The 72,089-nt window shown below is 35.2% G+C and overlaps 2 protein-coding genes across 3 annotated transcripts in view; one reads left to right on the top strand and one right to left on the bottom strand.

The window, feature by feature from the left end:
- The window catches only part of LOC128987079 (uncharacterized protein K02A2.6-like), a 3,969-nt gene extending 2,518 nt beyond the window's left edge, over nucleotides 1-1,451 (bottom strand). The window contains exons 1-3 of the mRNA XM_054407771.1: nucleotides 1,430-1,451; nucleotides 385-661; nucleotides 1-303 (exon numbers count right to left, since the gene is read on the bottom strand). The exon at nucleotides 1-303 is cut by the window's left edge and continues 881 nt beyond it. Of these exons, the coding sequence (XP_054263746.1) occupies nucleotides 1-303; nucleotides 385-661; nucleotides 1,430-1,451 (602 nt within the window). The remainder of the gene's footprint in view (nucleotides 304-384; nucleotides 662-1,429) is intronic.
- Nucleotides 1,452-18,365: 16,914 nt separating this feature from the next.
- On the top strand, nucleotides 18,366-57,080 carry LOC128986503 (scoloptoxin SSD14-like). 2 transcript variants are annotated; one of them, XM_054406906.1, is made up of 11 exons: nucleotides 18,366-18,406; nucleotides 21,289-21,519; nucleotides 22,477-22,600; nucleotides 25,027-25,123; nucleotides 28,508-28,700; nucleotides 30,083-30,286; nucleotides 36,662-36,893; nucleotides 45,575-45,765; nucleotides 46,955-47,195; nucleotides 50,204-50,317; nucleotides 55,598-57,080. In XM_054406906.1, the coding sequence occupies exons 1-11, from the start codon at nucleotides 18,393-18,395 to the stop codon at nucleotides 55,742-55,744; spliced, it is 1,788 nt and encodes a 595-aa protein (XP_054262881.1). In that variant the 5' UTR covers nucleotides 18,366-18,392; the 3' UTR covers nucleotides 55,745-57,080. The 2 variants fall into 2 exon arrangements, with proteins under 2 accessions (XP_054262881.1, XP_054262880.1); XM_054406905.1 differs by lacking the exon at nucleotides 18,366-18,406 and adding an exon at nucleotides 19,055-19,354.
- The last annotated feature ends 15,009 nt before the right edge of the window (nucleotides 57,081-72,089 follow it).

The following is a 72,089-nucleotide window of genomic DNA, read 5'->3' as shown; positions in this document are numbered from 1 at the left end:
TTCTGCTTGAACTTTTCTGGGATAATTGCTCTAACCCCCCACATTAGGCAGCCCTCATGTATGGATATCTCGTTCTTCCTTGACTCATAGGGTTTTAACTCCATATTGTCTGTCTTGTTTGGCCACCCACTTAATACAAACTCTTTGACCCGATTAAGAGTGACATCATTCGACGTTTCTTCACTGATTTCTCTAGCCGTGACTGGTAGACAATCTATGTTACCTGAGAATATTAATCCAACTACGGTGCTATAACTCTCATCGGCTTGGTCAAACTCGACATCTTCCTCGAAAGGCAAACGACTTAAACAGTCAACTTTCCCAAATAGTTTAGTAGAAACGTATTCTATGTCAAAACGAAAATTTGTTAAAAACAAAGCCCACCTTTGTATTCTGCAAGACGTGGTTACTGGCACTCCTTTGCTGGATCCGAATATAGATAATAGAGGTCTGTGGTCTGTTTGGATCAGAAAATGTGTGCCCCAAAGGTAGATGCGGAACTTTTTAATAGCATAAATCAAAGCTAAAGCTTCTCGTTCAATTTGCGAATAATTTTGCTCTGCCTTGTTCAGTGTTTTAGGAGCATACGCGATCGGCTTCTCTTCTCCGTTAGGATATCGATGAAAAATTGCGCAACCAATCCCCACTGATGAAGCATCGGCTGCAACCACTATAGGTAATTCACTATTAAATGGCACTAGAATAGGAGTGGAAACTAAAGCATCTTTAATACGGTTAATTGACTGAGAGCATTGTTCTGTCCATGTCCATTGAACATTTTTCTGCCTTAGTTTGTTTAATGGTGCACAGATCTCAGAAAAGTTTGGGATGAACTTTGAGTAAAAGTTTGCCATTCCTATAAATGATTCCAACTGTTTAATGTTTTGGGGTTCAGGCATATCTACTATGGGCTTTATCTTGTCTTGATTCGTCGAAATTCCATCTTTGGAAATACATAGACCCAAATAGTTGACTTTTCCTTCATGAAGTGACACTTAGCTCTGTTTAAACAAAAACCATTGTCCTCAATGAGTTTCAGAACCTCTTTTAACGTGTTTAGATGTTCAGTGTCATTTCTTCCTGTTATAATGACATCATCCAGTAGGAAAGCGACTCCATCTAATCCAGAAAGCATAGAATGCATCTTTTTTTGAAAAATTGCCGCAGCAGGAGCTACGCCAAAACACAGTCGATTGTATCGCATAAGACCAAAAATAGTGTTAATGACAAGGAGTTTTTTAGATTCTGTGTCCATGGGAATAGAAAGGTAAGCATCAGAGAGGTCAAGGGTAGTAAATTTCTGTCCAAAACCTATCTTGGTCAATAAATCGTCTTGAGTTGGTAATGGAAACTGCTGCACCTTTAATGCTTGGTTGAGTCCCGTTGAAAAATCTGCGCATATTCTAATAGCTCCATTCGGTTTTCTTACAATCACGCATGGCGCAGCCCATTCTGAATGGTCTATTTCTTCAAGGATACCATTTCTTTTTAACCGGTCAAGTTCTTCTTTAACCTTGTCCCTTAAAGCTAAAGGAACAGGCCTTGCCTTTTTAAACACTGGTGTAGCACCCTCTTTTAGGTACAAATGAGCAGTTGTCTTTGAACATTTATTTTCATTGGGTTGAAAAATGTCAGAAAACTCATCCACAAGTTTGGCAAGTTGTTGATCCGTATTTTCTATTTGTAAGGTTTGTTTATACGGTTCTGAACATATCCTTTGCAAATCGGAAAGTGATATTTTGTGGAGAAATAAAGGTAAAATCCAATCTCTTCCCAAAATATTTTGTTTGACACCGGAAGCGACAAAAGCTCTGAGTTTGGATTTAACGTTTGCAAAAACAACTTCTACATCCATCTCACCAAGAAGTTTAACACAATGACCTGTAAATGAAGTAAAATTCTGTTTACTTAACAAAAGGTCGGGTTTTCCTATCTGTTTCCAAGTATGATCTGAGATAATTGAAGCGCAGCTACCTGTATCAAACTGCATCCTTACGATCTGGTTATTGAGTAAGATATTAAGAATAAGTATCGGGTAAAAAGTTGCCTGCTTTCCGATTGAAAGAACGTCCTGTATTCCTCCCAAAGAGTTCGTATCATTATAGCTAGTTACATCATTATCAACAACGTTACTACCGGATTCCTTTGACTTTGGACCATTCTAAACAATGTTGCTTTTAAGGTGTCGTTTCTCCACCTGTCCCGTTTTACATATTCTAGTTATGTGATTCCTACTCCCGCATTTGTAACATATTGGATTTTTAATGTTACAATTCCTTTTCAGATGTTTACCACCACATATAAAGCATGGTCCTAGAGATAAAACATTACAATCTTCCCTCTGAGAAAAACTATTTAATGAAGCATCTTTTACTGAGAAAAGAGAATTAGCTACGTTAATGACTTCTGAGAACGTTTCATAATCCTTCTCCATGAGTTTGGATCTTATATTGTTATCACATATCCCCATTACAAAAGCGGTAACAAGTGCTTGTTGGAAAAATTGAATGGGAAATTGACAATCATTTACTTTATTCCTCAGAACATTGGCAAACTCCGTCAGACTCTCGCAGCCCTGACGCAGTGAAAAAAACTTGACTCTTTCTGCAATAGCGATTTTTTTAGTTTTAAAATTGTCCAACAATAGTTTAAAAAGTTCTTCATACTTAAAGTCATTTAAATCATTAGGTCTACAAAGGTTAACCAGTGTGCTTAACACATTTGTACCCAAAGCGTTTATGAATAGCAAGCGTTTGGTTTCATCATCATTAATTCCATTGAGTTTAAGACCTGTAGTAAACTTAATGTGCCACACATCAATCTCTACTGTGTCCGGGTCGAACAAGTCACATTTAAAATTACAAATACTTTTTTCATTACGAACTTGATCGGTACCTGGATCGTCTTGATGTCGTCTATGTCTACCTGATGTCGGCATTGTGTGAGTTTTAATTCCTCGTCGCCAATGACGTGTATTCACTTATACAATTAAAAGTACAACTTAGTAAAACGAAACTTGACTTTAATCATGTAAAAACTAACTGACAACAAAAAGTAAACAATCTTGTTATTTGTATGTAACATATGGTAATAAATAATGTGAACTCTATACAGACCAAAAGCACGAACACTTCAGGTACAACGTTACTGGGCATCAAAATCATTTTAACCCATTTAGTACAGGTAAAATGATACTAAAAAACCATTAGAAAACATAAAAATTAGTCCATTCAAGAAACTTTCAGGAAACGTAGTAATTACCATTAGGTATTGGAATCTGAAGAGTCCCTAGTGATTGTGGGGGTGGAAGTAGCATTTTATGGGGTTTTAAGTTTATGGGGGTAGTGATTTTGGGAAAATTTTTATTTATGGGATCCAAGCAAGTGGGGTGTCGTTTTCTATGTTTCTTAGGATGCAGAATCGAAAAAGAACATAATAAAATCAATAAAACCGACAGTTTATCAGAAAAAGACTAATTTATTAATGAAAAACGAAATATGACAAATTAATTAAGGTAAAATAATCCAGTTAATTAATATCACTCTCCTATTACAAAATTGATGATGAGTCTGTGTCACATGTTAAAGTTGTGAGGGAAATTAACCAAGAAACTGGTAGTTACGACTCTTTAACCACCACGTGTCCTATTCTTCATCAGCTACTGATGCATCATCACCTTCCATGGAATCGTCAGGGTCTCTAACTCGTTCTTCTCCATCATCGTTTTGACTTAACACTGACAGCTTAGTAGTGGGGATGGGTAGCAGAAACATATGTCAGTTCTGGCGATGATCCTGCAACTCAGGGTGAAGATAATATATAAGACCGAGTATGTAAAACCGCCCAGACCCGAATTTTTAAGGACTTTGGTCGCCCGTAATGACGTCATCAATATGGCGCTCGTAAGAGGATGCTGGGTCGCTATGAATTGGTTAATATACCAAAATGCCTGAACCGATTTTAATTAAATTTGGCATACAAGTGCTTGAATACTATATCTAATCCCAGTTTGTCAATGGTCGAGTTTGGTGATGTCATTTCAAAATGGCGGCCGTTAATAATTAAAATATTTAAAAATTGTTTAATGTTTTGTTTTTTCAACTCCCTCCAGAAATCTGCAGCGATCTTTCATTTTCCTTGCAATCACAGGTTGTGATGCCATCTCTGCATTTCATGGAATAGGCAAAATACCCCCACCGCAGCAAACCTGCAGATTAAGTGAGTTTCTATTTGCCTGATTTGATTTTCAATTAAATCTATTTCAATAACATTAAGTTTAATTAGTACATAGGTTTGCTGCTACGGAGAGGATAATAAAGTGTGTTTTTTTTTTAAACATTATAGCTTAGGTCAAAATAAATAAATTTGCCAAGTTTTATCAAAATATATCCATAAACGAGTAAACTACAACAGTTTACTTATTCTCCATAAGAATAAAATGTGAATGATAAATTTACAATTTTTGAATTTTCTCGGTAGGTAACCAATATCCGTACAAAAACACTTCAATAAACAAAATTATTTGGTTTTTAAGGTATTCAAATTCATCATGGTATCCAAAATGGTTTAGAGAGAAATTGGAAAATGTTATAGAGGGTTAAACATGACAAAACCCAATTTTGACCCCATAAATCCCCCCAAAAACCCCGTTCCCATGGTCTGATCATGCTGGATTGCGAACTCGTTAGAATCAATCCAAAGATTTGTTGTACTTTTCTATATGATATAACATCAAACTTTAACAGTGTTAATGACTGTAGACGTGTACTTTTTAAAGAACGTTAGCACAACTCAAGTAATAACTCAAGCAAAAATTACCCAATGTTGACGAAATTTTGTAAAAACGTGCAAATTTACGTTTACTCGAACGAGTTCGCGAACCATCATTATCGGACCATGAGAACGGGGTGTTCTGGGGGATTTATGGGGTAATAATTGGGTTTTCTCATGTTTGCCCCTGAAAAAGGAAAATTTTCGAATTTCTCTCAAAACTATTTTGAATACCCTGATTAGTAATTTTGCTAGTTTATGGTTATATTTTGATAAAACTTGGCGAATTTATTTAACATATTCATATTTTAATAAAAAAACACACTTTATTACCCTCCCCGTAGCAGCAAACCTAGTTAACACTAAACTTAATGTTATTGAAATGGATTTAATTGAAAATCAAATCAGGCAAACGGAAACTCACTTAATCTGCAGGTTTGCTGCGGTGGGGGTATTTTGCCTATTCCATGAAATGCAGAGATGGCATCACAGCCTGTGATTGCAAGGAAAATGAAAGATCGCTGCAGATTTCTGGAGGGAGTTGAAAAAACAAAACATTAAACAAATTTTAATTATTTTAATTATTAACGGCCGCCATTTTGAAATGACCTAACCAAACTCGACCATTGACAAACTGGGATTAGATATAGTATTCAAGCACTTGTATGCCAAATTTCATTAAAATCAATTCAGGCATTTTGGTATAGTAACCAATTCATAGCGACCCAGCATCCTCTTACGAGCGCCATATTGATGACGTCATTACGGGCGACCAAGGTCCTTAAAAATTCGGGTCTGGGCGGTTTTACATACTTGATCTTATATTATTATCACCCTAAGTTGCAGGATCATCGCCAGAACTGGAATATGTTTCTGCTACCCATCCCCACTACTAAGCTGTCAGTGTTAAGTCAAAACGATGATGGAGAAGAACGAGTTAGAGACCCTGACGATTCCATGGAAGGTGATGATGCATCAGTAGCTGATGAACAATATGACACGTGGTGGTTAAAGAGTCGTAACTACCAGTTTCTTGGTTAATTTTCCTCACAACTTTAACATGTGACACAGACACAAGATCAATTTTGTAATAGGTGATTGATATTAATTAACTGGATTATTTTACCTTAATTAATTTGTCATATTTAGTTTTTCATTAATAAATTAGTCTTTTTCTGATAAACTGTCGGTTTTATTGCTTTTATTATGTTCTTTTTCGATTCTGCATCCTAAGAAACATAGAAAACGACACCCCACTTGCTTGGATCCCATAAATAAAAATTTTCTCAAAATCACTACCCCCATAAACTTAAAACCCCATAAAATGGTACTTCCACCCCGACAATCACTAGGGACTCTTTAGATACCAATACCTAATGGTAGTTACTACGTTTCCTGCAAGTTTCATGAATGGACTAATTTTTATGTTTTCTTAGGTGAGTTTACCTGTACTAATTACTCAGTGATATGCTACCTCCTCAGGGGACGGCCCGCCAGTCATCCGTAGGCCTATATACGTTATTAAAAAAGTATGAAATCAAAATACAATACACACCAGAAAAAATATAAGATTAGGACGAGAGTTCGCCCCGTGGTCAAAAACTTGACCAAAAGTATGTATTGTGCAAACTTCTCTATTTTAACCCCACGCTGTAAATAAAACATGCGATTGGAATTTCTTCCATGACCTTCTTTTAGGCTACTGGAATTTTTTCCAGTAATATGGTCAGGCTAATTGTCATACGTTTTCCAAAAGCTTTTTAATATATAAGATTCACTAAAGGAATAGTAAACTTTTCAGGCACATGGGAAACATTTAATTTAACACAACCTGCATGTAAATCTGTTCAATAGATCTCCATATCTCACTCTTGTTAGACTTAAAATTTTACCCCAAGTTAAATTGTAAATGGATTTGTTTAATTTCTGTTTTTATAACACTTAGTCAAGTAATATCTGAAATCGAAGCAAAATGGACAAATATAGAGACAATTGCATTTGTTGCCAACCGCGTGTAATTCGGTCCAGTAGTATGGTCAGGAGAGCTGTTGTAAGCTTTAAAATTTTGTCCCATGTTAAATCTCCATAAGATAAGTCTCCATAAGTATTTTTATATAATATGTTCCTAGAGGTCGCCCCTTGGTTGAAAACCCAACCAAAAATAATGTACAGACTTCTCTATTTTCCCCACTCACTGTAAATAAAACATGTGATTTGAATGTCTTCCATTTGTTTTGATTTTCTGTTTATATTTTGTTGTTATTTCGTCATCACTATGGCAACCCATAAGACCCATAGTATTTTTTTCAAAATTTCAAATTCATTTTTCGTGCTTATTTGTGAGCCTATTTTAATTTGTAAAGGGACTCTGCACATCTACAGGTAAATATCTTTCATTTGGTACCAACCGTGTGTAATTCGGTCCAGTAGTAAGGTCAGGCTAGCTGTTGTAAGTTTTGCAAACGTTTTTTAGTATATAAGATTAGCAGATTGAAATGAAGTCTAGTACTTCCATACACCGTTTACTGTATTGTCCTATACTGTAACAATTTACTAAATTATGTTAGAACATTGTTAGTATATATTCAAACATAAAAAGAGGATTTTGTACGTGCAAAATAAAATTATTTCTTTGAGACTCTTCATAAAATAATGCTTATACAATGTTTTCAGTGTTTCCAACAACAGTAGTAGGAAGTTCGTGTTTTACTGCTACCTCTAAACTGTAGGTCGATTGTTGAAGCGAAGACAACAATGTCCTTCACAGGCTACTAAACGCGACTCCTTCAACTCTCTAAAGGTCTTTGGCACAACCGTTGAATGCAGATGAACATAGAAGGAAACGCACAGAATCTACAACCATTTGGTTGTAGATAAACTTAAATTACTTAGCTCATCATTTTTACAGATATTCTTGGATGATCAATAAGTATAATTGCAAGCAAGGATAAATTACAGGAAGCAATCAAACAACAAGGTTAGACATTTTTTATGTATGTAATAAAACTAATAACAACGGGAACATTTAAAATTTACCTATATAGTAAATACACGGTATCGACAATATAACAAGTATTTTTCCGGTTAGCTTGTCAACAACACTTAACATGATTGGGAGTAACGATGATTATCATCGTTGACATTTTAACATCGTTGGGAGTAACGATGCAATTTTATGAGGAAAATCACAAAAATTGCAATACGTTTTTAATCTTAATTTTTACAGAAATTATGGGGTTTAGTGTAAAAAAGAGCATAACATACTAAATTTAAATTGTGAAAATCCCATTTTCCATTAATTTTAAAATTTCAACAAATAAAAAAATGCCTGGAGATACTATATACACTAGACTACACATAGACCCACATACAAAAAAATCAAATGATGTCTAACAAAACTTATGCAATAAAACTAAACTCAAGCTACTATAGCATGCTTGAGTTTCTCAGATGATGTACATCCTTGGTTTGTCACTCTTTGACACATTGCCACTGGCAAAAACCCCCATCCTTCCACAAGAACATAACAACATACTTGTAGCTTTTGGCTACATTAAATAGCTCTAAAATTATTTTGTAAAATTCCGACAGACAAATTGTCGTTTAGAATTCAAGGCGTTTAGTATTTTATGTAGCCTACATTAAACTGCTTTATTGTTATCACTATTAGAATACCACAATCACAATCGATTTATATCCATCAAAAATTTAATTGGAAAGTATATTTTACACAAATTTTAAATTCCAATGTTGACTAGAGTTTTGGTTAAGAAATGAAAGTTGGAAAGTATTGGAACAAACGGCATTTTAATCGTCTGCCCTGCCAATTATAACTAATATAGATTCGCGTTGGCGCTACTGGGATTATTTGTTGTGTGCGAGTGCCAGATATTATTAAATTAGTAGGCCTAGTTTTAGTTTCATTAGGAATTCACTACCTGTAATAATTTTATAATCTTGACACCTTAGCCAATTAATTATGCATATCGATATCTTAAGTTATATTCTACATACTATAATACTGTAATTGTAGTATGCTTTTAAGATAGCTGCAACCATTGACTATATATATCATAGGTATATATAGTCAATGCTGCAACGCACCCGTATCTTATGTAAATGAGTATTATTTCATGTCTCATCCATTAGGATTCGACATTCTACTTTGACCGTTGCTATGGCTCACAACAAGTAATTCCATCTGTTTGACTTGGTAAATAAGTTTGTTTATTCGACAGAAGTCAGTAATTTACATCAGCACAATCTGTCGGTGGCTCACATCAACTAAGACGATTTTGATAAAAAAACTAACGACAATTTTAACATGCGATAGAATGTCTAGTTTTATCATTTAATAGTCAAAGATATATTTCAGTTCAATTTAGTAACGTTTGTAGTTTTGGTTGGTTTAGGGAACTTAACACTGATTACAATTTTACCTAGAGGTTTAATATTAAACTGAAGCATTAACTTATAATAGCTATTTTATCTGTTACATAATGGAAGTGGTGCAAAATTATGACGCTTAAAATAGGGATTTTTTCATATAGATTACTGTGCAGAGAAATTTTGTGAATAAAATTTATTTTGTGTGTGACTTTGTGATGTAACATTCACGCTTCCGATTCTTTCAGTATATATAGCCTAAATTACAACATGCACAATCTCTAGTTGACCGCAATGAATAAAGCCTGGATATAGAACAAGTTATATACATTTTATATTTAAACCAAGACTAGGATTTATAGAAAATCATGGAATGCATTATTTCAGAATATACAGGTAGACGAGATTACAGAAGCAATATAAGGAATAAATATAAAAAAGGACAATTCACGTATCCTTTCTTGAACGGCTACAAGTAATATATAATTAAAAAAGGTAAACAATTATATAACAAATCTTATAACAATCAGAAACATAAAGACTTATGTCCATAAAATAAATCCAAACTGTGGTCAACTTACAATTACTCGGTTATTTATTTTAATCTTAGATTTGGTCTGCAGTATTAGTTTTACTGTGCTTGGCAGTTTGAAATATCACTGATCTCCAATAATATAAAAAGAGTGTAAGTAAACGTGCTATAGGAGTAAAGGTTCATCCCTGCTTGCATTTAAGTGTTAAGTATGATTGTATTTACATAAATGACCCCAAGTAGAAATAACCTCAAGAATTAATTGTGAAATCACCTGACTTCTTGTCTCAACCACATTTTCCTCTTATGTTTGATCAAACAATTAACCTTTCTTAACTGATGTAATTGTGTGTCATGTCCTATCAAACTACACGTAAAATTACACGCCACGTGTTGAATAATAATTGCCATTGTGAAATTAACGTTAGTCAAGGAAAAGTCGATTTTGTTAAGCGACTGTTAAATTCTATTATGTCACACAGTGATTAACTACAATCGAAAAGGAGCGTTTTGCTTTTGAGGAGTAGGCCTACCGGCCTACCACTATACCGGAAACAGCGTTGATGTGTGGACACATTGCCTCTACTCTACTATTTCACTTGTTTCCCACCACACTATGCATGTAACAATAGATTACATAAGCACAGTGAGGATCTTTACAGTGGAAGATAACAACTTTAGATCCCCGTTTTACCGTTGTTATCATGTGTAAACTCAAAATTAGTGTAATTTCTGCTTTTACTGTATTAGCTTGTTCAGTAAGTATGTACTTGTGTACTTGCCTAAAGTATTGTAAATAGTGTACATAGTTGAGCGGAGTGGAATTGAGAAATGTTATGTTCTAGTTTAAATATTCTGAACTAAATAGTTTTATGTTAAACTATGACAACACTAAACTATGAGGTGGGGGGATGCCTTGAACGGTCGAGCTTTTCTATGATCTACAATCATATTTTTTTATGTATCATGCTGCTCATAGAACTAAAATATTAAATATTATGGTTGAATAATATGATAATTTATTGACGAAATAAAAGAATATTGGCATGGTTTAACTTTAAAAAACGCACACAGTAAGAAAACAAGTTAAATTATATTCATTATTATTTTAAATTACCATAATATAAATTTTGATTATCACATCTGCATTTAGGCTGTAAAATAAAGCAATTTATTGAACAAATTATAGTAAAAATGCTATTTTAAGGTTGCTACTTGCTAATATAAACCGTCTGCACAAAGAGGTAGATCTACAGTAGTGATATTTTAACTATGGTTATAGCCCACTTGAGTAAAAACATCAAAGAAAGAATATATTATAAAAACTTGAAAATTACATTAGATGTTTGGAAAGCGTTGTTATAATTTAAAAGAATAAAAAATACTACATCATCACTAAATATACAGGCGTTGGGGTGGGAGATGTGGAACCTGTTGTAGTGTACACGTCACTACACGGTGAAGCGTGGCCGTGCAGCGCTAGTTCGCGTCAGAAAATATACCTGCACCAACAATAATTCTACACAATTAAATAAATTATTTAATGGAAATTATTAAAATAATTTTTTAGTCTTCAATAAGCTTTACAATTTAGTATAAACGCTTCTTTCTCAGCTTACTAAAGACCTAAGCACTAGTTACAAACACCAACATTTGTATACACGACAAATAAACACCTTATTTAACAGAAGTACAGCGAGTGGTTTAGGCGAGGCACCAGTTTTTAGCATCAGAACAGTGGAAGACGCAAAGCGGAGGTCAAGGTTGCTAAAATTACTGGCGTATGTTGATAAAGTTTTTCATCGTCTCATTCAAACTGTGATATAATCGTTAGCGATTTGTTTTTCTAAACAAGTTTTTATTGTTTGAAAATAATTTTGCAATGATCTTACCGTAATAATAGATGTTATTGAACCAGTTCATATGCATTAGGTTGTAGTCATAGAAGCTGTCATACACAACATAGAGATACAAGTTGGATGAGTTTTTTTTTTATCGTTGTAACATAATATTTATCTAAGCATTCAGATAAAAATCAATACATGTTGCGTGAAGTTATATTTAAATTTGACGTCTACGGTTATTAACGCAATTGTATTATATATGTGGCATTAGAACGATTTTTCTGAAAGTGCTGAGCTGATTCGGCAACTCCGATCCCTATTAGCGAATTTCCCTATAGGGAAGTAGCTATTACCGTAGGTGGCACGGTAAGACCTAGACCCGGGACCGATTTACTTTTTCATTTTGATGTCCCCAAAGGCCAAAAACACCATTCGTTCAAATTTTTATATATGTATATATATATAGACTTATATATATATATATACTAGCTGACCCGGCGAACTTCGTATCGCCTAAGTTATAGGTTTCCCCTAAGACAGACCGATGGAAAGAAAGTACCGTTACGTTTAATTTTCAAGATGACCTCGTTCGCATCGCTCAATCACGTCCTGGTTGAAGTTCGTTCGCTACGCTCACTCACCTTTGGGTTGGAGCTCGTTCGCTACGCTCACTCACCTTTAGGTTGGAGCTCGTTCGCTGCGCTCACTTGCCTTCAGGTTAGCTCGTTCGCTACGCTAACTCACCTCCAGGTTGAAGTTCGTTCGCTACGCTCACTCACCTTTGGGTTGGAGCTCGTTCGCTACGCTCACTCACCTTTAGGTTGGAGCTCGTTCGCTACGCTCACTTGCCTTCAGGTTAGCTCGTTCGCTACGCTAACTCGCCTCCAGGTTGAAGTTCGTTCGCTACGCTCACTCACCTTTTGGTTGCAAATTAGCTGTTGTCATAAATGTAAAAGAAATAATAGTGCTGCACCCTGTTGGTAATCCTTGTAACTTTAATGCTATTGAACATCATAGAACAGAACCAACTTGTTTAATTGAAACAGCTGTTAAGATTCATTAATTCCATTTCTCATAAGGTTAACATGGGAAACTCCAGAGCCACTGGGGCGGAGCCCTTTTAAGAATTTCGAAACGGGAAATAGTTTACGTCCGATTCGCATACCTACAGAATTTACACACCAAATTTCATAACGATCGGTGAAGTCGTTCCGGAGGAGTTTGCAGACAAACACTGTGACACGAGAATTTTATATATTAGATATATATACGTCCGTGAACGCGATAACTTGAGTAATTTTTGTCCGATTTTGATGAAATTTGGTTTAAAGGTGTAAAGCGGGATAAACTTGAATGAGTTCGCGAACCAGCACGATCGGACCATGGGAACGGGGCTTTACGGGGGGTTTTATGGGGTAAAAATTGGTTTTTCTTACTTTTGACCCTCAAAACACAAAATTTCCCGATTTCTCTTTAGACCTTTTTAAAGAGCTTAAAAAAACAAATAATTTAGTATATAAAAGTATTTTTGTTCGATTATTAGTAACGGAGAAAATTAAACAAATTGTAAATTTAAAATTCCCATGTTATTCTTATGGAGAATATTGTCAAATGTTGTAGTTTGCTTGTTTATGGATATATTTTGATTAAACTTGGCAAATTTATTTATTTTGTACTAAGCTATCAATATTTTACTCAAAAACACACTTTATTAGTTTCCTTGTAGCAGCAAACCTAGGTACTCGTTAAACCTAATGTTATTAAAATATATGTAACTGAAAATCAATTCAGACAAATGGAAATTCGCTTAGTCGGCAGGTTTGCTGCGGCGGGGGTATTTTAGATATAAATATTCTTTACCTACGGCCGTTATTTAAAGTAGCCGTTTCAGTTCAGTTCTTAGAATTGAAAAGTTCCGCATAACAGCATTGTTTACTTTAATAACATCATAGGTTTATTCATAAAAACACGGGTAACGGATCCGTCAAGGATTAAGAGAAAAGAAGTAAAATTGTAACTATTCGAAATTCAACTAATCAGCTTTTCAGACCAATTTAATTGTCGAGTAGTGCAATTAGTGTGCGGTGGGGCACACGGAAGATTTCTAAGGTGCCGTTTGACGTCACTAACTGCTGACGTCACTAACTGCTGCGTCTGAAGAAACAGACAATTTTATAATTTTCTATTATTAAATTAAACTGTCATAACCTAACCAAACTAACCAAACGTGCTGATAATGGAAAAATCGAATAAAGGTTTACTAATCTAAAAAATAGTTTTGTTCATAAAATAAAATTATAATTGTCTAAAATTCAATTTTATAATATTTTAATTATAAAATTAAACTGTCATAACCTAACCAAACCAACCAAACTTGCTGATATGAAAAAATTGTTGATAAAAAGTTAGTGCCGCCAGCGGGATTCGAACCCGGATCATTCGCATTATCAGTCCGCAACGCTATCCACTACACCACCGAGGGCCGATGGCTGATACCGTATCGTTGCGGTATTGGTGTTCCCTCAAAGTGACGTCAGCAGTTAGTGACGTCAAACGGCACCTGAGAAATCTTCCGTGTGCCGTTTCGAATTAGTGTGTGGTAGAATGTTTCGTTGCATCACTGTCAGTGGCAATGAGAGGTTATAAACGAAAAAATAACCTCTTTTAAAAGATATGAGTAGTGATTTTTAGTAATTAAAACACTGTCGTAGGTAAAGTGGTATACGCAACTCACATAAATAGTGTTAACGACACTCGTAGAAGTTTTTACTCATGTCAGTGAATCGTTGCGTAAACTACTATAATGAACGATTTTCAGCTTTTAATCACAAACCCGGAATAACGTGGATCCATTTTGCAGTTTGTCTGCAAACAAAAACATCAACAATCGTAGAACCATCATACACTACCAAAATAGTTGACGAAAACTTAAAACATGTATTTAAACCTAAAAGGTTTAATATCAATAATTTAATTTTGGAGTAAAAAATATAGAAAAAAGTAGATTTATAAAAAATCGCGTTGTGGCAAAAAATACACACAAAGTCGTGTAGGTAGATTTTTGTCCACCTGGAGAAACACGTCTGCACGAGATTTGAACTTTGTGGGAGTGATTAAAATTTGAGTAAAAATTTGTTTAGTTTTATGGTTTAAAAAGATAATATCATAACATGGTTTGGTCCAGACTACATCTAGAAGTCGCACAATTTGTATACCTCAGTGATAAATGAAATTGCCGATCATGCTTCAGCAACAGTCACAGCTAGTATCGAGCGTGAGATGTAAACACGATAGGTTTACTTTATATTATTACGACGTTGACGGAACAAACAACCATCATTGCAGTCGTGGTTTGGTAAGCTGCAATTCTCTTTAATGAGACATTTTGTGACAACATCTCTTAAGCTTGCTAATACTGTAATAATTTTTAGATGTCTAACTAATATAGCTGGGAGAAATCATGACACCTTCTCTTTGGCCGCATGGTTACTGTTAAGTCCCGTCGTTATATACACATTTGGGTACGTTTGAAAGTTTCACAATGTTACGTCATTTTTCAGTCCATCTCCAACTGGTTTTTACTGGTAATAGGCGCTATAGATTCGTTTCATCACACGAAAATAATTTGCTTATCGGTCATTTTCTGAATGTTGGAATTTTCTGCTACGAATAAAACTGTTTGGTCGTTACAAGTGAAATGTTATTGTATTACGAGTCGCCTTGTTTCTGTTAGGAGCACCAAAGAAATATTAGACAGGTACACATGAGAAATTAAACTATAGAAACTGTTTGTAACAAATCATGGGACAAAACGGAGAAATCAGCATGATTTACTCACTTGTAGTACAGTACAGAGAGAGTCTGCAAATGTGATCACAATTTTTGGTTTTTAGTGTTTATGTTGACACGCAACAACAGGTTCAAACGGAATGGCAAATAAACACTGCATCAGCTGACCAATTTAGCAGTGTTGCAAACATGTTTTAAAGCATCATATTACGTGCCTAATACAAGCACACTATTTTGTGTTGTTTGGTTGAAATACTGGAGTGCGGGAAAGTAAAATGAGTGCAACAAAGTAATTAAATGCGTGAATCAGCTACTTTGCGTGCTATAATCAGTGCAAGAAAGCTCGTTTGTCAGGTAACTGTAGGAAAAATACATTGTCATTAACTGTTTAGTCTCTTGTTGAAAATCTGACTGTGGTTTCAACTGAAGGAACAGCCGTTAAATTACAATTCACATTTAAACTGTTATAAAGAAAATTGGTTAGCATAACTGGATCTTTGAAAATGGAAAAAATAAAATAAAAGGACCCTAAAGGAAATACAATTTTTATTTTCCATTCGCAGGTGCGCTAGATCACAAGTTTTAAAAGGACACCTCAGTCGTAAACATTGTTTAAGTAGGGAAAAGGGGTGTTACCACAGATCCAAGGTTGAGCTTAACAGGGAAAATCCTTATTATATTGAAATAATAATAATAAATAATGAAGTATAGGCCTATAGATAGATGGATGCATAGATATACGTAGATAGTAGAATATCACTGATTTATACAATAGCCTAATTTATAGGGTGGTTTACACTTACTATTTTCATGGGTACTGTACGATTTTATTTTTACATGTATAAAAAGTGATCATTACTTTGACTTCATCATAGTATTTCCAGCGAGCTCACTGTCAGCAACACACGCTCAACAAAGCAAACGGTAACCTGTAAATTGTGATTAGCAACCCAATACACACGTTGTGAAAAGGGGATGGTTTACAATCGAAATGGTAATTGACATTTCATTATACTCATTGCAGTAATCAGTCCAAAATCCACCAGTGTTTCACAAGCGTTTAACGATGTCCCCATTATGAACAGTTTCCATTGTGATTATTAACAATATCAACTCATGTCGCAACCGCAACAGACGCCGCGTGGCGAAGTTTGATCATTTGATCTCAGCAAGGGTCACCGTGGCTTTGATCGTTTGATCACTGCGCAACATCAACGTCCTTGTGTAGATAGACAATCTGATCATAACGAAATTACTACGTATCTGGTTACAGAGCGTGTGGCCAATCGTGAACCCTCGCCTCATTTAATTCCCTTCATAACAAAGAAAACAATAGCGCAAATACCAAAATGTTAACTGGATTCAATAATTGACATATGGATACTATTCAATAATGATTATACATAACATGCACAAACCATCACAATTTCAATACTCATTTTAAAAGTATTATAATCAGTGGCGTTGCTTGGTTAAATTCCAGGGGGGGGGGAGAAGCCTCAAATTTCCCAACTGCTTAACATAGATTTCCCAACTATTTTTTTTTTATAAATCAATTTCTGTACTATTTTTAAAAATCTACAAATTATTATACTACACTGCAGTCACACTCAATTCAGTATTTATAAACTTCCATTAACAAAACATAGCTAGTTTTACATATATACAAAATTACTCAATTTCTAAAACTTCTACCAATTCATAATGAAATTTTATTACTTCAAAAAACTTGAACAAGTATAATGTTTCAAATCCAAAAAACTTTACAAACCATTGTGGTAGCAGACGTAGCAGTGTAAAATTTTAGGGATATAAAATAAGCCTAGTACAAATTAGTATTGAAAAAATATTTTATTACAAAATAATGAAATTAAAATACTTTTAGAAGTTAAGATCAACATTTTAACTTTCGTAAAACTTACAACTAGGGTACCTAGGCCTAAACAAGTTTGTAATGTGAAATATTAATATCAGTGTTGTGAATAATATTATTCTAGTCTAGAAAAGAATAAACCTAAAATAAGACTTGTATAAAATAAAAACGTCCTACTTGGTTGATAATAAACTTATACATACAATAAAAATGTTAACCTTCATCTTCATCAAACTAGAATTTAGACAAAAATCAAACTTAGAGTGAAAGTCAAACATCAAATTTTAGGTTATGTTTTGTCCACGTAGATCTGTTTCAGAGTGATTAGTTGATTCATTTGTGTAAATCCTTAATTAGGAATGATAAATAACTTGTGTAGATTTTTTAAAATATATTCAGAGAATAAATATTTCATTTAGGCTATTAAAAAATAAGAGTTTTAAAGGTAGGCCTAATCGATACACAAAACCTATCTTTAATGTTATTTTAATCTGCTTATTAGCAAGTACTCCGGTCAGTTAGCCTGCTCCAAATACCACAAAAAAGGTATAAAATATATTTCATGTGACTGACGTGAAAAATATTTTTGAATTTCTTGTTAACATTAACAAACAACATAATTGAACTGAAGAGCTACAATCGCTTGCAATTTCAAAATTCAAACTCGCAGCCTCGCAGACGAATCATTCAGAATCATCAACACAGAACAGGATCAAGGTAGCCAACATACGTCCAATAAGGAATAAAATTTCTCGTAAACGAAATTCCAACAAGCTATACCACTAATTGATTATTGATTTCTTAAAATAAGGCGTGTTTAGCCATGGTTTACCCTTGTTTAATCAAAGTTAAATGAAATCAAAGAAGCGTCAAGTTTATTTGTCCAAATCAAAGACATTTTTATCTTTGATGGATTTCCTTTCGCAAATATTTAAATTTTGTTTAGTTTAAAAATATATTTTTCTTGTATCTGACTTCCCAACTGTCCCAACTCGTGGCAAGGAAATTCCCAACTTTTCTCTTTCCCAGATTCTAGGGGGGGAGGCTCCCCCCCCTACCCCCCCCCAAGGCGACGCCCCTGATTATAATGAAAGAAGTGGCGAATTATATAAGCTGCTAGTAGCCTACATTGTTAATGTCACAAATCTAATTAAGATGGTTTTATTTTCAGAATCACCCGACCAACAGCACACTGAAAATGATTTTCAACAGGTAAGAACATATAAAGAAATAAAATGTATATTTAGCATTTATCTTCAGTTGTAGCACAATCGGCATAACGGCAAAACCCCTCTAATAGAAAGGTTATTGCTCTGGCTGCAACTTTCATCCCTCCAATTTGATTAGTTTCAACCTCGCTCGTCTTGTTTACACACACACATCGTCTTGTTGTGTCACACGTTTCATTTCAGTGACATAAAAAAATAGACCACTTCTTAGTGCTGTTAAATTTAAATGCATAACAACCTTTGCTTAATTAAAAAAGACAAAGTATTTGACCTAAAATTGAATTGATTACGATAGTTTCAAAATTTTACACAGTCTGTTTATAGAAAAGTAAGATGATATTTTACTATCAACTTTAATAACAACAACATAAGTCACAAACCAATATACACAGTTATATGGACGTCTTACGTTAATGAGCTAATCTGGCAGAATTAAAAATAGTTGTAATCAGATTATCATTACTTTCCAATAAGTAATCAAAGACAATTTGTAGCTAGTCATTGTGTACATAACAATTAACTAAGTGTGTAACATTATGTCGTGGCACACGAGAGACTATTGATAAGAGAGGTCAATACGATCACTGATAAGAGGAACGACATAAGCCGGCGGTCAGTGCTGTGTGGATCAGTGACTCAAGGTGGTCGGGGTCGGTCCTGTGACTCTGGTGGCATCGTCCGGTAGTTATAGCTATGATAGTAGAGTTGTAAATGTAGGCTAAAGTTAGGTAATTGTACGTCATCGAAGAAAATATATTTATGTTCATATACTGAAGAGAATAGTAGTCTTGAGGTAAAGAGTAACAATGGATAAAAAATCAATAAATAAAGAACTTTTTGAAGAGGCCAGAAGAGGTAAACAAAGCCATGGGAAAGCTAGGTTACCAGATTCATCAACAGTGTTGTTGGACGAATTTGGTTTAAAAACCAGGTAATTTTAGTTAATTTCTCAAAAACTAACTACAGTAATAGTTTTTTTCCTAACCATAATTTTTTTCTGTTTATTTATATGCACTGTGGTTTAGGACACACTGTAAACATTTACACTGTACATAAAAATATGTAGGATCGGAAGATGTACCTACAGTATTTTATTTGTTATATTCCATTATATTATCAATTACTCTATAGTTACATAGATAGAAATACAATAACCTTTTAACAGTATAAGTTTTGCCCTAGTTAGGGTAAGTTTGGGAAACAAATTTGTAAAATTGACATGTTTACAATTTTGGCTGAATTGTAAAAACAAAACTTGTTGAAGACTATTTCCCTTGAACTGTCTCTATCATGTGTGAGTGTATTTGTCATAATGCTATTTTTTCTATATGTTTACTTTTTCATTTCATAGTTTTTATTGCTAATGTTAACATGTTTTCTCATCTAATATATAAAATTCTCGTGTCACAGTGTTTGTCTGCAAACTCCTCCGGAACGACTTCACCGATCGTTATGAAATTTGGTGTGTAAATTCTGTAGGTATGCGAATAGAAAGTAAACTATTTCCCGTTTCGAAATTCTTAAAAGGGCTCCGCCCCAGTGGCTCTGGAGTTTCCCATGTTAACCTTATGAGAAATGGAATTAATGAATCTTAACAGCTGTTTCAATTAAACAAGTTGGTTCTGTTCTATGATGTTCAATAGCATTAAAGTTACAAGGATTACCAACAGGGTGCAGCACTATTATTTCTTTTACATTTATGACAACAGCTAATTTGCAACCAAAAGGTGAGTGAGCGTAGCGAACGAACTTCAACCTGGAGGCGAGTTAGCGTAGCGAACGAGCTAACCTGAAGGCAAGTGAGCGCAGCGATCGAGCTCCAACCTAAAGGTGAGTGAGCATAGCGAACGAGCTCCAACCCAAAGGTGAGTGAGCGTAGCGAACGAACTTCAACCTGGAGGCGAGTTAGCGTAGCGAACGAGCTAACCTGAAGGCAAGTGAGCGCAGCGAACGAGCTCCAACCTAAAGGTGAGTGAGCGTAGCGAACGAGCTCCAACCCAAAGGTGAGTGAGCGTAGCGAACGAACTTCAACCAGGACGTGATTGAGCGATGCGAACGAGATCATCTTGAAAATTAAACTTAACGGTACTTTCTTTCCATCGGTCTGTCTTAGGGGAAACCTATAACTTTGGCGATACGAAGTTCGCCGGGTCAGCTAGTTTCTTTATAATAATTTAAATATTTTTTACTTTTCCCAATCCAACAAAACTGTTTGACATTTAAATGGCATTATTGGTAACTTACAAGTTTTTTTGAATCTGCTCCTGCTCACAATAATATTCTGAAATTCACTTTTCATGGAATAAACAATAAATTGTTTTATTTATATCCTACTAAGGTTTTGAACAGTATTTTAAAAGTTAATCTGTGCTAACCTTATGCATTATTTTTTTGTAAGTTCCATGTACGAAGATTTGGATGTTGGGTACTGATATAGACATCTCATCTATAAACTGCTATTTTATTATATTAAAATACAAAATAGTTGAACGAGCCCCTCACAAAGTATGCTGTACTGCTAAACATTCCATGTTTCTTCTCGGTTGTTTTTGATATTGTGATATTTGATGTGATGTAAAACATACATTTAAGAGCTTATAATAATAAGATTTATTATTTAATAATATGTTGTTTCAGTTAAACCTAATTTGTTGGTGGATTCAACAGAAATAAGTAATTTACACAAGCACACTCTGTCAGGGTCTCAATGTTACAATATTTTTATATAGAAACTGGCTATAATTTTGACATGGATCGGGATATCTGGTTCTATCTGTTGTCAAATGTACCAGAGCATATGATTTATATAAATAATACAAATCATATGTAGATTGCAAGTATAACCTAACTGTGATGTGTGTATAGGGGTGTGAGTGGCCGAGCCCTGCTGCTTGTCTCCGTGTTGGCTGGGATGGTGCTGGTTGTTGTCCTAACCAGTCTCTACCTCTACCAGACATCTCCCTGGACCTCCGAGGATCAGTATGTGTTGGTGGCTCCTGACGTCACCAGCCTCCCCCCTCCCACCCCCTCTGTACTGGGAAGGTTCAGCAAAGCCGCCGTCGTCAGCAACGGGCTGCCCTGCGCTGAGTTTGGAAAGTGAGTATGGTTATAGTGTTGTTATTACAATAATTGTTCGATGTGGGAGTTAACATAAGTTATAAGAAAAAATGATCTCACACACCTTACAATAAGAAAATCCAACACTGGAGGGTAAACAGGGCGAATGGGGTTTGGATGAGCTCACCACACAGAGGGACACCCAGCAGATCTTGACGTTCTGATTCACTGCAGACACTTTGAAGAGAATTTAGTATTGTTAATAACTGATACAAAAGAGAGAGGTTTGAGGTAGAAAAACTTCACCCCGAGGTGGTCAAATGACCGAGATTGCCAGAATAACGGTACGGCGAAGCACATAGGTCCGATCAAGGAAGGAGGAAGGTTTTAGATGTTAACTAAATAAAATCGTGGTGGAGAAATTTGAGTTTTTCATGCGAGAGAAAAAGATAGATCACGCCATATGACGTAGGCATGGGATGATTTTTAGGAGAATATGAGGGAGTGGAGTTGCCATGGTGTGTGTAAATAAAAAGCATAAATATCAAAATTAATGTTACAATCTATGCACACAATTAATTAAATGTTAATAAAATTACTAATTTTTAAATAATTCTACCCATTTATAATATGTACAAAACCATGATCACAATACCTCCTAGACTTATTAAAATTAGAAATTAACATTAGGAAGACTTAACATGACTAACGTATATCTGTAATCTAACTATTAACTATTAAATGAAATATACATTTTTTTAAATGGTTTGAAAAAACTAAATTTACAATACTAGGGTTGCTGTTCCTCCTAAGGTTGAAAACTATAATAAAGCGCTCTCAGTGATAATGGAGACACCTTTATGAATATGTCTTTTTGTGTTATGAAAAAATTGTTTAAATACATTCTTATCATTATTACTACAAACTACACATAAATAGTAAACAGCTCATTTATCAAAGGCAGCAGTTTGGCTGATGATTGATTGATTGTTGCAGACAGATGTTGGAGAAGGGAGGCTCGGCTGTAGACGCAGCCATCGCTACATTGCTGTGTGATGGAGCAACCTGTCTACACAATATGGGGCTGGGCGGGGGCTTCCTCATGACTATATACAACAAGGTAACAATAACAGAAACAACAAGTATCAAGAAAAGTTAGTTGGTAATTCTCTATGCCAAACTTAACAATGCAACACTTAATTTTTGTTGTTTTTGCCTCCTGACCACATAACTAGGTAATACTAGAGTAAATAAAGTTTAAATTAAAATTATTCGAACCAAGACTTGAGTTGAAATAATTCAAAAATATATTTATATTAGTATCAATTAATTAAAACCCTACATGATAATGTTGCTACCTACTAGTAGGCCAATGACATAAGTGTTATAGGAATATAAAAATATTTGTTTGTTGTGGCAGGAAGAAATAAATAAATCCCTTTTTTTAGATTTCCCCCAACTAAAAGTGATCTATTTTAACAGTAACTTAATGCAGACTTTGCCAATAATTATTGCAATATATTATGACCACTCTGTGGTAAATTCAATTTACAGAGGTACCAGATACATACTTTGGAATCGTTAATACCCTTTTAAGATATGAGGTTAAATAGCTGAAGCTATATGTCAATAAACTGTGTGTGGTGCTACAATAAGTTAGATATCAGTTATGTATTTTATTTTAAGTATAAATGTTGTATTTCCCTTTTAGTGCAGGATCTGCAGGTTGAGTATGCATGGAAAGCCTGGGGCAATTTTATTTCAGATTTTTGTTATAGGCATGGTGATTTTTGTATGGTGATCATGAAAACGCATGTTGTCGCCCCCCAGCGTGGTCGACATCCCTGGGGGGAGGGGGGGCTAATATGGCTGGGGGCACCATTTACTAAAACGCTTATAACCTGAGAACCATTTTAGATAGAACATTGAAATAGATACCAACTTACTCATTATTTTACTCATATTACACTGATGCTAATATCTTCAATAAACAGTGTGCTTTAAAAGTCCCGAAATGGCTTAATGTGTTTTTAACCAATATAGATACGGTATCACAGTTTTGTATCTAGATATATATCATTAAAACCTACCTTTTAAAGCAATTATTGTCAAATATCTTCTCCTCCAGGGGGAAGGCCCACAAGGAGTAAGAAGAAAATCTTTAATGTAAGCATATGTTTAGATGCCCATCACATTAAAGGTATTTACTAGTAAAATACAAAGCCGCAAATTTTAACTGAAATGGACAACCAAGTCATAAATGACAGCTATTCAAAGATGTGTTGAAATAGCATTGCTATAAGCTACCTCCTCTGGGAGGCACCCGCTAGAAGTTGGAAGAAAATTATAAATGCATGCATATGCACATCAAATTAAAGTTCTTAATAAGTATAATACAATGCCACAAATTAGAGCCCAAAATAACAACTGGGTAAAAAATGGCAGCAGTTCAAGGATTCAAAATGGCAGATTCAAAATATCTTTGAACAGCTGCCATATTTGACTCGGTTGTCTGTTTGAGTTGAAATTGCTTGTGGGTCGTCCCCCTAGAAGAGAGGAAAATTGATAATTAATTGCTTAAAAAGGTAGTTTTTTATGATAAATATCTGGATACAAAATTGTACCACCATATCTATGTCGGTTAAAAAAAATATTAAGCTGTTCCGGGACTTTTTTAACACACTGTGTATTGAAGATTTTAGCTTAGGTATAAAATGATAAAAAAAAACAACCATAAAGAATTAAACAATACACTTTTTTGAAGGTCATATGAGTAAATTGACATTTATTTTAATGTTCTATCTCAAATGGTTCTTGAGTTACAGTAGAGTCCCGCAAACTCGGCACTCGATAACCCGGCAGTCTGGATAACTCGGCCATCACCTGGCTCAGAAAATTAGTGATTTTTTGAGTCCGAGTTAAAAATGGACTCAAGCCAGCTCGAGTCAAATTATTCGCAACTCATACCAAGGATTTGTTGTACTATATCTGATGACTTAATACTGACTTGTAATATAAATGTAAATAAAAAAGGTGATTAAAAAGCTTAAAATTGTATTGTTCTTATTTTTAACCCTAGTTCCTGATAACCCGGCATTTCACAAACTCGGCACCTTTCCAGTCCTGGGACTCTACTGTATAAGCGTTTTAGTAAACGGCACCCACGCAATATCCCCCCCCCCCCTCCGAGGATGTCGACCACGTTGGGGGGCGACGACATGCATTTTCACGATCACTATGGTGACTATAACAACAATCAGAAATAAAATTTATGTCAGGCTTTCCATGCATACTCAACCCCCTTCAGATCCTCGACTATTTATCTTGGACGGAATTTCTATGTAGGCTACTAATAAAAATTATATTTGAGTGCCACTAGAATTAGAATTAATGTAATGCTTTAAAGAAAAAGGAATGAATTGTTTGTCAAAAGTGGTGGTTTTGATACAACACAACAGTTTTTTCAGTAGCATAAGTTTAGAAACGTCAGTTATCTTTTTTATTAAAGTAATATATAATCTACATTAATGTGCTTCTCATGCCCAGACGACTGGTACAGTTGAGACTCTCAATGCCCGAGAGACAGCCCCAGCCGCTGCCACAGAAGACATGTTCCATGGCAACATCACTCTCTCTACCATAGGTGAGACAGAGCTGTATGAAAAAATAGCATCTATCGTATCAAAAGCAATTATAAAATCCAAAATTTGTATTACCAGGTCCTGATAAACCAGAACATTTAAAACAAGAATCAATATAATGATGTTACGAGTCACTTAAAAAAAGTTGCCAGTTTGATCCTGAGAAATGGTAGTAGATTTTGATGGTTCACTGGACCCAGTTGTCCTTGATCATTGGGCTTTTAATATATGGTCCTGGCTAATGTAAAAGCTGGTTTTAGTCGGTAAAGCTACACTCATCCTTCACTCAAATTTAGATTAAAATATGCACCTAGGTAGTGCCCCATCTCATTCGGTAGTAATCTTTTTATTTTTCTTAAGGAAAAGGCAGGAAAATGTGTCTAAACACATACACATTTGGCTTCCCAGTAGCCTGGGAAACTAATAATTGGCCTTCCGGCGGAGCATATCCCATTGTGGACAGCGGAAGAATGTGTGCTCCGCAACGTCGGGAACAGGTACTATACAGTCAAGTGAATTCAACTTCCATCAAATGTAGGTAAAACTGAAAATAGCTGTGACCTGACAAGAACTGCGTGATGTAGTAGTCGACCTCGACATGCTGTTATTCCACCAATGGTTGGACCTGCCCGATGATTCTGGCAGTCCATAATACTTGAGTCTCCTGTTCCCAGTTTTCTTGCCATATCTTGAAAGTGGGGGAGCCTTCCTCTGTTCTTGCAGCGTCCTTACCGAGCTTTCTTGTAGCCTTATCTCTGGTAGATTGCCTTCCTCTCGCTGACAAGAATTTGACAGGAATTACTCCAGCAATCGCCAGAACGGCAGGCTTGAACAGCGTGCGGTAGGCAGAAGCGACCTGGAGTGCCATTTGTCGCTGCATTCGCGCAAGCATCCACCATACAGTAGATCTGGTCTCTTCAGCTCAATTTATCCACCATCACACTGAGGTACTTGGTGGTTCACGCCGTTTGGACAACAACATTTACCACTCATAGCGCAACGATGGTTTCAATCCATTTCTCCATAAAGATGACGATCTCAATCTTGCTCAAAGAGAGCAACATACAATGATCAGCCATCCAGGCATTTAGGCTACTGCACACATGACCTGATTTAGTTTGTTACAGTACGGCCAGCTCAACGTTGCATGCAACAATTAATCTCTTGCTAACAAAACCAATCGTCCGCTATTCAAGCAAGAGTTCTGCAACATTGATAATGCTCGATGAGCCTCTCAACAGATACGCTGATAAGTAGAAACTGTTTCCTCAATATTTTCAAAATACTTGAAAATACCATCTTGCCAAGTTAAAGGCGTTCTTGACATCTAGTGTATTAAGAGGCATGACTCAGTGAGAAAAATAGTTGAAACTCTCGGAATGAACGACCCGCTCTTTGTACTTCAGATAACAAGTAGATTGTTGACAGTCACTTTCTGAAGCCGTACTGACATGGAGACAAGTCCCCAGCAGCTTCTACGGCAGAAGTCAGGGTATCAACTTTTCAAATAGTTGGCTATGTCCAACATACAGAGAGGTCTGTAGGAAAGTATATCCCCGGTCAAGTTTCTCCTTTTGCTGATTGGCTCAAGCTGCTTAAGTCCATGCATCCGTTTTCCAAGAGAATGGGAAAACCCATTCTGATATTTGTTATACACTCTCAGCAGCAACTTGACGGGGTTGATTTTGAATACCTTCTTCTCACCGGAAATCACATCAGAAACAGTAGCTTTTCTATTTTCCGGGATAGAACATAGATGTTACCAACTCTTCGATTGTAAAGAGAGGAATATCCCCTAACCCGCCGTAATCAAAATAGAGCTGATATGGATGAAGTGGAAACAGGGCAGTGACGATCCTATCCATGGATGTGCTCTCCATGAGGAAAGGTGGAGATCTGGCAGCGAGTTTCTGGGTCACAATATTGTATCCCAGTCCCCAAGGACAGGGCTGCACCCAGCTTTGGCAGACCCCAGTAAAAATATTAGGCTGGGCCCCCCACTCATTGAAGTATATGTTTGGCGGGGCCCATCCTGGGCCCCGGTAGAATTGTCCGGAAAAACTGGTCTGAATAAGGCCCTGCTCAAGGATCAGAGTCAACGTCTTCTTCAAGTTTCCTCCAACAACTTGCTCTGGAGCAATAGCCTTGTTATGGAGCAATAGCCTTGCTAGGGATCAATAGCCTTGCTATGGAGTTAATAGCCTTGTTATGGAGCAATAGCCTTGCTTTGGAGCAATAGCCTTGTTATGGAGCATTAGCCTTGCTCTGGAGCAATAGCCTTGTTATGGAGCATTAGCCTTGCTCTGGAGCAATAGCCTTGTTATGGAGCAATAGCCTTGCTAGGGAGCAATAGCCTTGCTATGGAGTAATAGCCTTGTTATGGAGCAATAGCCTTGCTTTGGAGCAATAGCCTTGTTATGGAGTAATAGCCTTGTTATGGAGCAATAGCCTTGCTTTGGAGCAATAGCCTTGTTATGGAGCAATAGCCTTGTTATGGAGCAATAGCCTTGATCTGGAGCAATAGCCTTGCTATGGAGCAATAGCTGGCCTTACTCTGGTTGATAGCCCAGTGGAGAGCTTAAGTCCTCCAGTACACAGATTGCTTATTGCAACGGGGTCTCCTGCATGGCATGGCCTGGTCCCAAGCCGAGTCAATCACTTCCTTTGTAGACATTACCAATGCCTCCACACCAATTAACATGTGCAGCGGGATATATATAGTCTCCCTGTGAGATTACTTTGGCGAACTTCTCCACATCCAGTTTGTACGTATTTTATTTGGTTGGTCCAAATCCTGAAGTGAGCGCTTGCTGATGGTCCTATCATCAAGTATGAAAAAAATTACGTACTGATGATCGCTTGCTCTGAGGTCCCCAATAACTCTCCAGTTAGAGATTCGGGCCAGTAGTGAATCCTATGCAAAAGAGATATAGGGAATCTTACCTCTCATACCGTAACACCAGAAAGTAATAGTAATAATAATTGGAAAGTAATTGGTAATATAGTAATAATACATATATGTAGAATTAAAACGTAAAAGTGTTATTAACTATTGGATATCTTAGTGACCTATTCTGGGTAAAATACGTTTACAGATAACCCGGTCACCTCTCTCCTTGCTGATTAGAACAAGTCCAGCAAGTCTAAGGGGACTGGGAAAACCCATGTGGACATGCATTTTGATTGAAAATACCTTCTTGAGGGCCTCACAGGAAATCTTATCAGAACCAGGAGCTTTTCTATTTTTGCGGGAGAGTACTTCCATTTGATAAATTTTGATACCTAACTCAAATATTTATTTCAATAACTAGCTTTGAAATAGGTTAAGAGAATATTTCAAAACAATAGATAGAGGAATACCACTTTAATAGGTCCTTATACCCTAGGTGGACTATCCATTGCCGTGCCAGGAGAATTAAGAGGTTATCAAGCTGCTTGGGAACGCTACGGCAGACTGAAATGGCACAAACTGTTTGAACCCACCATTCAAATGTGCGAGGAGGGAGTGCCCATCGGTAAACATTTGGCTAAGAACTTAGAGGTGATGGAGCAGGAAATTAGAAACAGCAAGACATTAAGGTACGTTTGGTTGAAAATTGTAGGTAACACTGTATGTATTTCTCTAACATTTGTTTTTAGCTCTACCATGACATTTTTGCTTCAATTTGAATGTTAACATAAGAAACAAATGAAAACCACATGTTTTTCAGTTGTACTGATGATTAAAGGAAAACAATAGCAGGTAGATGGCTGATTAAATAATGAAAAGTATTTTGTTGAACGGAAAATAACAACCAAGTTGAAACAACACAAACTTTGAATACAACCCGTGTCCGATTAAAGTTAATTTTGGGTAGGGTGATGGTAAGCTTATTTTATTTAAGCAATTATTGGGGCCATCTGGAATCCGATCCCATCCACATAAACCCAGTCAAAGCCAGATAATCAGAAATAAAATCATAAAGAACTGTATAGTAGTCAAACAAAAAGTCTTTTGATTTTTTATATTAACTAATTATGTGAAAAAATGTACACAATATTTTTTTAAATATCATTTATCAGTGTACTCTATAATGTTTGTAAAACTTCCTAACTATTTTGCCCTATCAATCTTTCTATAACACACACAATAATAGACAGGGTGGTCCTAAATTATTGTATACATTTTAAGATTAAATACATAAATAACTAGCAAGCAACTTAGAAACTTGGGAATGGTTTCATTAAATAGCAAAGTTAAAGTAGTTTAATACAGTAACTGCAAACATTAAGAAAAGTCTGTAATTATTAAATGTGGTTACAAAAAGTCTGTAAACATCACCTAAACTATGAGTGTAAGTTATGTTTTCTTCTTAATGACATGTGTTGTAGCATAGTCAGCTGGCCAAATTTGGACCTTTCTACACCAGCTGTGTGTATGACATTTGACGAATCAAAAACTAAACTGATCTCTTCAGCTACTCTTCAAAATAGCTAGTGTGCATAAGAAAAAGCTAAGTGTGTTCTTTGGTTCTGTAAAAGCAGATCTGTAATAACTGTTTGATATAGGCTTCGTTTAGAGTATGGCCGTAGTTATCCAAAGTCCAAGTAACAATTCTATAAAACTGTGGTACAAGTAGTTTAAAGGAACGGGAATTGTCAAACATATATAGTCTTAAGGGTCCTCACATGAGATAAAAAAAATAACTTACAATAACAGTTTTGATGATTTTTACAGACTTTTTATAACTACTTCTTATAATTACTGACATTATTATTATTATTTGTTTGCAGTTACTGTACGAAACTGCTTTAAATTTGCTATTTAATTAAACAATTCCCATGTTTATAAATTGCTTGGTTGTTTATGTATTTTATTTTAAAATGTGTACAATAATTTTAATTTATGACCACCCTGTATTTCAATTGTATATTCATCTGGTTGGTCCAAATCCTGAAATAAGATTTGGGTTTATTTTCAGTGCCATTTTGCTATTGGGAAATGGAGAGCTACCAAAATTTGGAGAAACAATAAAACTGCCGCTTTTGGCCAAGACATTGCGCAGAGTTGCTTACAGCCCCCTCATGGCTGATGAGCTATACAATGGAGGTCTCACAGAAGCCTTCATCAGTGATATCAAGAGTGCCGGAGGAATCATCACAGCCCAGGACTTAGCGGACTACAGGTAACAGGAGTATAATATTAAAATAGCGTAGCTAGAGGCAACCGATATTTGTTTTACTAACTGATCATCTGTTAATCTATTAAACAAATAACTACAATACTAGGTGAATCCCGTCGAAATCGACGGTTACTCTTGAGGTTTTACGTAAATTCAGCTAACTGTGATGGATGGAGCGAAGTTATTAAAATCTTAGGGAGGATAAACATGATTATGAGTAAGACGATAGTGTACCTTAAAAAGCGTGGTTGATGAATTCGTTGAATTCAATATTTTCTGTCCTTTCATCGGCTTTAGGTTGCCCAAAAGGCTTTTCAGAAGTCTTACTATTGTTTCTTGTTCATGACTTTTGTTCATGTTAAAGCCTCTTTCACTATATGGGGAAAGGAGTTCATATAATTGGTCTGTCATCTGACGGCGATTATTAAATTTAAATATTTAAATTTTTATCTTTAAAATTTATTTATTATTTATTGAGCGAAGCTTTTATAAGGCAACTTTTATGCATTTCGTAATACGCAAACTCCTCTTAGACGGCTGAATCAATCGTTTTCAAATTTTGCATGGTGATAAAGACCATATCGGTGAGTGCCAACATCTATATGGCGTTAAAAAAGTCTCTCAGGAATCCGCCCCACTGGGTCTCAAAGTTTCAATGTAATCTTTATGAAAGCAGTATTTGACATATAAACAAAGACATATGATCAGCTGTTGACTTTTGAATGCAGTAGATAAATAAATAGCTGTTAGCATTATTCCACAGATATTAGAATATAAACGGTGGTATGGATCATAAATATAATCAAATGACGACACTAGCTTGAGGTCCATGTCGTAGGAAGTGGTGAAGGAAGTAGTAAAGATGAGCAGTCTGGAGTGTGGAAACTGTTTAAGACGATTAGATTTAGGTAGGTATCTGCATTCCTAAAATTCTATGGGAAGGGAGGAAAACGGGTCCGTGACGTAGGAAGTGGTGAAGGAAATAGTCAAGGCGAGCTATTTTCAACCCGCAAAGCATGCGCCAATGACGACTGTTTTTACTGCAGTATGATAAAAACAATATAATATGGTCTGGAGTGTGGAAACTGTTTATGACTATTAGATTATGGTATCTACAATCCTAAAATGCTATGGGACGGAAGGAAAACAGGTCCGCGATGTCTGAAGTGGTGAAGGAAGTAGTCAAGACTTCCACCATGGTCAAGGCGAGCTGTCCGGAGTGTGGGATCTGTTTATGACCAATAGATTAAGGTATTTGCATTCTAATAATGCTAAGGGAAGGAAGGTAAACAGGTCCGTGACGTAGGAAGTGATGAAGGAAGCAGTAAAGGCGAGTTTTTCGGAGTGTGGGAACTGTTTATGACTATTAGATTAAGGTATCTTGGTATCTACAATCTTAAAATTCTATGGGAAGAGAGGGAAACAGGTCTGCGATGTAAGAAGAGGTGACGGAAGTAGTAAGGTGAGCAGTGTGCAGTTTGGGAACTGGAAACCGTTTGTAGCAGTTAGATTAATGTATCTGTAATGCTGAAATGCTATGAGAAGGGATGGAAGCATGGCCACGACATAGAAAATGGTGAAAGAAGTAGTAAAGGCTAGTAGTGCGGAATGTGGGCAATGTTTGTGGCAATTAGATTAACGTATCTAAAATACTAAAATGCTATGGAAAGTGATGAAAACAGGTCCACGATGTAGGAAGTGGCTTAGGAAGTAGTAAAGTATGAACATATTGTAAGAACCGTCTGTGGCAGTTAGATTAATGTATCTTCAGTCCTAAAATGCTATGAGAAGGGAAGGAAACAGGCCCCACGACGTAGGAAGTAGTGAAGGAAGTAGTAAAAGCTGGCAGTGCAGAGTGAGGGAACCGTTTGGGCAGTTAGATAAATGTATCTAATACTTAAATGCTATGAGAAGGGATGGAAACAGGTCTATGACGTAGGAAATGGTGAAGGAAGTAGTAAGGCTTGCAGTGCAGAGTGTGGGAAGTGTATTTGGCAATTACATTAATGTAGGCCCCTATCTGCAATCCTAAAATGCTATGGGATGAGAGGGAAACAGGTCCACGACGTAGGGGATGGTAAAGGAAGTAGTAAAGGTGGGCAGTGTTGAGTGTGGTAATGGATTAATGTATCTGCAATGCTAAAATGCTATGGGAAGAGACCGTAGACTATAGGTTAAAATGATTATGAAGCACGAATCGTTACATATTTCGATACGTATTCAATAGTTTACAATAGAAATTTACAACTGAGTTGACAACAGCTGAGTTTTACTCCATAGAGGCTAAAAACGAATTTTATTCCCTAAAGAGTAAAAATGCTACTTTAGACCCGCAAAGCATGCACCAATGACGACTGTTTTTACTGCAGTATGATAAAAACAATATAATATGAACCCTTGATGACTCCGCTCAATTTTGTGGATGCCTCTGCGAACGCCACCTAGTTTTTAAAATCTTTAATCTTTAAATTTGAAATCTTTATTAAACTATATTAAATCTGACGGCGATATTAATATAGTCAATATATTACTAAAATAACTGGTTCAATCTGCTTTGGGAAAATCATTCCGATCATATTGGGATTGTATATGAATCACCATCTTTGGTCATCAAAATACATAATTTTATCAGCGGGAGGCATATTAAATCTTTTTTCTTTTTTGTATTTGATAAAAATATCTTATTCTCCAGAAAGAAGTAACATTCTTACTTCGATCCAAGCAATTTTAATTCCTTCTCTTGCCACATCGACCCATGTATTTAATCATCCTGTACTTACTTGCTAATTGATTAACTTATGGGGTAGTTTTGCAATGGCCATATCGATCACATAAAGCTGTGCATGTATTTCGTGGATGGAATGAACCATAATTGTAGGAAATTTGACCACAAATCTTGAACATTTGCGGAACCAAATCCATAACCTAGTCCAGCCTTGGTAACAAATTATGCAAATGCGATGAGATGTGATGGCACTGTTGTGTTTCCGAATGTTTTGTATGTAGTGAGGTTTAGATGCGTTGTTACATGTGTACAGCAAAGTAAAAACCCTGTATACATTTTTTTAAATACCTGAATTGACATTAGTTCACCTACTTCACCAAAACCATAGATGAAACATACTCTGTAGTTAGTCTATTCCAAAACTTGAACACAGCTCTCATCCTCAACGTACTCATTTATGACACAATTTTTAACACGATTGTGTTGTTCGACCTAGCTAGATGTGTACTTCAAAGTAAAAACCCTGTACACATTTTTTTAAATACCTGAATAGACATTAATTTACCTACTTCACCAAAACCATAGATGAAACATACTCCATAGTTAGGCCTAGTCTATTCCAAAACGTGACGAACACAGCTCTCATCTATGACACAATTTTCAACCCGATTATCGAAAACTTTAATACCAAAAAATGAATTTCTGATCTTCTTTCTTCAATTCAATAATATTCTTGAACCTTACAATATGTATAAGCTATAAGGAATTATTATATGTTCCTTTAAAATTTATAGGTTGCACTGATTTCATAATTTCACATTTTAAAGAGCAATAAAGCATAGATTTTGGAGAATCAATTTAAAATCATGAATAATAATGTGTAAACATTTAATTTTGACAGTTTCAGTAGACCTTTGAATACAATTTTAATATTAACAGCTGGTTCATTAAAAGTAGTGTAAAATTATCCATATGGTTGTATTGTAAACAAAACTGCTGAGTGAACTTTAAAGGCCTCTGGGGCAGAGCCCCAAGGAAATTTACCTCGTTTCTCTTTTGAGGGCTCACCTACAGACCAACACCTTTCTTTATACACCCCTACCAAGTTTCTACACTCAGCCGTTCTCTCAAATTAGCTGTGACAAAAACCCCGTTTTTCCTCCATAAGAATAACATGGGATGGGAATTTAAAGGCCACTGGGGCAGAGCCCCGAGGGAATTTACCACGTTTCTCTTTTGATGGCTCATCTACAGACCAAGACCTTTCTTTAGACACCCCTACCGAGTTTCTACGCCCAGTCGTTCTCTCAAATTAGCTGTCACAAAGAAAAACAGTTTCAAATTAATATATAGATAATAAATAATAACTAATATAATATTTAATAACTAATATTGTAAGGGAAATCGATCTAAACTTAAGAACTAATTAATACAACAATAACAATACAAGTAATCTTTGATATTTTTTAAATATTAGTTTGCTACAGGTTTGTTTTTTAAAAGTTTAGTGAAGGGAGTGACTTGAAAACAGTGGCAATAAATTTGCTAAAATAAATTATTATTGTTATAACTTATAATTACAAACATTTTGGAAATACATAGGCTATGGATGGATAAAACTTTTTATTGTTTATATAGATGGACCCTTGTTGATAAACATAAAGTACATTCATTGGTCTGTAAACTCAGTAGTTCTTGTAGTTAAGGGTTGTTTGGACTCTACAATTTTATTCTTAAGTACGGTACATAGTTGATTTTATTCTGGAACCCTTAACAAATTTTATCCAGGCTATTTATCAGAGGCAAGTTTCCTGACTGTTTAAAATCCTCCAGAGTAACGTCAATTCACAAGAAAGGCAACAAGAATGTGCCGTCAAACTACCGACCAATAGCTTTGGTTCTAATTTTAGGAACAATGATTGGGTCATGCATGTTTGAACAACACTTTTTTACTGTGATTATTAAAGGTCAATATGGCTTTAGGGTTTGAAGACAAGCTAGTGACTGGCACAAAAGACTCATCGATTTTGACTAAGCTTTTACAATCTCTCATCCCATTCTTTTTGATAAACTAAATTACTATGGCATTAGAAACTGTGAACTAAATATCATTCAATCCTAATCTTGAAAGCTGTAAGCAGCCGGTCATGATTAGAAATTATTATTCAGATATTTTGGAATTGAATGCTGGTGTTGTGCAGTGGACCATTTAGGACCTTTTTTCTGTTTTTGATATTTACTATCAACTTTAGTTTTAATGTCTCTACTCAATCGTACTCAATGATACTACACACTGTTCAGTAAAGATGATAATATTTTAGCACTTGAGTCTTATCTTAATCATGATCTTAACTGTGCTAGATTCTGGTATAAAATCAATAATTTGGCTGTCCTCGAAGACAAAACAGAAATAATTGACTTTTCACTTGAAAAAAACATCAATATTAACTCTTATATGTATCACCCTTGATAACAGATTAAACTGGGATAGCCATATAACACATCTTTGTAAAAGATTGGCTAGAACCACACGTCTTTTGAGAAAATTCAGATCACGTGTGAGTTTTAATACTTTACCTACGACTGTTTTTTAAAGTAGCCATTTCAGTCCAGTTCTTAGAATTGAAAAGTTTCACTTTACAGCTGTTTACTTTCATATCCGCATAGTTTCATTTCATATCCGCATAGTTTTCTCATATCCACACAGGTAACGGACCAATGAGGTTCAAGTATTGAGAGAAAAGAATTAAAATTGTAATGCTTCAAGAACGTCAACTAATCAGCTGATCAGCTGATCAGTTGACCAATTTAATTGTTTATCCGACTTGTTCATGTTGATACTCGCGTATTCTTAATTAAGTTGGTACAAGTCCAAAAATAAATGAAATATTTGCCGAATTGTACCTGATACAATATTATTTATGGTAAGAATGCTGCTAGAAATGTAATATTTAACGAAGTTTAACAAACACGTAATTACAGGAAATCAGCTGATTATACAACAAGTCGTTGCATCACTTTCAGTGGCAATGACAATACACGAAAACATAACCTCTCTAAAAAGTTATCGGTAGTTATTGTTAGTAATTAAATCCAGATTGATAGTAATTAAAAAACGGTCGTAGGTAAAGTAGTGTACGCAACTCGCGTTAATAGTCTTTACGACACTCGTAGAAGTTTTTAAGGCACTCGCCAAGGCTCGTGCCTTAAATTTTCTACTCGTGTCGTAAAGACTCACTTAACGCAATCGTTGCGTAAACTACTATATGATTACTACAGTTTATTTGACTCACAGCTGCTTTATGGTTTGTACCTCTGGGGTGGTTTGCACTTTGCTAAAAAAACTTGTCTGGCAAAAGAAAGCCCTTAGAGCCATTGCTACTTTTGCAAAATCAAGAATCCTGGAAATATCATACTTTTCTAATTTAAATTTGCTTACACTGCCATCTATACAGAAATTATTTGTAACTTAATCTGCCATTGTAACACCAACTGTTCATTGTTAATGAAAAATTGGCAACAGCTGGTTCACATAGACGGGATGTCTACCTCTGTATCCAATAGTCAATGATACAATTTTAAGGTACACGGCAACTCTTTTAAAAGACTTAAATTATAAAACCTTGAGTGAACTTATTTTGATGAATTTACAGAGTGAAGTGGCAACCACCCATCAAAGCGCCTCTTTCCAACAATCTGACTCTGTACTCGATGCCACCTCCTGGCTCTGGGCTGCTGCTGGGCTTCATGCTACAGTTACTGGACGGATTTGTCACCAAGGACATGGACGATGTCACCGTGGTACAGAGGATAACTGAGGCCTTCAAACATGCGTACGGCAGACGCACTGACATCGGCGACCCTCACTTCTCAGACATCACACAGGTCAGTCTAAACCAAGCCCTAAATTTGTTTTAAAAAAATTAGGTTTAAAATCTCTTCATGTCTTGTATAAAACAAAATAGCTATACGAAGGTCCCTACAAGAGCTTAATGTGAACAACAGATTTTGAAGAGTGTGCCTCACATGTTCAATAATTTAAGATCAACACCATAAACTAATTATTCAGATTGTTTGGATTACAATCATTAAAAAAAAAAAATTGCAGATTTATGCTTTGAAGTACATTTTACAGACCAAGTACGGTAATAATGTTATTACACCTCCATTAAAGTTAAAGTGCTGTTAACTCATGTTGGGTTGGGTTGAACCCTGTTTGAACATTACCGGCTATTTACTATAAAGCCTCGGCTCGTATATATATTTACCTGAGGTTGGGATGTTTACCATCTGGAAGACCAATAAAATACTCTATACTAGTCTCTGTGTGTGGACTGGAAGTGGAAGGATGGAAATGAGAAATATTCACCTTTGGCCACCAACACACAGAGAGACAGCTGTGGAGTGAATAAAACTAGTATATTCTCATTAGTATTTTCTAACTAGTTTTAGCTAATTCTCAAAACTAGGTGAATAAGAATTTGCTAAAACTAGTTAGAATATACTTGGGTCATTTGGCGAATCCTAGTATATTCTAACAGGTTAGAGTAAACTAGGCCTAGAAAATACTAAACAAAATACAAACTTTCAATTCTGAACATATCACCCGCCCTGGTGCCCTTTGTTTTCACACACTACACAGGAATACCTCAGTCTAGCTTAATCTGTCTGCAAGTGAATATTACCCTCCATGTACTAACGTTGATCGGGCATTGCTGGTAAAAATCGTTAAAAAATAGTTATATATTGTCTTGGATAAATACAAAATGCAAACAAAAACTAAAGCCTTGTCCTTATTAACAAACAAGTTTTGCAATGTATTAGGAAAGGTTATTACTAGCACAAGTGAAAAAAAACTCATAAATAATATTAAAACTGTTTGAAAAAGAAGACGGATATGAAAGCTACGGGAAACAAAGCCATCAAGCCGAAAGACTGGGAAAATGAATTTCTAGATATGAATCAGGAAGAAAAGACGTGTTTAGTAAAGTTACCGGTTCCATTTCAGTGGGCATTAAGAGACACGCACAAAATGAAGGAGACCCACTCTAAGGACCTTCTGTTTCCTTCACTGGTGAATTGGAGGGGCTCAAAGAAAAATGTTAAATGAGGAATACAAAAGAAAAACGAATATAAAACAGATGAAACCAAAGATCACTTGCGGAACTTCAACGTTTAGTACTGCTACAGCAGTTTTAAAAATTCACTTGTTGTAAAATCCATGTTTTCACTAGTAAAACGCATAAGCTGCTTTACATATCTACATCTATAGGTCTCGCCACCCTAAGTTGAGGCAGCCCAGACGGACGGGCAGGGTCATTATCGGCCGGTCCCGCCCGACCCTTTATAATCCGACTAGTAGTACGCTTATTCTGCGCGTAACAGGATGAGTGAACATGAGCGCAATAATGAAAGAGTTTACCCACACCTAGCACACTTACCGGTGTCACTGGTGTACACAATAATGTTATTTGTATGGGCAAATCAACCCATGAGTCGGGGCAAATAATGGCGAGTCGGTGACTCAAGTCGGTACTGTAGCGCCACGCGAACTTCGGGCCCAAGGCAGCGATGTCGTGAGTTCGGATCCTGGTCACTGCCACTAAATTTTATCAGTACACTTCACCTTTGTACTGTACCGGCTCACCAATTGCTTTGCTGTAAACGATCCACGCACGGGCGAGGTTAAAAGAGGCTGGACCAACCTCTCAAAAAAAACCAAATCTCAGTCAACAACAATCCTAACTTCTCGTCCATTAATTAACCAAAGTCATTGGTAATATACGTAACGTATTTCCTGTTTCCCTCTCTTCTCATAGCATTTTTTTATTGCAGATACGTTAATCTAACTGTCACAAAGAGTTCCCACACTCTGGACTGTTCACCTTGACTACTTCCTTTACCACTTCCTACGTCGTGGACCTGTTTCCCTCTCTTCTCATAGCATTTTATTATTGCAGATACATTAATCTAACTGTCACAAAGGGTTCCCACACTCCGGACTCCTCGCCTCGACTACTCCCTTCACCACTCCCTACGTCGTGGACCTGTTTCCCTCCCTTCCCATAGCATTTTTAGAATTGCAGATACTGTACATTATTCTAATTATCACAAAGGGTTTCTACACTCCGGAACGCTCGCCTCGACTATTTCCTTCACCACTTCCTACGTCGTAGACCTGTTTCCCTCCCTTCCTATAGCATTTTAGAATTTCAAATAGATTAATTTAACTTACACAAAGGGTTGCCACACTCCGGACTGTTCACCTTGACTACATCCTTCACCACTTCCTACGTCGTGGACCTGTTTCCCTCCCTTCCTAGAGCATTTTAGAATTTCAAATAGATTAATTTAACTTTCACAAAGGGTTCCCACACTCCGGACTGCTCACCTTGACTACATCCTTCACAGCTTCCTACGTCGTGGACCTGTTTCCCTCCCTTCCTATAGCATTTTAGTATTGCAGGTATATTAATCTAACTGTCACAAAGGGTTTCTACTCTCCGGACTGCTCGCCTTGACTACTTCCATCACCGCTTCCTTCGTCGTGGACCTGTTTCCCACCCTTCCGATAGCATTTTAGAATTGCAGTTACACTAATCTACCTTTCACAAAGGGTTTCTACACTCCAGAATGCTCGCCTCGACTACTTCCATTACCACTTCCTACGTCGTGGACCTGTTTCCCTCCCTTCCTATAGCTTTTTAGTATTGCAGGTATATTAATCTAACTGTCACAAAGGGTTTCTACACTCCGGACTGCTCGCCTCGACTACTTCCATCGCCGCTTCCTACGTCGTAAACCTGTTTCCCTCCCTTCCCATAGCATTTTAGAATTGCAGTTACACTAATCTAACTGTCACAAAGGGTTTCTATACTCCAGAATGCTCGCCTCGACTACTTCCATTACCACTTCCTACGTCGTGGACCTGTTTCCCTCCCTTCCTATAGAATTTTAGTATTGCAGGTATATTAATCTAACTGTCACAAAGGGTTTCTAATCTCCGGACTGCTCGCCTTGACTACTTCCATCGCCGCTTTCTTCGTCGTGGACCTGTTTCCCTCCCTTCCCATATCATTTTCGAATTGCAGTTACACTAATCTAACTGTCACAAAGGGTTTCTACACTCCAGAATGCTCACCTCGACTACTTCCATTACCACTTCCAACGTCGTGGACCTGTTTCCCTCCCTTCCTATAGCATTTTAGTATTGCAGGTTTATTAATCTAACTGTCACAAAGGGTTTCTGCACTCCGGACTGCTCGCCTTGACTACTTCCACCACCGCTTCCTACGTCATGGACCTGTTTCCCTCCCTTCCCATAGCATTTTAGAATTGCAGTTACACTAATCTAACTGCCACAAAGGGTTTCTACACTCCAGAATGCTCGCCTCGACTACTTCTATTACCACTTCCTACGTCGTGGACCTGTTTCCTCCCCTTCCTATAGCATTTTAGTATTGCAGGTATATTAATCTAACTGTCACAAAGGGTTTCTACACTACGGACTGCTCGCCTTGACTACTTCCATCACCGCTTCCGACGTCGTGGACCTGTTTCCTTCCCTTCCTATTGGAATTTAGAATTGCAGTTATATTAATCTAACTGCCACAAAGGGTTTCTACACTCCGGACTGCTCGCCTTGACTACTTCCATCACCGCTTCCTAAGTGTCGTGAACCTGTTTCCCTCCCTTCCCATAGCATTTTTAGAATTGCAGATACATTATTCTAACTGTCATAAAGGCCCCCCACACTCCACAGTGCTCGCCTTGACTACTTCCTTCACTATTTCCTTCACTACTTCCTACATCGTAGACCTGTTTCCCTATCTTTCCATAGCATTTAAGTATTACAGATACGTTAATTTAACAGTCATAAAGGGTTTCCGTACTCCTTTCTTTTCACTGCTCACCTTTCCGCTTTCTTTACTACTCTCTACGTCGGGGACCTGTTCCCCCCCCCTTCGCATAGCATTTTAGTATAAAAATATACCAACATTTTTGAATATTTAATATTCAATGCCAACATTAAATTGAATAATGTAAAAAGCTGCTTTGTTTTAAATACATACATACCTATATACTTTTAATTAAAAGGCGAAATTTTAATACTGAACATAAACGGTATATAACTGCCGACTAATATCGTTAAGTTCAATTTATTATTCATGGTGGAAGTTCATTCAATTTATTATTCATTCCACCATGTTTATTATTATGAAAGTTGTGAGATTTAATTAGTAACATTATTCTGAAAGCTGTGAAATTATAATGATATATATTCATAGACGCCAAACTGTTTACTCCATGAATGAAAGAGCTTAGAGTAAAAGTCGTTCTCTCTGTCTTAAGTAGACAACAAAATTGATGGTCGCAAAACGTAAACAAATAAAAAGAAGAAGAAGGTAGCTCCTAATGTTATTCTTATGGGACAAATTTAAAAATGTTTTTTAAGTATTTTATAATTACTACTGAGCGGAATCGTCTAGAATTTTAATGGTGTCTTTACACTGGTGTCATAACTATTTGTGCAAAATTTGAACGCTATAAGTGCAACGGTTCTTGAGTTTTAGGTGCGAACACACACACACACACACACACACATAATCCAGCGGACAACTTTTCTCCGACTCCGCTATACACGATACATAGATTCGTTCACTTCGTTCACTCATCTATTAGTGACACTTCCGTGAACGCTCTAGTTCCATAATTGTCATTAACAAAGTTAAAACCCGATGTATAAATTTAGTCTTTTACAGTAATAACGTCGATTTAACAAACATTTCCGTTTTTGTCCCATCAAAATCGGACAATGTTTACGGTTTTTTTTATTTTGGGATCTACACTACTTTGTTTTTTGTTTATAGCTCACAAACCGTAAACATTGTCCGATTTTGATGGGACAAAAACGGAAATGTTTGTTAAATCGACGTTATTACTGTAAAAGACTAAATTTATACATCGGTTTTTAACTTTGTTAATGACAATTATGGAACTAGAGCGTTCACGGAAGTGTCACTAATCGGATTATAAAGGGTTGGGCGGGACCGGCCGATAATGACCCTGCCCGTCCGTCTGGGCTGCCTCAACTAAGGGTAAAAACACATCAGTGGAGCAGGGCAGGTAGCTGGTAGCCTGGCTGGTCGCTTACTCGCTTAACCGCTGGTTACCTGGATGGTAGCTGGGACATACACACAGTGGCGCTCAGTACAGTCGCTTGTCAGCCGCCGATACTAATATTATCACTTATATTATTAGTGGTACAGGATAAACTTTTGTTTGAATCCTTGTTCATTCGCTATTTCATTCTACAGATCGTCGAGTACGTGACGTTTGTGGTGGTCCGGGTGGACTTGTTTCCACAATGGCACACGGATAATAACCTCTGATATTAATTTTTCTACGTCCATTATTTTATTTCTTGTAAACAAAACAACAACTAAATAAATCGATTAAAACAAACAACACTCCGTATACAGAGAATGCGCAGTGAAAGATCCGACGTGGAAATAGCGAACTCGAGAACACGTGGCTGTCAAGTTCTGCTATTTGCGCATGCCCCAGTCGAGCCATCCCCGCTTGCAGCTCCCAAACAATCGACTTGGCAATTCTTCTAGCTTGCCGCCTAGCTTACTGCTACCATCTCGGCTACCTGCTAGGCGCGAATGTGTGCGTACCCATAACAACGCGTGCTTTAATTCTACATAGCAGTAAGCGAGTAAGCGACCTGCTAGGCTACCAGCTACCTGCCCTGCTCCACTGTGTTTTTACCCTTAGGGTGGCGAGACCTATAACTCACGGCTATCACAGTGCGTTTTTCTATCATAAACATAGCCAAGACTGAATGACAACCCAACTTTGGCCTCCGTCACTAGAAAGCTAGCCTGCCTACCCCTAGCTTAAAAATCTTTAAGAATATACTAACCTTGGCTAGTAAAAACTAGCGTTTATTCACCTACAAAGGTTAGAATATTCTAGTCATTTGGTGATCTTAGAATTTACTAGGGGTAGTATATTCTGACTATTTTTATTCACCTAGAACTTAGAATATACTTGAAATCAGCTTAGTTTAAGCAAATACTAGTTTTTATTCACACCACCCATGAGATAAAACTCTTTGATTGTTATATCCTCCAAAACCCTGGAGATGTGCCATAAAACTTGTAGATAAGAACATCCAAGGTAAAGGTTTTATCAGTGTCCTTGTAACCTGTCTGGCCGGTAGGAAGTTTTATCCTGATGTTTGCTACCTTCATATTAAGCGACAAGTCATATAATACTCGCCACTAATGATGTCTCCTAACTAACTAATGAGTTGAAACTAGTTAACCTAATGAAACGTTGCACAGTAAATATTTTTCCTGGAAACAATGTGTTAGAGTTTTTAAAGTAGTAAAACAAAGTAATAAGTGATTATCTTCATCTTAGTTACCTTCTCATTTTACAAAACTCTTGCGCACATGTTTGTTTAGAAAAGCTTGGCCCCCAACTATTTAACAAAGTGTTGCCTTCATTTTACATAGTTCGCTCCCATTAATTTTTAAAGCCATCTCATACCTTTGTTTGGTAAAGCTTGGTGACCAATTATTTTAAGGGAGGTATCAGGAGGTCATGGACAGTGCGAACCTTAGGCACGCTAGGCCCCTTTTATACTCTGCGGCATGCCGCACCTCGCTGCATTCGACGGCCCTGTAAGTGCATTGAGTTAAATGGGTGCTTTTAGCAAATTTCCCCTATAGGGAATATTAGCGAATTTCCCCTATAGGGAATAAGCTATTATCGTAGTACTCATGGTAAGACCTGGACCCGGGACCGATTTACTTTTTCGTTATGAGGTCCCTAGAGACCAAAAACACCATCCGTTCAAATTCATATATATATATATATATATATTTATATATATATTAATAATTGGAAACATTATAACAACAACAACATTAAGTACCCTTTTAAATTCATTTTAATTAAGAAACGACATGTTTCGACACTTAGGTCATAGTCATGTTTTTATACAAATTAATGAAAGGAATAAATATAGTCATATGTTAAGCTAATATAATATACGTATATAATATATATATATATAATAAACGCAAAATTAAACAAAGAATAGAATCAAGATCCTCTAAATTTTAAGTTAGCTTAACATATGACTATATTTATTCCTTTCATTAGTTTGTTATTGTATTTGTATAAAAACATGACTATGACCTAAGTGTCGAAACATGTCGTTTCTTTAATTAAAATGAATTTAAAAGAGTACTTAATGTTGTTATAATGTTTCCAATTATTAATATAGTAGTAGCCCTAATCACAACTATACTTATTATATATATATATATTTATTTATATATGTGTCCGTTAGCGCGATAATTCAATTTTGATGAAATTTGGTACCAACGTGTATACCTACGTTTGTTCGAACGAGTTCGCAAACCAGCATGATCGGACTATGGGAACAGGGGTTTATGGGGGGGTTTTATGGGGTAAAAATTGGGTTTTCCCATTTTTTTACCCTAAAAACTTAAAATTTAGCAAATTCTTTCCTTACCATTTTGCAGAGCTTAAAAAAAAAAAGAATTCAGTATGTTGAAACGTTAATATGCGCCTAATGGTTACGGAGAAAATTCCAAAAATCTGTAAATTTAAAATTCCCATGTTATTCTTATGGAGAATAAGTAAACTGTTGTAGTTTGCTTGTTTATGAACATATTTTGATCAAATTTGGAAAATGCATTAATTTTATTCTAAACTATTACATTAAAAAAGAAACACCTTTTTACCCTCCCTGTTGCAGCAAACCTAAGTACTTGTTAAACTAATGTTATTTAAATAGGGAATAAATGTGATATTTTTAAGGTGACATTTTAGTGTAAATCCAATCAGGTAAATGGAAATTCGCTTAGTCTGCAGGTTTGCTTCGGCAGGGGTTTTATACTCTGCGGCGGCCGCCGCACGCTACTGCGACTGGCTAGGTGCACAACGGCGCACCTACGAGCCGCAGAAACGTGCGGCCTCTAGGTGCATTGCGTTATATGGGAGCTTTTTTGCTCTGTGGCGCTGTCAAGTGCTGCTAACTTATTAAAACTCAGCCCAACACGGTACTGATTTGCTTCCCCCTTTTAACTTTCTGTTGCCGGTGTGGTAGCTGCTTATGTTTTTCTTTTCTGAGCATCAGTTTGTAAGTTTTGTGTATGTAAAATGACACATCCTACTACAATTGAAGTAAATATAGAAATTCCCAAGTTGGTAGCCCTGATACCCCCACCGATGCCTTGGCTGCCGCAGAGTATAAAAGGAGCCTTACAGAAAGGGAAGGTGATTAAAAGAGCAAGGAGGGGTTGGGAGGGAGTAGTGTAGGTGGAATGGGTAAGAGGGGTGGCTGGTGCCAGGTTGTCATACTGTCATGCGTGAAAGACCAGTGCCGGGTGGACTTTTTTTTAACATATAAAGGTTGGCACCAAGTTGAAGAACTCCCATTTGTCATATATGTTTCTGGAAAATGGTAAAAGGGCAGTGATACAAACCACCGAACTAAATAAAATACAGTAATTTCTGGACAGGTGATCAAGGACTTGACATCTCCGGAGTACATAATGAAGATCCGAGCCCGGATCCAGGACAACAAGACGTCACAGGACCCGCGGGACTATGGAGCTCACTACGTGATGCCAGAGGACCATGGGACAGCCAACATTGTGGTTGTAAGTCCCGAAGGAGACGCAGTGGCTGCTACTAGCACAGTCAATCTGCTGTAAGCCATTATCTATTATTTTATTAAAGTGCAACAGTCAAATTTGTGGTAATCTTTTAAGGACATAATTAATTCAAATAGAAATATAAAAAATATATCTAAAGTAGCTCATTCTCCCTATGGAGTAAAAATCAGCTGTTGTAAACACAGTTCTAAGCTTAGATTAGTTTGATTGTAAGCAATCGTATGTATCGAAAGTAGGCTATGTATTGATTGATTCAATCAGTTGTAGCTTATTGTTGCATTCTTGTCAATATAATTAGAATATTTACATATCTTAAGTACTGTATAATGTACACTAACAAAATCGTAATAGACTAAATGATTGAATTACTTACAAACAGCTGCTTGTTTGCAATTAGAAAATATTTTACAGAAATGGGATTTGTACAATTTTGTTCAGAATTTAAAGGGCTATAAGATACTAAATTTTTACTAAAATTGTTCGGACCATTTTGAGAAAAACCGATTTTTCCGATTTTTGATGGGTTTTTATGGGAAAATCCCCATAAAAAATCAAAATTTCAAAAAAATGAAAAAAGTGCCTGGAGATACCATGGATTAGAACCTACATACCAAATTTCATCGAAATCGGACCACAGGTGTAGCCCCTAGCTCTGTACACATCCAGACACACACACACACAGATACACACAAACAGACATCACTTTGAAAACCACTTTTTTGGGTTCAGGGGGGCCCAAAACAAATATATCCACTCAAAACTCAAACTCGAAAATTTTGACGAAAACAATACTTTCTTCATATACTATGGGATAAGGGGAGAAAGTAATACGTTGTTGTATTAATAGTCAAAGGTAATACTAAACCAACTGTCACTACAGTTATGATCATTCCCATCCCTTGCTTTGCCTTGTTTAGTCGTAGTAGAAACTCACTCTCAAACGGTTGGATTTACCTCACATGTAAAATTTTATGTTGCTTTAGGCATTGCCTCACCCACATGAAACTTGAGCATGCACTGGAAAAAGCATACTTTTGGCATTTGTCATAAAACATGGTGTAGCCTACATTACACCTACCTATGCAATTTCTTTTAAGGCAAAACATAAGGGTACCCGTACGTTATACACTCATTATTTATTTCTTTATAGCTTACTATTAGAATGTACTCATTTGGACAAATTTTAGAAGGGGTTTTACTTGAATACATATGTCTTATTTGCAGGTTTGGCAGCCAGTTTGCTTCTCTTAGCACTGGGATAATTTTGAATGATGAGATGGATGATTTCTCTGCTCCTGCGATTACCAACTATTTTGGAGTCCCCCCGAGTCCTGCCAACTTTATAGCTCCAGGGAAGCGGCCGATGAGTTCCATGTGTCCCTCGCTGATCATTGATGGGAACGGAGATGTGAGGTTGGCCATCGGTGCAGCCGGTGGAACAAAAATTACTACATCAACTGCACTGGTATGGGAATAATAGTGTCTTAGAACTGTTAAGATACTTTTTATGGCTAGATTGGTTTCAATGATTATGTTTTTTTAGAGATATGACTTAAATATAAATAAAGTAGTACAGTTCTTTAAATCTGTTGGTCAGAAAATGTGGAATTCAAATTAAGTGACTTTATGATAAGGGAGTTTATGATATGAGGTCCACGAGAGTCTGCAATTGAGGGAGTAGCCTATTTACCACGTGACTTTGAAGGAGCCAATGAGGACTGCACACTGTTGCCAAATCTAATAATACCAGTTGATTTGAAAATATATTGTTTTATTTGAAAATATATTGTTTAGTATATATATTATATATATATATTTTATATAGTATATATCTTTTTAGTGAATATATATTTTAATTCGAGTTGAAAATTAATGAATGGGTGATGTTGCAACGTCACCCTAGTCAAGTCTTGCTATTGGCTGCCACCAACAGCAGACTCTCGTGGCCCCTAGTGTAAGTATATTTTCAAGCCTTTACTAGCAATGTACAATTAGGTAAGCTAGTAATATATCTGCCATGAAAAATTGTTTAAGATTGATTGATTAGTATTTTAATATATGCTAGGTCTGTTAAAAAAGTATCCAACCTTGTTTAGGAAAAGCATATTATTGATAAATTTGTTTTAACATATGATATCCTTCAAAATATTCCCCTTGGGACTACACACATTTATTCCAGCACTCCTGCCACTTTTGGAAGCAAGCCTGGAACTCTTCCTTCTTAATGGACTTCAGACAAACTGTCACATTTTGAATTATCTCATTTCTGCTCTGAAATCGGGTCCCTTAAGCGGCATCTTCAAGGTAGGGAACATCCAAAAGTCACACAGTGCCATATCCGTCAAGTAGGGGGCCTGGCGTAAATACAGAAATATCATGTTTTGCCAAGAAGCCTTGAACAAGTTTGGAAGAATGTGCTAGAGTGTTGACCTAATAAAGCCACCAAGAGTAAGTGGCCCACAAATCGGGACCCTTGCGACACTGCATCGTGCATGCGGCTTAGAACCTCTAAGTAGTACTCTTTAGTAAGGTTTTGTCCCTCAGGTGCGTACTCATGATAAACTACTCCATTGTAGTTGAAAAAATAGTCAGCATTACTTTGATTTTACTTTGAACCAGCGTGCTTTTTTTGGCTACGGCGATGTTGAGTGTTTCCACTGAGAGGACTGTGGCTTGGTTTCGGAATCTTACCTGTACACCCACAACTCATCACAAGTTATGACTGTTTAAAAAAAGTTTGAGTCATTCTCAATGCATTCCAGCATGTCTTTAGCAGCTTCAAGCCGCAATTCCTTTTGTTCATCTATCAAGTTCTGAGGGGAAAATTTGGTCTGAGGGGCAAATTTTTCAGTAAATCTGTGCATAGCCAAATCTTCTGTTAAAATTGAAAGAACTGACCCATGCTGATTCCAACTTCTGTAGCTAGTCTTCCACGAATAGTAATACGTCCATCCCTTATTACTAAAACTCAAACTTGATCGATAACTCCATCGTTTCTACCTGTTGGTGGTCTCTCAGAACAAGGTTCACTGTACACCGAAGTGCGGCCATCTTTGAATCTGTTGTAGCCTACCACTCTTTTATCTGTGTTACACCCATAGCTCTTCTCAAAAGGCTTGCTGAATCTTAAGAATCGTTTCAGCTTTGGTATCACTGAGTCTTTGGTAAAATTTAATGCAGTATCTCTGTTCCACCTGTTCCGTCATTTTTTTTGCACAAAAACACTATGTAAATTTTCAGGTTTTGCAGCCAACAACAAACTGACACCATGTCAAGGTCAAGTGACATGCTTTACATTTTCCTTGATCTACGCGCCAGGGTGCAGCTCAATGCGGTTGTTGGATTACTAGATAAAAAGTTAGGTCGGATACTTTTTGAACAGACCTTGACATACAGGGTGACAATTAAGTCTTAGGACGACTTGATAAATTTAAAACAAAAAAGAGATATCTCAACCAAATTTGGCATATCATTACTGGTAATAGTAAGCTACTTTTTTGTGTACATGGTCAATGGTGATTGTATGTCACCAATGGGGGACGGCCCATAGAGAGTAGGCTGAAAATCTTAAAGGTAAGCATATAGGTTGGATATGTGGATAAAATTAAAGGTTATTAAAGGTCATTGAATTTGCAATGGTATTATACGCTACCTCCTCAGTGGGCACCCGCCAGATCACGGCAGAAAATCATAAATGTAAGCATAGGTCGATATGCATATCAAATTAAAGGTCTTTATTTGTAGGATACAATGCCGCAAATTTGAGCTCAAAAGAACAACTGAGTAAAAAAATAGCCGTTTAAAGATTAACAATTGCAGTTCCAAGAAATAAATTTAAGCATAGTTTGATATGCACATAAAATTAAGGTTATTTCTAAATAAAATACAATACTGCAAATTTTAACAGACAACCGAGTCAAAAATGGCAGCCGTTCAAGTATTTCTTGAATCTATCATTTTAAATCTTTGAACGGCTGCCATTTTGACTTGATTGTCTATTTGAGGTCTGGTTTGCGGTTTTGTTTTTAGTTCAACAAGACCTTTAATTTTATGCCCATATCAACATACGCTATGCTTACCTTTAAGATTTTCAACTTACCCCCTGTGGGCCGTCCCCTATACAAGACATCTGATCACCATGAATACAGTAAAGTAGCTTACTATTACCAGTAATGTCGTGCCAAATTTGGTCGTGATATCTCTTTTTGTTTTAAAGTTATAAAGTCGCCCTGAGACTTAAATGTCACCCTGTATAAATATATATCCAACACCCGTGATGCAATAAGCCAGTACAGCAGAACAATAGTTTTAAATTATTATCCAGGATATTGACAGCTACTACTGAATCTTTCAATAATATAAATACTTCTTTAGTGCTCAGAATTTCTTCTGTTAATGTAATACAAATTTTTGGGGCTTATATCTTGTTAATCACTATACAAAACTATACAAATGTAAATATATATATTGCAGGTTACAATTCTGAATCTCTGGTTTGATAAAAACATCAAGGAGGCCATTGACTACCCTCGGTTCCATCACCAGTTGGAACCAATGATTTTTGCCTATGAATACGGACTCACAAAGGTAAATATGCAGCTTTTAAATTATATTTCTATGTTATTATTAAGTATGTAAATAATGTTGATTTTGTGTTCTGACTCCTTTAGGCTCTCCTCCTTTACACAAAGGCAGGTAACAAATTTTATATTCTAGTTACTGAATCCCACATGTTCACAATCCGACAATTTAAATTGTATAACCTTACTGCAACTGCTTCTCAATGTTCTAAAGATTTTGTATTTCTTACTATTTTACTTGTAATGAACGGTATCAGCATTCTGTCACATACTTTCTCCCATAAGCTTGTCAACAACCTTTATCATGGGTACGCGGTGAGAGTCAATATGATATGACTTTTGAGCCATAATTGTTACAGCGATGGGGTGCTGTACTATTTTTTTTATTTTAGAATTGTAAGGATAATAACATATTCATTTTGATCAAAACCAGCTTTTCTCAAAAAATCAGATTTTTTTAATTTTATGGTTTTTTTATGGGAAAATAACATAATTTACAATAACTTTTGAACCGTAATTTTTACGGAAATGGGATTTGTACTATTCTGTTCAGAATTTAAAGGACTATAATACATACAAAATTTTTATCAAAATTGTTCTGGCCATTTTTGAGATAATCCGATTGTTTTGTTATTTTATGGGGTTTTGTGGGAAAACCCCCATTAAAAATCAAAATTTCAAAAAGTGAAAAACACGTCTAAAAATTTAAGGACCATAACATACTAAGTTAAACTAAAACCGGTTATTTATTCTAAAATCACATTTTTTGTTTTTTATGGGGTTTTTATGGGAAAATAACATAATTTACAATAACTATTGAACTGTAGTTCTTTACAGAAATGGGAGTCATACCCATTCTTCGGAATTTAAAGGGCTACAACATACTAAATTTGTATCAAAATCGTTTGGGTTATTTTTGAGAAAATCCAATTTTTCCATTATTTTATGGGTTTTTTATGGGAACCTCCTTGGTGGTGTTCTATGACTTTCCTATGTTTCCATAGTTTTCAAATCGGCTCTTTCAATGATTACTAAGAAATGCACCACAGTGTTAATTCAGTTTTCTTTTTAGTACATGAAATCATCCAGGCTCTCTCGCTTTTTTCCATTGTAATGTTTATGCAAACCCAAATTCAAATAGTAAATATTTCATTTCAACCAAGTCAGTAAATGCTTGTAGCAAACTGTAAAATTAGCAAACTTATTGACTGTTTACAATTAGCATATGTTCTTCTTCTCACTTTTAACTTCTGACAACAGCTGGAGTTTCATAAAAATGTTTGTTTCCCATGTTAATCTTATGGAGAAATACAAAACTTTAAGGGGTCCCAGGGCCTCACTCTCTAATTATTGCCCTAAAAAGAAAGTTTCCTGCACAACTTCACGTTACGCTCTTTCCAATGACACAAAAAACCTGTCAATCGGTTCAGTAGTTTCGGAGGAGTAATTGTCACAAAAAACCTGCTTGCGTATTAAATAAGTAATAGATTTGTATGAAAACCTTGCTTGCAACATTCAATTAATGTGAGCTTATAGAGATTGCACACAACACCTGTTTTTGTTCTTTTTAGACTAAAAAGTTATAGACGAATGTGGAGGACCAAGGCCAAGGCCCCACTAGAAAACAGGCCATGCTGCAGCGCGGGCAGGGCAACTACGTCACAGTGGTGGATAGTTGAACTAAAGTTGCCAGACGTAAACAGCCAGCTTATACCTAAAACATAAGGGATAAGGCAGTGACTCCATCCAAGTTTGATGTCATGGATCCTGCAGCATGGCCTGTTTTCTAGTGGGGCCTTGGCCTTTGGTCCTATCCATTTGTCTATATAAATTTTTAGTCTAAAAAGAACCAAATCAGGTATTGTGTGCAATCTCTACTAAGCTCACAATAAATTGAATGTTGTAAGCAGGATTTTGCAATTAAAATGCAAACAAATGAGTTTGAATGCTTTCCCTTTATTTAAATAAAGGGTGCGCCAAAATAACCTGACAGTTTTTAATGCTAAATAACTCAAGAACAAAATACAATTATATATATTAAATAATGTTATATTGTACACACTACTATGCCATTTCTTTTGTGAGAAATTATATCACTTAGGTGATGAACTTCCCTTAAACGCAGGCTTCCCATTTTATTTTATTTTTTTTCATATTTGCAGTAATCTTCGCCTGATGAATAGAAGCAATCTCTTCCCCGATACACTGCTTGGGTTTAGGGATGGTTCGACATTTCTAAACAAACAATGCTTTTTAAATATCCCCATAGCCAACAGTCACACGAAATCAAGTATGGGGATCAAGCTGACCACAGCACATCACCAAACCAAAAGATGACATTACCGGGAAAGAGTTCACGCAAAACTGTCATTGAATAATTGGCTGTATGACAAGTTGCCGTCCTGTTGTTTGACCATGTGTTTGTCATGGCTATCCCTCCTTACATTAGCAGTTTTGGAACCAAAACCCCGCTAAGTATTTCCACATAGCAATCTGAGTTTACAGTGACGGGGGGTGTTTCCACTTTCGTCCTCAAAAACGTATGGTCCGATGACTCCAAACCGTACCACACCACACTAGACAGTAACTTTCTTTCGACGAAGTGATGTTTTACCAAACATAACCTAAAAATGGCATAACATAAGCAATCGTTCACTACAACAATGAGGTCTCTAGCTAGTACAACAGCTGACTTATTACAAAACAGAAACCGTCAGGTTTTTTTGGCGCACCCTTTATAATTAAATTACTTTATTTATTTATAACTTTGAAATATCTACCAAAATTTTGGGTAGGCCTACCTGGCCTGCTCTCTGAAGCCGCCACTGGTTGTAAGCAAGGTTTTCTTACAAATATAGTTAATTGACCATTTATTTATAAAAAGAAACAATTAAAAATCATCCGCTGGTATGACAATAGAGTTGTACTGTACCTACTTTGCTAGATTTTGGCTGTTTTTGATTGATAAAAAAAGTTAGGTTTCTCTGTAAATTAAAAGCAACCAGATTTAACTTGTAGAAATGCTATTTTAGGGTCTATGATGTTGTCACTATATGTTTTCTTTATACTAACCCAAATGGTCAAGGTTTACGTGAATTTGCATGTCAATTTATAAAAAGATGTAAGCAAGTGATGTAGCCACATCTATTATTAAAAGAATTTGTTGGATTTTGTGTGCAGCAAATTAACCCCTAAATATTTATTATTATGGGCATATTTTTTGGATGATATCCCATGAAAAACTTTCCTCCAACGGGCTTTAGTGTTTGTGCTGAATTCTATTGTAAATCATCTAAACATTTTCCAGTTTATATTAATTTGTTTACATCAAAACAGATGGTCACGATACAATTCTGTTTACATCCACCAAAAATTGGGGTTATCGTTACAGTTGGTGATGTTTTAGTGAATTCAAGTAAAATATATTGTAATGTTATTTGTATGAAAAGTAAATAAGAAAATGATTTAAATTAGATTTTGTTTTTTGATAGGTTTTGGTGTTATCACAGAACACGTTTTATTAATATTTGGAAAAACTAATTACAAAGTTATGTTCATGATTTACTTAAAAAATACAATTCTGTGATAAGACTGATTATCATGTAAACAATATATAATTTTCAACTTAACTCAGAGCAATAGAAAATCGTAAGTAATTTCAAATATATCACAGATTTTTAAGTCATGAAGTGACGCCGGCTGCTAGTATATACTATTAATTTGATCATTTTTTTACTTTATTACATCTAAGTAAATATCCAATCTACAGTGTTGTAGACCTTATATATATATTATCAATTTTTATAAAAAAAAAAAACATAATTGAATACACAAGGTGGTCTACAGTGTAAAATTCTATTTCATCCTCAGTATATGTTACTCTGACAGTGTTTGTGAACTTAAATATGATTTATTTACAATGAGTTGTCCTCCCAGTTTATCTTGGTTGAAGAGTTGGTGTTTTTGACAGAAATCATTAATATACATCAGCACACTCTGTTGGTAGCTCAGTTCGACTTTTCAGTTCATTTGTATTCCAAAATAACAATGGTATATAAAAAAGATGAACCAGAAAAACTATGTTCAACATCTAGCAAAACCATAAACTAAACTGCAGTTATAAACCAAACATAATAGTATATATTTCATTATTAAGGATGGAAAGTGACATTTTCCGGGGCATGCTCAGGTTTCATGTGTGAGGCCTAGCAGAACACAGGAAAGGCAAATTTCACGTGTGTGGCGAAGCCAAACATGTAAAAGCTATTTTCACATACGAGGCGATAAGCCGAGGACGGGAATAATGGATTAAGTGCCGGAATATAACTTTTGGTACTAGTTATGAACGATAATTTTCATCAAAATGCAAACACAAATATATTACAATAGTTTTAGAACACTCTTTATCAGTGAAAATCGACTTCACAACGTATATTATGGTGTTATGCTAGGCCTATATTTTTTTCAATAAATATATTAATACCTTGTCACTTACTTTATTTGGTTAAACATTTTGTCTCTTATACCAGTTGGTAAACTTTCTGTATTCCTCTTCATATCTTTCTCGTAAGCCGTAATTTGTCTGTTGGAAGGTGTTTAGTTAGTTATCTCTGAAGCTCTTGGTCATCAAATCATTTACGAGTGTTAAACATACAGTATTTTGAGCAATATCAAACACACATTACGCTAAAACACAGCAAAACAAACGAATGCCTGTTTCTGCATACATATAATTTTGCAACAATGAAAACAGCTGATTTAAATCAATGAACCGTAACAAAACATTAGCACCCTTAGTGGGTAAATGAAGAGCTAATTGAGAGCAAGGGAAAGTCAATTTAGAGCGAGGGAAAATCAGCTGATCGTTTTTCCCTCACTCTAAATTAGAGCTAGGGAAACAACTACAGTACTTTGATTGATGTCAGCTGTATAGAATATAGTTACTTTCGAAGCCGAGTGAGGGAACTATGTATTTCTAGTTAAATCAGCAGTTTTATTTGTCCTAGGACGCTAGGCACGAGCCCGGGATTGTTTTTCACATTACTTTAGGCTAGACCTATAGGGGTTGCGGCATTATCACTTTCCATCGGCACTTCATTATCCATTGGTGACTTGGCGGAATTTGAACCCGGGACCTCAGGAACTGAAGTCCCGCGCTCTAACCACTACATCAGCTTGCTCCCCTATAAAAAAAATTAAAAGATAATATTTATTTGGGTAAAAATAAACATTCTGCATACAGCAGCATACATATTGAGGAATTATATTTTTCTTTTATATATTACAGGATGTAGTGGATGGAATGAAGAGTATAGGACATGTTACTAAACGCATGCCAATAGCGTGGAGGTCTTGTGTGACTGCGATCGCTCGCAACGGAACACTTACCAGCAACTCAGACAACCGCAGGCCCGGCTGCACCTCAGGCTTCTAACTCGAGGAGATATCTAGTGATCCTTAGGTTAGCTGTTTAAAACAGTAAGCTTACTAATATTTATGTTCTTGTTTGAGTCAATGTATATACTAAACCTGCTAATATTTAGCAGTTATGAAAAGTAAATTATGAATAAGAATTTAAGGTTCAGTATTTTGTGATATTTTTACGTGTAGATATTTTATTCTCTGTTTTGATATTGCATAGCATTATATTTGATATTATTATTTAGTGTCAGTGTTTGTATGTTATTTATAAAATACAATAATAGTACAGGTTTTAAGTTCTAGGGCTTAAAACCACTGAAATTTAAACAATAAACTTTCTTAGTAAAGGTATACTCAATGATGTAGGAAGGAACTGTTTGAGTTGGATTTGTCAACACTTTATGTAAGGAAGAGGATTTTTACTGTGATTTATGTAGTCTTCTTTTATATAAGATAATCATACAATGTAAAATAGACTATCAAGTAGAAAAGGAATAGAATAGTAGAATAGGGGAATACTGATGTAGAATCATAACTTATGCTTAAAGTTTGCTTAAACACTTTGTTGGATTCGTGTTGGGCAAACAATCTATTACCCCTATTAGGTTAAACTGAGATATGCTCCTGAGGATTGATTGTACCAAGTTCAAAAATTAATATTGTCATTGGTATTTTCCTCATGGAATGGAGTTACGTAACTTGGTTATTGACTTAGCTGATTTCACTCATAATGTGTTTAAATATTCACCTAATTAACTGTGCAATGTAATGCAAACGGATAAGGATACTATGGTGATTTTCTAACAAAAAAAAAATAATATTACAATAAATATCTTTTTTTAAATGTTTGCATTTACAAACAAGTAATTTTATTAACAACCGAGATAGGATTTGCCGTATTTAAGGAAAAATAATTACAGTATCTAATTTAGCCTACACATTCATAATTTTGCAGTAAGCTTGTTTATACATTGAAAGCTAATCTAGAAGATACCTTAACATATAGCTACAAATTTTAATATTTAAGTATTAATTTTGACTCTAAAATGCTTATTCAAAGGAAAAAATTGTACATAGTATTGTAGCTCTTTTAAACAGTCTTAGAATATGTTTTATATAAGGTTTTAGGATTAAAACTTAACAATTTTTACTCGTCTTGCTTATGGTATTTAATTAGTTTCAATGTTTTATATATGATGGATTGATAAAAAAGTTCTATAAATTAGAAAAAAGGGCTTATTCTTAATTTCCTGGTTGTCAAAATAATACTAAACATAATATTCTCTGCTTATAGATTTCACATTCTATAAACCAGCTGAAGATAATGTTATGATAGGTATGTTTTATGTACCGTAAATTTAGCTTCATTTTCAATTTTTTCTTCTGATTACCTATTAAAAAAAACTGTTATAAAACTAGTTTTCTGAAATAAAACAATATATTAGAAATGTTTTAAAATAAATATATTAAAGCTATCGTATGTGGCATGGTTAGACCTGGGACCTGTATTTTTTTGTTTTGATGCCCCCATAGTGGCCAAAATAGTATATTACATTACTAGCCTGGTAAGTGGGGTTTAACCGTGCGAGTACAGCCGAGTGCGGGATTTTCGTGCGAGTACGTTAAAGCTTACCGGACGAGTAATGTACGATACTTAACATCATAATACCCAGATTAGTTAGTACATTTTAAACGCATAACACAACTTATTTAGGACATAACATAAATTATAATATTTTTACGTCACACTACACTGTTTTGACGAACTTCCCACGCAAGGATTTAGTCCAGAAAACAGCTGTTTGCCGTCAGATTAATCAAATGGGGTTTCATTACGGCCTACTGTACTGTAATGAGTTTTACCGGACACCAACCAGCTGATTATATACCGTATTTGGCAATGAGTGAGAGTGGTTAGTTTATAAACAAAAACATAACCTCTCCTAGAAGGTTATGACTAGTGATTGTTAGTCCTTTAGTCTGTGGTAATATATAGGGATTTGTTCAAATTACTTCCTATTCATGGAAAAAAAGTAAACTGTTGTAGTTTGCTTGTTAATGGATACATTTGGATACAATTAGACACTATATAAATACTATTAAATACTATAAAAATAAAAATAAACCTTTGGTGTTACATCAAAAGATTAGTGAATCAACCCTAAATAATGACAACCTCATATGCTAAAGTATAATTGGTAATTGAGTACACATAAATAACTCCATTCAAATTCAAATTACTTTATTCAGCAAAAAATTGACAAAACAATTGCATTAGCTGAGTCAGAAAAAAAGTACTGCTCATCTTAGGCTACACTCACCAAATAATATATACAAAGCTACCAATATAGCAAATAGCAATATAGCAATAATATATATATATAAGCTTACCATCAATACAAAAGCAAATTGAGCTTATCATCCTCTATTAAAGGTTGAAAAAAACCTCCTTGACGCTGTAACATGAGAAATTAATGAGATCATCTTTCAAAGTTTTCTAAACATTGAATGGTTTGATTTAAACTTCCGAAAACAGGGACAGGGATAGGTTATTGTGTAGTTTAATACTGATAGAGTGTATGCTTTCTGAAGAAGGAGGTTCTATACTTTTTCATGAATGAGAAGTCTACTTGCATTGTTAACAAATTATTGAAGCAGATATTTCCTGCTTGGGGTAAATGTTGGTTTTTGCTTGAACAGAAAATAAAAAATAAGTAGTCAAAGGTAAAACTAAATGTACCTATACAGGGTGTCCCGTAAGTAAACAGCCAAACTCCGGGATATGGTTTTATGGGTCAAAATAGAGAGAAAATCAAGAATAAGGTAACACTTTTTCCAAAATCGCTTCGTTTACCAGATAACCGCTATAACTCATTTTGTTTTTTATTCATAAATATTTTTATCTTTGAAGTTTTTCAACCAAAGCTTATGACACTTGGTACCGGTACCAGCATGTTAACATAGGTACACAATACCTGTTGTAGAAAAAAATAAAGTTGGTCAGGTTAAAAATGTTTAAATTGGCGGAAGTTTTAATTTTTATAGTTTAAATAGCTCAAAAACGGCTAATTCTATGAAAAAAATGTCAAGAACGCTTTTTTGCATTCAAAACTCCCTATCAAACGACACCAACTCAAAAAGATCGGATGACGAATAACTGAAATATAATGTTTTGTATTTGTAAGATAAGGCAAAGTTAGTCAGGGTGCACGTTATTATGTTGCCTTATCTTACAAATACAAAACATTATATTTCAGTTATTCGTCATCCGATCTTTTTGAGTTGGTGTCGTTTGATAGGGAATTTTGAATGCAAAAAAGTGTACTTGGCATGTTTTCATAGCATAGCCGTTTTTGAGTTATTTAAGTTATAAAAATTGTAATTAACTCAAAAACCAGTGTTTGTAAATATAGTAATTAATTAAATTCCAAACTGAATCCTGTTTATATTTTAATATTTATTCGTGTTCATATTATGAAAATAATGTAAAAATGTATTTGCTAAGATTCCAAAAACCTGTGTTAATATATTAATTACAAAATATTGTCTCAAAATATATATAATTTATAACCAAAATTTATTCATTGGCTTATCAAGATTATTATTCCAAGGCGATTTCTACAGTTGAGCTGCAATGCATCTGGGTTGAAGATTGTAGATGGGACTCGGCACCTGTTTTGAGTGAGTGAGCCCCATAGAGAATGAAGAGATGATTCACAACAATGAACAGTGTGGTAAATTTTTCCAAGAAGAACAGATCAACAATAATCATTATAGCTGTGCTAAACTAAATTGTGAAATTTTATATTATATTATAAAATAAAGTGATAGTTAAATAATATTGAACACCAAACTGAAGAAATGAGAATTACATAATCCTAAAGACAAATTACTTACCGTACCGGTATATAAGATTGGTGAGAACTTTCCATTTCATTATTAAACTAAAACTATAGACTCCTTCGCTTCAGCATCCATTTTGGACTAGACCGGTACCTCGATTTCAAAAGTCAACCAAAGGAAAGGAAATATTCAATCGAAATAAAAATTTTACTTAATTTTTGTTTCCAAATTATTATTTAACTAGTGGAACCCCGTCGAAATCGATGGTTAATCTTGAGGTTTTATGTAAATTCAGCTAACTGCGATAGATAGAGTGAAGTCATTAAAATCTTAGTTAAATGAAGGGAGGATAAGCATAATAATAAGTATGACGATTGTGTTTCCTAAAAAACGTGATTGAGGAATTCGTTTAACACAATATTTCCTACCTTTTTATCGGCTTTAGGTTGCCCAAAAGGTTTTTTAGGAGTCTTATAATTGTTTGTTCATGAGTTTGTTTCATGTCAAAGCCACTTTCACTATATGGGAGAATGAGTTCATATAATTAGTCTATCATGTTACGGAAAGAGTCAATATTTATTACTAACAACTAATTCAATTTGCTTTAGGAAAATCATTCAGATTGTATCCGGATTTATAAGTAAATCTTCATTTTTGGTCATAAAAATACAGAATTTATCAGCATATTAAATCAGTTATTTGTATTTGATAAAAATATCTGATTCTCTAGAAAGCAGTAAGATTCTTACTTCGATCCAAGCAATTTTAATTCCTTCTCTTGCCACATCGACCCATGTCATCCTGTTCTTACTTGATAATTCATTAACTTATGGGATAGTTTCGCCTTGGCCAGATCGATAACATAAAGCTGTGCATGTATTTCGTGGATGGAATAATAATTTTCGTGGAACCATAATTGTAGGAAATTTGATCACAAATCTTGAACATTTGCGGAACCAAATCCATAACCTAGTCCAGCCTTGGTAACAAATTATGCAAATGCGATTAGATGTGATGACACTGTTGTGTTTCCGAATGCTTTGTATGTAGTGAGGTTTAGATGCGTTGTTACATGTGTACAGCAAAGTAAAAACCCTGTATACATTTTTTTAAATACCTGAATTGACATTAGTTCACCTACTTCACCAAAACCATAGATGAAACATACTCCGTAGTTAGTCTATTCCAAAACTTGAACACAGCTCTCATCCTCAACGTACTCATTTATGACACAATTTTTAACACGATTGTCGAAAACTTTTATACCAATAAATGAATTTCTGGTGTTCTTTCTTGAATTCAAAAATAAATGGTAATTGAAAGTAGACAAAAAAAGGCAAGTGCCAACCTTACAATATATTTAAGCTAACCCGATAAGGAATAATTATGTTCCTTTAAAATTGATATGTCACACTTATTTCATAATTTTAAATTTTCTAAGAGCAATAAAGCATATATTTTTGATCACAACATTTAAAACGTATCATAAATTCATCATTTTGTTGAAACTATAAAAAACTTGCCATGCAGTGGAGAATCAATTTAAAATCATAAATAATAATGTAAACATTTAATTTTGACAGTTTCAGTAGACCTTTGAATACAATTTTAATATTAACAGCTGGTTCATTAAAAGTAGTGTACAATTATCCATATGGTCGTAATGTAAACAAAATTGCTGAGTGAACTTTAAAGGCCTCTGGGGCAGAGTCCCAAGGAAATTTACCTCGTTTCTCTTTTGAGGGCTCACCTACAGACCAATACCTTTCTTTAGACACCCCTACCAAGTTTCTACACCCAGCCGTTCTCTCAAATTAGCTGTGTCAAAAACCCCGTTTTCCTCCATAAGAATAACATGGGGTGGGAATTTAAAGGCCACTGGGGCAGAGCCCCTAGGGAATTTACCACGTTTCTCTTTTGATGGCTCATCTACAGACCAAGACCTTTCTTTAGACACCCCTACCGAATTTCTACGCCCAGCCGTTCTCTCAAAATAGCTATGACAAAGAAAAACACCCTTGAAAAAAATTGTAACCTTAGTTTTAATAACTTTTAATGTCACATTAAACATTCTATTTTTAAAACATATGTCCCTCATCATTACTAATATTTAGTTAAAATTAGAATAATTATAAAAATAACAAATATAGAGGTTTACATGCTGGTACCAAGTGTCATAATCTTTGGTTAAAAAACATCAAAGATTAAAATATTTATGTATAAAAAACAAATTGGTGGATATCTGGCAAACGAAGCGATTTTGGAAAGAATGTTATTCTTGTTTTTCTCTTTATTTTGACCCATAGAACCATTTCCCGGAGTTTGGCTGTTTACTTACGGGACACTCTGTATATATTTCCTGTCAGAGACTAGTCGTTGGATGCATAATTTACCTCTGTTATATATCTTGCTTATTGAATCGACCAAGCATATCATACGATTGAAGAAGTGCAAAGACCAAAACCACTGAACGCAAATAACATGAAGAAAATTAATAATTATTATTTTGTAGAAGATATGAATAATTTTTAGTAATTCCAAGCGGATGCAGCTTCGTGTTATTGTTTTGGAGATGATTAATTAGACTCACCAAACACTTTGTTGCAACTGACACGGAGAAAACGGGCTTTTCAGTTGTCATAACTTGATTTATGGAGCTAACGGAGAGTTAATTTGAATGTATTTTGTAATATAAGAGCAGTACTAGTTTCTCACAACTTATCTCATCACGGGTACTTCATTAGTAAGATGTTGTAACAAGTGTTCATGGATCTAAGAGTATACGTTATTGCAAAACTTGTGAATAACCTGTAAATTATATAAATATTTAGTTAATACATTTTCTCTGTTATTCATTTTAATTTATAATTCTGAAAAAATAATATAGGGTGTTCCTTGAAGAAGTTGCTAATAAGGTTAACATGGGAAACTCCAGAGCCACTGGGGCGGAGCCCGAGAGTCCGATCAGAATAAAAACAGCTTAGTTTTCCTATTTAATGCCGCCTAATGAATCAGTGTACCAAATTTCAGCCTCCTAGGTAAATGGGAAGTAAGAGAATTAGTGATGAGTGAGTGAGTGAGTCAGTCAGTCAGTCAGTGAGTCAGCGAGGGCTTTGCCTTATATTTATATAGATAGATGTATAAGCTAGTTAAAGAATTCAAATAATAAGTCTACTCTAAGAAAAATATAAAAATGTTGTAACTTAATAAAAACAAAATTTATTAAGAGCTGCATACACTCTGAATACTCCAAGATATGCTGGTTTTAAGCTGGATAATACAGTTGTACTGTATGTATATGCTCAATTTAAAGGCTTGCGTGCTTAAATTCATAGACCTAGTCTTCATTTCATGCTATAGAAGCTATGTGTTATGATTTATTCGAGTGTCGAGAGAATCCTATATTAATAAATAAATAACTTCTTGATCAGCATTGTACGTGTTATTAAATTTACGGAAAGTAAATAAAGATACGTCTTATAACACTTAAAACATATATTTACGCTTATACTGTTACTCACAAGACGGTAAATATACAAAAGATGGTAAGTGGTGATCGATTTCGATTGGACACTCCAATCATCATCAGACCCAATAGGCGAAATGTTACACCACTGAACATGTGTTACACAAGGCTGAAATTTGTTACGGTCTGATGATGATTGGAGTGTCTTTATTTACTTTCCATTAATAAATAGACAAGCACGTTTTTAACACCTTTTTTCTCAGCAAATCTACACGCACTGTTAGAAAGATATATTCCTGTAGATGTGCAGGATTCCTTTATAAATTTATTAAAATATTCCCAAAAATAAGCAGAAAAATTATTTTGATTCTTAGACTAAATAAAACAAACATGTTAAAGTAAAAATTATTAATTTTAAACTCTACTTTTACAAAAATATAGTTTATTGGTTGTACCTGCATCATCTTCATTTTCGAGTTTGCTTCGTCTAATTAAGTTGTAAAGCCAATTTATTTTCGAGAAACGACCCCTTAACATTCTTATTTCACGTAAAAAAATTAAAAAAAATCTACAATAAACATCAATAACAAATTCGTGATATTTAACATTGTTTGAACAGCGTTGTTGCCACTCGTTAAGTCGCTTTGTGGAACGTCGCTTGGATCAGCAAACAAATCGCCCGCGTCGGCCGCACGTCGTCTAAAACTACAAAATGTCCATGGCTATTGTTCGAGGCTCATGGCTCAATATTTAGTGTATAATGTTTTGATGTATTGAATACAATTCTTGTGTTTAAATTTGCGTAAAACTATAATGGCTACTTTGAAATCCATAAGACCAATGTTAAAAATATAAAAATTTGGTAAATATGCGTTTTAGGGTCTGCACTTAATTTTTGAAAAGGTTTCTTTTTTCATTCTACTTAACCCTTAATTTGACAGCGTGCCATTATTGGCACACGAGGATTCAAAAAATTTTCACGTTCGCCTGTTAACTTTTTAATTCCAACCCAACGGCGTCCAAAGGTCCTTTGCCTATTGCTATTATGGTGTAGTGAGTGGATAATTTGGAAATTACTATCACTTTAGACCAACATATAGAAAAGAAAGTATGGAGGCTTAGTGTAGAAGGTTAGTAAATTACTTCTTATTTCAATATTTTAGGCTTTGCACAGATTAAAGATGAGAAAACATAACCCAGGTCAGTAATTAGCTTAAATATGAATATTGATTTTTTTATAAACGAAACAATTTGAGTGTGACAAAAATGGCACATTGCCAAAGAACCAGGAAACAATGAAAATTTTTGGGCGTGCCAAAAATGGCACATTATCAAAGATGCAGTTATTTTTTTTTTAGTTTATTGAGTGCGCCTAAAGTGGCACACTGCACACTGTTTATAAAACAATGAAAGGTATTTATATTTGTAAATGTATGTCTCTTATCTCCACAAATTGTAAAATAAAAATGTTTTTTGAGGAAAGATTTTTCACTAGGCTGTTTAGAAAAGACTTTGGCTTTACAACAAATCCCGACCATCCATGGCAACAAATATCTACCAAAAAGAGTTTTATTTCCTGCTGAAAGTGAAACTTCGTATATGAAAGTTGATTGTGCATTCCGATAAAGACTTTGGTACTTACAAATATTTGCTCACCGTATCGACATATCGTGGAATAACGCATTGCTGCCACGTTGAAAATTATTAAACTGAAAACCAGCAAGACAATATGTCACTAAAGAATTTTAGTTATGGGATTTTTGAATCGCTAACCAAAGAAAGGAGTAAAAGACAAGCTCTAAAAGACAAGGATTTACTTCTTCTCACGCCAGCTGCTCTGATGTATGTTGAGGATGTACGCTTTCATGGTGTTGGACACTACCCTTTCTTTGCATACATCAAGAGGTGGATGCAGGTTTTGCAAAAATAAAAAATCGTCGATAGAGTGTTCAAAGTGCAATGCGAGGCTGTAACTGAAAGAAAATAGCAATTGTTTTGTGGGGTTTCACCAAAAGTAGATGACGTTTCTTGATGGACATACTCTAATGAAATTTCAAACGATTTTCCTGATGGGCATGACTATTGAAATATCAATAAATTATATAATAATGTATTTTCTATTGTTATCACATAGTTTTGTTTAGGTTTTACAAGTGTATACATTTTAGTTCATTTTTTATAATGATGTTTATACCATTTTATATGGGATTGATAACTTTTGTGGAGAAATTGATTTTTTTATATCTTACATATAATTATAGTTATACAATTTTGATATCCAATATGTGATAATGTCGACTTATTCAAACCCTAAAGTTTATTTTTAAGTGCTATACAGATAAACTTGTTGTATTTAATTCAACATAAGATTCCTAGAGAAATCTCCGCATCTTTGGCAAAGTGCCAAAAATGGCACACATGAAAAAATTGTGAAATATACTTATAAGAATTTTAAAATTATTTTTTTGACGTTCCTTTGGACCCTTTTGATTGAAATATTGCAAGGAAAAAGTAGTTTTAAAAAAAAGATTTGTTTGCCAAATTAAGGGTTAAAATTGAATGCTGATTCAAACAATTAAATTATTTTCCCGCAGAAAATTACAGAAAACCCCGAAAACTAAAAAAAATATACAAAAAACGTTTTATCAAAACAAATGTATGTGGGTACTCAATTCACCAGAATATCGAGCAGATCACGAAAATAGTCATATAAGCGAGATATTCACGTAAAATTTCACGGTTTGCGTACTCGTTTGAATAGACATAGGTTTACACGTTTGAACCAACAAATTGCATTAAAACCGGGTGATTTTTACGCCAGTTATCATGCAAATGAACACATGTATATACAGGGTGGCTTAAAAAATAACTTGCATCTCCCCCGCCTTAACTGTCGAACCTTTTGAGATATTTGAAATTGGTTTGCAGCAACCTTCTTAGAAATGTGGGGCTACAATAATCATGGTTAATTTTTTCCCTTAGCAGTGGTGGTAGGGGGTAGCTCAAAATTTTCAAATGGCAAGTATAGTCGAGTTTGGTATCATTTTACAGGTCTTGAAAAACTAAACAATTGACATAAAGAAAACTAAAATCGGACCTCTAATAAGAGAATGGCACTCTAAAACGTATGAAATCAAAATAACCATGAGGTGACTGAAATTAGTACCTTTGGCCGAAAATAAGGTTTTGCTGGCCCGAGATAGTTTTTAGCTCGAGAGCAGCAAAACCGTGGTACGAACACTATTTTTCACCACACTACACCCTATTACCACTATTCACCACAATAAAAATGCACACTAACAGTCGACACAACTAAAACTTTAAGGTTATGTGAAGAAATAATTTTAGGAATCAGCAAAAATAATAATTTAGTTGCTAGGCAGTGGTGACTTAGGCTAATTAATGCTTTAATAAAATATAAGCGAACAGCTAATTTTTGGCCATAGGGATGTTAAAACCTACTCGGCCCCCAAATAACGTTGACAGCAATAAATAGCATTCGGCATCCAATAAACGTTTGTAAAATAGCTAAAAACATCGAAGTGTGGTGAAAATTAACTTGCACCCCCCCCCCATAACCTTTTAACTATTTGGAATCGGTTTTCGGAAACCTTTTTAGATAATAGAGGCTTAAATAATGATGGTCAATGTTGATAACTTTGCACTTAGAACCACCTACTTCAACCTGGAGGCGAGTTAGCGTAGCGAACGAGCTAACCTGAAGTGAAGCTAACCTAAAAGTGAGTGAGCGTAGCGAACGAACTTCAACCAGGACGTGATTGAGCCATGCGAACGAGCTCACTTATAAAGATAAACGGGGCAAAGCCCGCGGGTACAGCTAGTCAAATATAGGTGAATAAACAATTGAATATGGTATTAGATGAACTAAGATCAAGACCCAGCTTTAAAAATGATTCTATTGGCGTGTTGTTTTCAATTGTAGATGGTTTTTTATTTTATTTTTCTTTGCTGTGTCAGTAATGCGTATTTAATGAGCGGAGTGAAGCGAAGCTCTTTGGGATCAACTTCAACGCAAACTTTCTAACACATAATCTCAATAACGGTTGAACATATTTTAGCAAAACATACCTTGTTTTGTTTGGCCTTGTTTTGTCAAATGATTGGATGGTTTAGACGAAACCAATTTCAATTTTCGATAATGTCTATATAATTAAAATAAAAAACTTAAAGTTTTTAAATTTTAACATTGGCCTTATGGGTTGCCGTGATGGTTTCAAAATAACGACGTAAATGTAAACAAAACATTGAATCATAGCATATTTTATAGAAAAAAATTCGGATGATGACCATTGATAAAATAATACAGAGAAAGTCGACCACTGATCTAAAAGGTACAGTCATAGATAAAACGTACTCCCTTAGGTACAGTATTTTACAGATTTGATTTACTTAGCTAAATAAGGTTATACAAAATAACATTTATCTTAAACAATCCCTCAGTGAATCATAATCATTGATCCATCTGATAAATGGCAAACTTAAACAGTTCCATGACGTAGGAAGTGGTGAAAGAAGTAGTAAATGCGAGCAGTGCGGAGTGTGGGAACCGTTTGTGGCAGTTAGATTAATGTATCAGCAATACTTAAATTATATGATAAGAGAGGGAAAATGGCCACGACGTTGGAAGTGGTGAAGGAAGTAGTAAAGGCTGGCAGTGCGGAGTGTTGGAAGAGTTTGTGGCAGTTACATTAATGTATCAGCAATACTAAAATGCTATGGGAACGGAGGGAAACAGGTCCAAGACGTAAGAAGTGGTGAAGGAAGTAGTAAAGGTGAGCAGTCCGGAGTGTGGTAACCGTTTGTGGTAGTTTGATTTAAGTATATCTGCAATACTAAAATGCTATGGAAAAATAGATCCCCTAAATGAGTAATTTTAACCATTGACTGTAAAATAAAATAATGTGTTGCAGATTGTCAGGTTAAATTTTCCATCGTCATAATTTGAAAGTGTTTTTGGAACTAAAATAATTAGTTGTTAGTAAGAATTGAGTTTCTTTTATATTGCTTTTACGATCAAAATCAACTATACCGGAGCCATGGATCGATCTCCCGGTACTTGGGAATTAAAACAACTACATGATTCTGCAGTTTTAAATAACTAGGTATTCTCAAATAATTATTTTTATATAAATAGGCTATTATGAACATACTTTCTTATAATTTACTTTGAAATAGTTTTGATGATATCATCGTGTTAGCAACACACTTGTTGTATTGGTTGTTAAGTTATTGTGTTGGCAACGACTTGGAATATATTATTGCCCAAGAATGATAAAGTCTTTGCGTTTTCATTTTACAAGAAAATATCTAGTTCGCCTAAGAGTGTCATATTAGGAAAAATTTCAGAATGCATTCTCAAAAACTGCCTGATATTTGTAGAAAAAGAAGACGAGCAATAAACACCCGAAACGTACCGACAACTACTTGCTATGTTTTGAGAAAGTTGAATGTAGAACAATCCTTTTCATAATTAATTACGTTTAATGTATACAATTTAAGAAAACAGACCTCAGTATAGGGATTTGGACAACTATTTGTGCAATTCTCTCAAAGCAGGCAAGTCTCAAAAGTGACACCGTATGGATCCATGTAGGATTATTTCTGCCTGAATCGCAAATTCTGGTCGAGATTGAGTACATGTTGATTGGTTTAGGTTAAATGAAATTTCAATGAAAAGTAAAAGTTAAGTTAAGTAAAAGTAGCGTCCAATTATATTTGGACTATTATTGCTATTATTGATACAGGACCTGGAAAGTGGCAATACTTCATATGCAGTGATGTCAAAGCCCACCAGATCATGTAAATTGAGGCCACTAGTTTAGGGCGAATGTGAAGTTTTCCAGTATTACCTTAGTCTTAGTGGTTTCTCGTTTCATCCCCTGGGAACTCACATAGTGGGAAATACTGTTTACACTTCCATCTTGTCAACTGGATCTGTGATCACTGCTACTCAAACTAGAGGGACAGACGTCTTGTATACCCTCTAATTAGCCCAATGTTGCTATCGTACAACTCGACAGGATTATCCGAAGATTAATACATCCTTACCCCAATTCAATGGGCAACTTATAAACTTGGCAGTATTTGTGATTGTATTATTCTTGTTTTAATAATAGAAAATAAATGTTACATCTACAATAAAATGAATGAAAATGAAATTTATAGCAGATAAATAATGGTTCGATTTAATAAGAGCTTAACATTAAACTTAAATAAATATTGATGTCAGTGCACAGGAAATATAACTACAGTCACGTCATACAGTCGTTCATACAGTCTACGTAATTGGTTTTAAAAAGTTTTTAATCAGGAAACCATCCAAATAACCTTATACAAACAACAATCCAAACCTTATGAAGAGGGTCGCTTATCATTGGCCTCGGTGGGCCCGGACCCAGGGGCGCCAGGAAGAGAAACATTCCCCCACAAGGTAGGTGGAGAAGGGCGCAATCATCTCTCGAGCCCATAGTGCATCACATGCAAACGGCAGGTCTGCCAGTGGAGTGATTCTTGTTTCATATTTTGCATCAATTATTATTAGAAAGTTTCAAATAATGAATCCCACGGCAAATGGTAGATTTACTAAATCTTTATTGTCATTGGGATAAAACCCAGCAAGCTAAAGTGCTCGGACTTGAAAATGGAACACTTAACACACGTTTACATAGCTTGTTGTTATAACAACCAACATATTTAGTAGCTTATCGATATCGTTGTTTTATCTATAAAAAACTATAGCTTTGTGTGTACATTGCTGAAGTATTCTGTGGAGTACTGGTCAATGTAGGTAATGTAGTAAATGATTAAGCTTTAATAAAAAAAAGGTTAACATTGGTTTGATTGATGGTTGTAGAAAACCTAATATAAATTAATATAAAAGGTTGGCCTGATAATGATTTTGGAGAGTGGAAATCATAATGCATATTGTACTATGTACAGTTTAGGAGGAATATTATTCGTACATTAGTACTAAACCCAGATCTGACGTTAGACTACAACAGTAAACCTTCCAGATTACTACTCTAAGCTCTGAATATGAAACACAAATTAAAATTATAAATAGTTTGTTAGTCAAAAAACCTACTGGTCACATATTAGTGACCCTAATTTTAAAAGATATATGAATCTTAGGTACACAATTAAGTTGTATTATTATCGTTAAATAGTTTTTGGTTAGCTTAATTCTCTACTATTGTTTTATTGGTGAGTTTCTTGGTCATGATTTACGAACTTTGTTTTTGAAAATAAATTGACCTACCAAAAGTCAGTAAACCGGGTTTATCTTATGATGAGATGAATTACGTTGTAAAACTCATAAGTAATGTTCATAAATATCTTTCACTACACTATGATGTTTTTAACTGTTTTACATACGTTAATTGGTGGCTGAAAGTTACGTTTTGCTGGCCATGCCAGCTGTCGTTGTCATTTGGGAACCGAGCAGGTTTTTACATCCCTAGGGCCGCAAAATGAGCAGCCCACTTACTTAAAACACGAATGCATGTTAAATACACAATCAGTATCCATAGCATTGCAATAGAATTTTTTTGATATTGTCACCGTTGCCTAGCAAATTATTATTATTATTTTTGCTGATTCCTCAAATTATTTCTTCACATAACCTTAAAGTTGTAGTTGTGTTGAGTGTGCATTATTATTGTTGTGAATAGTGGTGATAGGGTATAGTGTGGTGAAAAATAGCGTTCGTACCACGGACCGAAATGGTTATGCAGCTCTCGATCGTTTTAAGTTCTCGACTTGGTCTCGAACTTAAAAACTATCTTGAGCCGGCAAAACCTCATTTTCGGCCCTATGTACTATTACACCGTAAACATTTACCATTCACTCCACAATAACGATTCAGTCCTTATTCAGCCAAACGTATCACAACCGAGATGATATTTAGTATGTTAAATTTAGAGTTAAAAGAGTCCAATGAAAATATAAATTGGTTGTACACATACAATAAAGTGTATTTAAATGATGTCCTTAAACCAAGTTTAATATTACTATAAATACTCAAAATCGCATTTTCCCCTTTTGTTACAATGCCAATTACTGAAAATCCAATCACTATCAAAGCACAATATTGTTAAAACACTAAAACGGACAAACATTGAGCATGTTATAGATGTCAAGCAAAGCATCAATGTACACAACACTAGAGCACTTTGCAGTGTTCATCGCCAAACGGCAAACACGGCAGAACGTTTCTCTAAATCCCAACACGCTCACTGGCCTTGCTGCTCAATCGATAAACGAGGAAAATCTATATTTTATCCGACCGGATATCCTTGTCAAGACATCGGCCACGAAACTTCTTGGATTTTTTACAAGAAAATCGTAACTATTGCCAACCTACATATACTTCACTATGAAATAAATGTCGGCTCTTCTTTATATAGTATAAGATTATTCAGAATCTTCAAACAAAAAAGAGAAAGAACCTAGTGTCATGAAAATATTGGAAATAATATTATATCTTTTCCTTTTTGCGTATATTGACTGTATATGTTATGACATTTCTTGAAAATAATGATTTCATTCATGAGTGATCAAATTGTATTTTCTGTCCTTTTCAGGGATTTATTTAATTGAATGCTGCACCTTGTCCTTGGTAATAATGGTAAAACTAAGGTATCTTCGAACTTAATTACTGTCGTAATATGCTTATCACAACATTGTAATAGCTAGAAAATGATATAATAAAAAATATTTACCATTATTTAAGTAGTTTGATGAGATAATTTTTAATGAAACATTATAACGTGAGAATGCAAAATGCTATAGCTTAATTTACAAATACTTTTTTAACCAATATAATTTTAGTTAGGTATAGAAAGTACTTACCCGAAAATTCGATTTCTATAAGCACTAGAGTGTATTTAAAATATAAAGAGACTTGATCAGAAAAGCAAGTTTCTGGTTTTAAGACCATATTGTATAAGTTTCCCTGGTTTTGACAGTGGCTTGATAACTTTCCAACTTCGATGCATCAATCAGTTCCCGTCGATGGAGACATGTTGAA

This window comes from Macrosteles quadrilineatus, unplaced genomic scaffold (genome assembly GCF_028750875.1).
Source record: "Macrosteles quadrilineatus isolate MER2022 unplaced genomic scaffold, UCM_ALF_1.0 Scaffold_2__2_contigs__length_208266976, whole genome shotgun sequence".
In the NCBI taxonomy this organism is placed as follows: domain Eukaryota; kingdom Metazoa; phylum Arthropoda; class Insecta; order Hemiptera; family Cicadellidae; genus Macrosteles; species Macrosteles quadrilineatus.
Note: the sequence above shows the minus strand (reverse complement) of the source record. Positions and strands in the feature narration are given on the sequence as shown.

Coding starts and splice junctions, on each gene's coding strand:
- LOC128986503 (XM_054406905.1), top strand. CDS start 19,230: ATGGATAAAAAATCAATAAATAAAGAACTTTTTGAAGAGGCCAGAAGA. Junction 19,355..21,288: donor GAATTTGGTTTAAAAACCAG/GTAATTTTAGTT, acceptor ATGTGTGTATAG/GGGTGTGAGTGGCCGAGCCC. Junction 36,894..45,574: donor ACTTCTCAGACATCACACAG/GTCAGTCTAAAC, acceptor ATTTCTGGACAG/GTGATCAAGGACTTGACATC.